Genomic DNA, 72,089 nt, shown 5'->3' with positions numbered 1-72,089 from the left:
GTTAAGATGGGAAATTGTATGGTAACTTTTTTAACACAGTCACTCAGCAGTTAGGGATAAAACTGAAAGTTTTAAATTTTAAATAACTTAAGTTTCCCTAAACTTCAAAAAAAGCTCCCTTGAAATTAGTGTTTTTACCAACCAGACTCTTTTTATTTATTTATTTATTTTTCAGCTTTCTCTTTTTTTTAATTATTATACTTTAGGTTTTAGGGTACATGTGCACAATGTGCAGGTTTGTTACATATGTATCCATGTGCCATGTTTAACTCAGTATGTTTTGCTTTCTAATTACTCATCTACTTTGAACTTGGTTTGTGTTGAAAATCAATCAACATAATATTAAAGACCTAACTCTAATTTACATTTTCACCAACAGTGTTAAAGCATTCCTATTTCTCTATAGCCTCACCAGCATTTATTGTTTCTTGACATTTTAATAATCATCATTCTGACTGGCGTGGGATGGTATCTCATTTTGGCTTTGATTTGCATTTCTGTAATGATAAGTGATGTTGAGCTTTCTTCCATATATTTCTTGGCTGCATAAGTGTCATCTTTTGAGAAGTGGCTGTTTATATCCTTTGACCACTTCTTGATGGTTTTGTTTTTTCTTGTAAATTTATTTAAGTTCCTTGTAAATTAAATAAATTTAATTGTAGATAACAGACCTTTGTCAGATGGGTAGATTGCAAAATTTTTCTCCCATTCTGTAGGTTGCCTGTTCACTCTGATGGTAGTTTCTTTTGCTGTGCAGAAGCTTGTTAGTTTAATTGGATCCCATTTGTCAACTTTGGTTTTTGTTGCAATTGTTTCTTGTGTTTTCATGATGAAGTCTTTGCCCATATCTCTGTCCTGAATGATATTGCCTAGATTTTCTTCTATGACTTTTATGGTTTTGGGTTTTACATTTAAGTCTTTAATCTACCTTGGGTTAATTTTTGTATAAGGTGTGAGGAAGGTGTCCAGTTTCAGTTTTCTGCATATGGTTAGCCAGTTTTCTCATCACCATTTATTAAATAAGGAATTCTTTCCCCATTGCTTGTTTTTGTCAGGTTTGTCTAAGATTAGATGGTTGTAGATGTGTGGTGTTATTTCTGAGGTGTCTGTTCTGTTCCATCAGTCTATATACCTGCTTTGGTACAAGTACCATGCTGTTTGGTTGCTGTTGCCTTGTATTACAGTTCAAAGTCAGGTAGCACGATGTCTCCAATTTGGTTTTTTTGCTTAGGATTGTCTTGGCTATACAGGGTGTTCTTTGATTACATATGAAATTCAAAGTAGCTTTTTTCTAATTCTGCAAAGAACGTCAATGGTAGTTTGATGGGAATAGCATTGAATCTATAAAATACTTTGGGCAGTATGGCCATTTTCACAATATTGATTTGTCCTGTCTGTCATGATGAGAGGCTTTTTCCATTTGTTTTCATCCTCTCTCATTTCCTTGCACAGTGGATTGTTGTTCTCATTGAAGCAGTTATTCACATCCCTTATTAGCTATATCCCTAAGTATTTTATTCTCTTTGTAGCAATTGTTAATGGGAGTTGATTCATGATTTGGCTCTCTGCTTGTCTATTGTTAGTGTAAAAGTATCCTTGTGATTTTTGCACATTGATTTTGTATCCTGAGACTTTGCTGAAGTTGCTTATCAGTTTAAGGAGTTTGGGGGCTGAGATGATGGGGTTTTCTAAATGAAAAATAATGTCATCTACAAACAGGGACAATTTGACTTCCTCCCTTCCTATTTGAATACCTTTATTTCTTTCTCTTGCCTGACTGCCCTGTTCAGAACTTCCAATACTATGTTGAATAGGAGTGGAGAGAGAGGGAATCCTTGTCTTGTACCTTTTTTCACAGGGAAAGCTTCCAGCTTTTGCCCATTCAATGTGATATTCGCTATGCATTTGTCACAAATTGCTCTTATTATTTTGAGTGATGTCCCATCAATGCCTAGATTACTGAGAGTTTTTAACATGAAGGGATGTTAAATTTTACCAGAGACCTTTTTTGTGCATCTATTGAGATTCACTGTGGAAGACAGTATGGCAGTTTCTCAAGGATCTAGGAACAGAAATAGCATTTGACCCCGCAGTCTTATTACTGGGTATATACCTAAACGAATATAAATCATTCTGCTATAAAGACACTTACAGACCTATGTTTATTGTGGCACTATACAGTAGCAAAGTCTTGGCACTAACCTAAATGCCCATCAATGACAGATGAGATAAAGAAAATGTGGTACATAGACACCACCAAATACTGCACAGCCAAAAATGGAATGAGATCAACTCCTTTTCAGAGACATGAATAAAGCTGGAAACCATCATCCTCAGCAAACTAACACAGGAAGAGAAAACCAAATATTGCGTGTTCTCACTCATAAGGGGGAGTTGAACAATGAGGACACATGGACACAGGGAGGGAAACAACACACACCAGGGCCTGTTGGGAGGTGGGCTGTGAGGGGAGGAAACTTAGAGGATGGATCAATAGATGCAGCAAATCACCATGGCACACGTATACCTATGTAACAAGCCTGCACATTCTGCACATGTATCCTGGAACTTGTGCAGTAAAAAGTAATGAAAAGAAAGAAGAAAGAGAAAGAAAGAAAGAAAGAAGAAAGAAAGAAAGAAAGAAGAAAGAAAGAAAGACAGAAAGAAAGAAAGAAAGAAAGAGACCTAGCTCTATATTATCAAGTGCTCAAAATATATTTTATATTATTGAGCAAGATAATTTATTAATAAATTTGAAGTCAATGGTTGTTACTAGCTCAAATTTATGAAAAATAAAAGAGAATCTGGATACAGCTATTCAATGTGCAAAGGAATAACCAGAAAATAAACAGTATGTTCCAGGAACCATATAAGGTTTTTTTTTCTCGAATGACCAAATTTGATAAGCATATAGTTATGTATGTATCATCTTCCAAATAGTGCATAATCCTTCTTTCATACTTTAATACATACCTGATGCTCTCAAAATTCATTTCATATATAACATCAACATTCAAACTTCAAGTGTATTTCTATATACCACTCTATTAGTTGTCTAGGGCTGCCATAATAAAGTACCACAGGCTAGATGGCTTAAACAAGAAACATATTTTCTCAAAATTCAGGAGGCTAGAAGTGTGTAATCAAGTGAAATCAAGGTACGATTAATAGTGTTGGTTTATTCTAAATCCTCAATGATTGGTTTGTAGATGGTTGCCTTCCTTCAGTGGTTTTACATGGACTTTCTTCTCTGTTTGTCCTTATGTTCATATAAGACATCCTCTATATGCCCTCATTTTATATTATTTTTTCCTTAATGGCCCTGTCTCCAAATGTAGACCTATTCTGAGGAACTGGGTGTTAGAACACAAACAAATGAATTTGGAGTAATGAGCCATGATTCAGCCTATAAGCACTATTTAACATTTCAAAAGAATATATACATTTTGCCAAAAAATACCAATAGTAGAGTATGCATTCTCAACATATATGCTTTCTATTATCCCAACATTAAGATAAACAAAGTGAAATACGATGCCCAAATGAACATTCTAATAAATCTAAAGAAGACAATGAAAAACATCTTATTAGAAAAATTAAGATATTATGGCAAACTTTCTTAGACTGAACTAGAAATCCGTTCCACTGTATTTAATTTTAAGTGCATAAATTCCTATTCTATAAAATTATTTTGGAAAGCTTTTATGTAATTTGTGCTATGTTGCTTAATTTAATGATCTTTTCCATGAAGGCAGCTATATTCCACTTTGACTATTGAGAAAGTAGGCTGTGCAAAGTTCAGACTCATTCACTATCAATTGACTGAGAAATTGAAGCATGAAACACACTTAGGATTAATCTGGCTTATGAGCTTGCTGTACTTATCTTAAGCCCAGTGTAAATTAAAGGAAGAGTTGGTCATGAAAACTGGAAAACTGTGAATGGCTTCTGTTTTTATGTTTTGTTTTGTTTTGTTTCCTGCTGAATCTGTATTTCTTTGACTCTGGAAAGTCTGGAAAAGTACTTATCCGGCCTATAAATTTTAGTCACTCAATTTAAAAGTTATTCTAGAAAAACTCCAGTTTGATGGACATGAGATAACCATGTTAATACCTCCACCAAATCTTCTGCTTGATTATACCACGATTCTTTTATAATGTGAAGGTTCTCCTACTTTCAGTAACTAAGAAACCCTCACAGAAGAAATCTATACTTTTCTCCTAACAGCTTCTTTAGAACTGCAGAGTCTTTCATGGTGTGGCAGGCAAATAAAACTGTCAGCAACTAGGCCGGGTGCGGTGGCTCACACCTGTAATCCCAGCACTTTGGGAGGCCGAGGTGGGTGGATCACGAGGTCAGGAGATCGAGACCATTCTGGCTAACACTGTGAAACCCCATCTCTACTAAAAATACAAAAAATTAGCTGGGCGTGGTGGCAGGCACCTGTAGTCCCAGCTACTCAGGAGGCTGAGGGAGGAGAAAGGCATAAACCTGGGAGGCAGAGGTTGCAGTGAGCCGAGATCGTGCCACTGCACTCCAGCCTGGGCAACAGAGCAAGACTCCATCTCAAAAAGAAAAAAAAAACTGCCAGAAACAGAATATAAAAATAAAACTACGTATCTGAAAGTGTGTATGACCATGCTGTAAGAAATAAAACTCCTCCTGCTGAGGAGTTACTCAGCAGCCTGTAGGCAGTGAAGTTTTTTTTTGTTTGTTTTGCTAACCCTTTAGGTTACTATGGAGAGTTGATGGCTGGGCTTCTCAACGTTTCATTTATATATTCGTTTCTGGTTTACCATGGGAATGCCAGATGTCTCACCTCTTCTTTGTACATTCTTGGAAGCACAGTATTAATGAAAAACATGCCTTAAATACAGAGGCTGAACGTTTTGGTTTGTATTTTTTGTTTGTTTGTTTGTTTGTTTTTGGTTTTGAGAGGGTGTTGGTCTATGTACTTTGTGATCTGCTATTATTATATGTTATATTTCCAGAATGGTATTAATAGTATAGGTCATAATAAAGGATTCTTATCCTAATTTTTAATACTTAATATTTAAATTGTGATTAAATCTTTTAACACTGTTGAAATGATACCGTAGTATAGTAATAGTTTAAAAAAGATACTGATTTAGTGAGCCTGAGGTTTCATACTCATTTTGGTAAGTATGGAAATGATGACTTTTTTTTTGTAGACTATGTAGTAAACTATTGCTACCACAACATTTTAGAAAAGGAATATTTATTATAGTTTCACCTAAACCCTTTCTGATGTATCTTACTCTTTGTAGTATCTCAGTGCCTTTTATATCAGATGTGATTTTATTGCATTTAATCTCATTTGCACACCGTTTCCATTTCTTAATGGTTTGACTTGGTTTCTAGAGTCAGAATTAAGTTTAGTTTCATAATGCAGTAATGTAGCCCTAAAAATAAATATTGATTTTATTCTTCTTTTGACAAATCACAGAAAAGCGGAGAGAAAGTTCTATAAAGAATCATAATTTTAGGGTTTGGACTTATATACGAAAGGAAGAAATGGGAAATATATTCCCCTTTAATTTCTTATCAATGGCATTTTCAAATTCAGCTTATATCTGTTTATAATAAAAATTGTCTGATATTTTTATGTGTTGTATCATTTCAGCTGTTCTTGATCCCTTACTTTCCCGCAATATAAACTTATGTGAAGGACTAAACTGCAAAAACATTTGCAAAATAAGTTGTATGCTTATCTGGTGTGCATAGTTCGGAGTTATGTCCTTTTGTTATTCCTGTGATTCCTGTTTTGAATGTCTAAATTCTAACTTAAAAATTAAATATTTCTCTTTACCACACATCATTGAGCATTAATACTATTTTGATTTACTTAATCATGATTCCTCTATGTCAGCTCACATAAAAGATGCACATTTAAAATTCTAATGAAATCAGTACCATCACTAAGAAATATTGATATCTATTTGAGAATTTAGAATACCATAATTCTAAATTTAAATCCTAACCTAACCAACGTCTTATAATATTATTCTTCAATTCCAAGCTTTTTTGTGTCTAGTAGGTATAATTATTACAGTTTTACTTATGTATTATCATTGTAAGTTACTTTTACAAGAAAAATATGGAGACTCAATAATAAAATCGGTGACATTACATTTAAATAGAAGTATATTTTTGTTTATTTAAGGAGCATTTTTAATAAATATTGTGGGTGATCTCAAAATTAAACCTATATCGTATGTATAAAAGTAACAATATTTTACTATATTGTGAAACCTAACATATATATTTAGACTAGAATGAACCTCTTACATTAAATTTGGAATATGAATGACCTAAACCATGTCATAAGTGCCCTATTTATTTTAATAAACACTTTATGAGCACCATTCATGCCAGGTAATGAGCTAGCCCCTCATGATACAAAGATAAATAAGGCTTTACTATAATAAGTTCTCTCTCTCTTTCTTTCTTTCTCTCTCTGTGTCTCTGTTTCTCCCATCTCTGCCTGCCTATCCTCACACCCCTTCACCATACTATCATGTGGTATCCTAAAATGAAACAATTCAGATAGTATTGTTCAAAACATACATGCCTTTATTAGAACGAAGGCACGGGAAATATAAAAATTTAAAGGAGTTTTAGGAGTTGTTTCTGGGATGTGATATTAATTAGGAGATGACAAACACTAGATAACTGCTGTTAGAGCATCCATTAAAGAAAACATATAACCGGGGGGGTGGAGTCAAGATGGCAAAATAGGAACAGCTCCGGTCTACAGCTCCCAGCATGAGCGACACAGAAGACGGGTGATTTCTGCATTTCCATTTGAGGTACTGGGTTCATCTCACTAGGGAGTGCCAAACAGTGGGTGCAGGACAATCAGAGCAGCGCACTGTGTGCAAGCCGAAGCAGGGCGAGGCATTGCCTCACTTGGGAAGTGCAAGGGGTCAGGGAGTTGCCTTTCCTAGTCAAAGAAAGGGGTAACAGACGGCACCTGAAAAATCGGGTCAGTCCCACCCTAATACTGCGCTTTTCCAATGGGCTTGGAAAACGGCACACCAGGAGATTGTGTCCTGCACCTGGCTCAGAGGGTCCTATGCCCACGGAGTCTTGCTGATTGCTGGCACAGCACTCTGAGATCAAACTGCAAGGTGGCAGCAAGGCTGGGGGAGGGGTGCCCGCCATTGCCCAGGCTTGCTTAGGTAAACAAAGCAGCCAGGAAGCTCGAACTGGGTGGAGCCCACCACAGCTCAAGGAGGCCTGCCTGCCTCTGTAGGCTCCACCTCTGGGGGCAGGGCACAGACAAACAAAAAGTCAGCAGGAACCTCTGCAGACTTAAATGTCCCTGTATGACAGCTTCGAAGAGAGTAGTGGTTCTCCCAGCATGCAGCTGGAGATCTGAGAACGGACAGACTGCCTCCTAAAGTGGGTCCCTGACCCCCAAGCATCCTAACTGGGAGGCACTCCCCAGTAGGGACAGACTGACACCTCACTCGACCAGGTAATCCTCTGAGATAAAACTTCCAGAGGAACTATCAGACAGCTGAATTTGTGGTCTCACGAAAATCCACTGTTCTGCAGCCACCGCTGCTGACACCCAGCCAAACAGGGTCTGGAGTGGACCTCTAGCAAACTCCAACAGACCTGTGGCTGAGGGTCCTGTCTGGTAGAAGGAAAACTAGCAAACAGAAAGGACATCCACACCAAAAACCCATCTGTACATCACCATTATCGAAGACCAAAAGTAGATAAAACCACAAAGATGTGGAAAAAACAGAGCAGAAAAACTGGAAACTCTAAAAAGCAGAGCACCTCTCCTCCTCCAAAGGAACACAGTTCCTCACAAGCAACAGAACAAAGCTGGATGGAGAATGACTTTGACGAGTTGAGAGAAGAAGGCTTCGGACGATCAAACTGCTCTGAGCTGTGGGAGGAAATTCAAAACAATAGCAAAGAAGTTAAAAACTTTGAAAAAAAATTAGACAAATGGATAACTAGAATAACCAATGGAGAGAAGGGCTTAAAGGAGCTGATGGAGCTGAAAGCCAAGTTTTGAGAACTACGCAAAGATTGCAGAAGCCTCGGTAGCCGATGAGATCAACTGGAAGAAAGGGTAAGAGTGATGGAAGATGAAATGAATGAAATGAAGAGAGAAGGGAAGTTTAGAGAAAAAAGAATAAAAAGAAACGAACAAAGCCTCCAAGAAATATGGGACTATGTGAAAAGACCAAACCTACGTCTGATTGGTGTACCTGAAAGTGACGGGGAGAATGGAACCAAGTTGGAAAACACTCTGCAGGATATTATCCAGGAGAACTTCCCCAATCTAGCAAGGCAGGCCAACATTCAGATTCAGGAAATACAGAGAACACCACAAAGATACTCCTCGAGAAGAGCAACTCCAAGACACATAATTGTCAGATTCACCAAAGCTGAAATGAAGGAAAAAATGTTAAGAGTGGCCAGAGAGAAAGGTCGGGTTACCCACAAAGGGAAGCCAATCAGACTAACAGCTGATCTGTCAGCAGAAACTCTACAAGCCAGAAGAGAGTGGGGGCCGATATTCAACATTCTTAAAGAAAAGAATTTCCAACCCAGAATTTTATATCCAGCCAAACTAAGCTTCATAAGTGAAGGAGAAATAAAATACTTTACAGACAAGCAAATGCTGAGTGATTTTGTGATCACCAGGCCTGCCCTAAAAGAGTTCCTGAAGGAAGCATTAAACATGGATAGGAACAACTGGTACTAGCCACTGCAAAAACATGCCAAATTGTAAAGACCATCGAGGCTAGGAAGAAACTGCATCAACTAACGAGCAAAATAACCAACTAACATCATAATGACAGGATCAAATTCACACATAACAATATTAACTTTAAATGTAAATGGGCTAAATGCTCCAATTAAAAGACACAGACTGGCAAATTGGATAAGGAGTTAAGACCAATCAGTGTGCTGTATTCAGGAAACCCATCTCACATGCAGAGACACACATAGACTCAAAATAAAGGGATGGAGGAAGATCTATCAAGCAAATGGAAAACAAAAAAAGGCATGGGTTGCAATCCAGCGTATAAACAGAACCAAAGACAAAAACCACATGATTATCTCAATAGATGCAGAAAAGGCCTTTGACAAAATTCAACAACCCTTCAGCCTAAAAACTCTCAATAAATTAGGTATTGATGGGATGTATCTCAAAATAATAAGAGCTATCTATGACAAACCCACAGCCAATATCATACTGAATGGGCAAAAACTGGAAGCATTCCCTTTGAAATCTGGCATAAGACAGGGATGCCTCTCTCACCACTCCTATTCAACATAGTGCTGGAAATTCTGGCCAGGGTAATCAGGCAGGAGGAGGAAATAAAGGGTATTCAATTAGGAAAAGAGGAAGTCAAATTGTCCCTGTTTGCAGATTACATGATTATATATCTAGAAAACCCCATTGTCTCAGCCCAAAATCTCCTTAAGCTGATTAGCATCTTCAGCAAAGTCTCAAGATACAAAATCAATGTACAAAAATCACAAGCATTCCTGTACACCTATCACAGACAAACAGAGAGCCAAATCATGAGTGAACTCCCATTCACAATTGCTTCAAAGGAAATAAAATACCTAGGAATCCAACTTACAAGGGATGTGAAGGGCCTCTTCAAGGAGAACTACAAACCACTGCTCAATGAAATAAAAGAGGATACAAACAAATGGAAGAACATTCCATGCTCATGGGTTGGAAGAATCAATATTGTGAAAATGGCCATACTGCCCAAGGTAATTTATAGATTCAATGCCATCCCCATCAAGCTACCAATGACTTTCTTCACAGAATTAGAAAAAACTACTTTAAAGTTCATATGGAACCAAAAAAGAGCCTGCATTGCCAAGTCAATCCTAAGCCAAAAGAACAAAGCTGGAGGCATCATGCTACCTCACTTCAAACTATACTACAAGTCTACAGTAACCAAAACAGCATGGTACTGGTACCACAACAGAGACGTAGATCAATGGAACAGAACAGAGCCCTCAGAAATGATGCTGCATATCTACAACTATCTGATCTTTGACAAACCTGACAAAAACAAGAAATGGGGAAAGGATTCCCTTTTTAATAAATGGTGCTGGGAAAACTGGCTAGCCATATGTAGAAAGGGGAAACAGGATCCCTTCCTTACACTTTATACAAAAATTAATTCAAGATGGATTAACGACTTAAATGTTAGACCTAAAACCATAAAAACCCTAGAACAAAACCTAGGCAATACCATTCAGGACATAGGCATGGGCAAGGACTTCATGTCTAAAACACCAAAAGCAATGGCAACAAAAGCCAAAATTGACAAGTGGGATCTAATTAAACTAAAGAGCTTCTGCACAGCAATAGAAACTACCATCAGAGTGAACAGGCAACCTACAGAATGGGAGGAAATTTTCACAACCTACTCATCTGACAAAGGGCTAATATCCAGAATCTACAATGAACACAAACAAATTTACAAGAAAAAAACAAACAACCCCATCAAAAAGTGGGCAAAGGACATGAACAGACACTTCTCAAAAGAAGACATTTATGCAGCCAAAAGACACATGAAAAAATGCTCATCATCACTGGCCATCAGAGAAATTCAAATCAAAACCACAATGAGATACCACCTCACACCAGTTAGAATGGCCATCATTAAAAAGTCAGGAAACAACAGGTGCTGGAGAGGATGTGGAGAAATAGGAACACTTTTACACTGTTGGTGGGACTATAAACTATTCAACCATTGTGGAAGTCAGTGTGGCGATTCCTCAGGGATCTAGAACTTGAAATACCATTTGACCCAGCCATCCCATTACTGGGTATATACCCAAAGGACTATAAATCATGCTGCTATAAAGACACATGCACACGTATGTTTATTGCGGCACTATTCACAATAGCAAAGACTTGGAACCAACCCAAATGTCCAACAACGATAGACCGGATTAAGAAAATGTGGCACATATACATTATGGAATACTATGCAGCCATAAAAATGATGAGTTCATGTCCTTTGTAGGGACAGGGATGAAACTGGAAACCATCATTCTCGGTAAACTATTGCAAGGACAAAAGACCAAACACCACATGTTCTCACTCATAGGTGGTAATTGAACAGTGAAAACTCATGGACACAGGAAGGGGAACATCACACTCCGGGGACTGTTGTGGGGTTGGGGGAGGGTGAAGGGACAGCATTAGGAGATATACCTAATGCTAAATGACGAGTTGATGGGTGCAGCAAACCAACTTGGCGGGTGGACACATATGTAACAAACCTGCACATTGTGCACGTGTACCCTAAAACCTAAAGTATAATAATAAATAAATAAATAAATAGAAAAAAAGGAGGGGGTATAGACTTCGTTCTCATCATCCCCTGTTTATAAAGGCTGATTATGGACTATAATAAAGTGTACTTCAAGTAGAAAACATAAAATTCTATACTCTTAGTTTGCTATGCATGAGAAGTCAGGATGACATTTGTCATCATCTAATAACTCACATGTACTCTCAATTTAGAGTTCCTTAATTATTAGAAAGCAAGATAAACTAGAAAAATCAAGTAGCCTGAGGAGAGGACATTTATGAATCAGAAAGTGTTTCTAGAAAACTTAAATAAGTGATTAGAATGGTTTATGTTCTGTTTCTAAAGAATTTATTAATCCAAGTGCTACAGAGTCAAGCTAAGTAACAATAAATCCATTTATATAATTTTCTTTTAATAGCACATAGTCATTATATTTAGTCACAAATATCTTTTTATTACTTACTAAATAATTATGGATAATGATGGATAAAAGGAGTCATTTGTAAAAAGTGTCTTTGTGTTCATATTTCCTGGAAATGAAGATTTTATTATTTAAATTGAAAAACTATAAATTTCCAAAAAAAAAGAAAACATATAACCACATAGACATACACACTAACTTACAATGTCTCTCTCTCTCTCTCTCTATATATATATGTATTTTAAAGTAAGTATATAAATATAACTAAGTTTTATTACATTATTTTAATAATCAAAACAGATTAGAACAATCTGAAAATCTGAATTTTTCTAATTAGTTTAACATTGCTAATTATTTCAAGATCCTAAATATTTTTTATTCATTAAAATAAAGATAAATTTGTAATTTTTCTCCATATCTGATTTTACAAAAATTCAAAAACTATTCATGAGCATTTTAATTTAATATCAATATAATTATTTTCATAAGTTCAGTTAGAATCATTTCTCTGTATATGCAAGCAATGGAAATGTTAATTCAGTTGCCAAGGTTTGACAAAAAATACCATTTGTGACAACATGGATGAACCTAGAGGATATTATGCTAAGTGAATTAAGCAAGTTCAAGAAGAACAAATATTTTATGATTCCACTTATATTAGTTAAATAAAATAGGCAAACTAATTGAAGCAGATAATAAAATAGTGTTTTCCAGGGGTTTGGGAGAGAGAGAAATGGGGAGCTGTTGTTCAGTGGGTATAAAGTTTCACTTATGCTTATGAATAAGCATAGAGATTTGCTCTATAATATAATGCCTAGTTAACAACATGGTATTGTACACTTAGTAATGTTTTAAGAGGGTCAATCTCATGTTAAGCATTATTACCATCAAAAACAAAGAGTGACAGAGTTTTGTAGGTGATGGATATGTTTATTACCTTCAGTGTTATAACGATAGCATTATAGGTGCATGTATATGTCCAAACTCATCAATTTATATACATATATAAATAATATAAATATATATGTATAAAATACTTGCAGGCTTTTTTGTACATCAATTGTACTTCAATAAAGCTATTAAAATTATATGCATCTATTTTTGAAATTTACATAATGCATTACTTTTATTGATGTACAAATTATTGCTTTACAAGAAATCAAATAATTCATTGAAATGTTGGGAAAATGGTATTGTGGTTTTGATTTAAATCGAAGATCACAAATTTCACAGAGAAAAACACAAATATAGCAAAATAATCTTTCCTAGATCCGACAGAAATTTATTTAAATTTTAAACTCTATATCTGATTCTTAAAATTACTTCCCACAAAAGGAGGTAAAATTTCAAAATTCAGGTTTCCTTTAATACTGCAAATCTTGACTTGCACTGTTTTCAAACCATGATATCAATATAAATAACAGATAACATTTTTATATTATGGACAGAAACCCAGCTTCTGTCTATAAAATAAAAAAAAAAGTGAATGCCTTACTTTATCCATCAACCAAGTTCTATGATAATGGATTTTCTAAATAAAGTGAGAAATAGCTAGATATATAATGATAACTCCTATCTCTGTTACAAGGCCTTCTTTTCCAAGCTAAATTCAGTTTAAAGTTGGAAATAGCATATTTCTTTTGAGAGAGATGGCATGGATCAAAATGAGTCCACTTACATTTTGACGGTAGAAGAAAGGAAAGATCAAAAGTCAATTCCCAAAATTGGAACAAAAGTCAGTTCAAACAAGTTGGAACATAAGTCTGAGAACTTAACATCTCCTGGCTTGTACATGCAGAACAGGGCATAATTAGGCTACTTTTGAATAACCCTATAAAAACTTTAACATTCTGAGGGGAAGAAGAAGTGGACAGATTTAATCTTGAATAAAACTGAGTAGATTCATTTCTAACCTATAAAAAAAGGAAAGTCTTTTTTCTATAAAGTCTTATAGTTGCTTTTTAAAAGTAATATATAAGATGATCCTGTGCTTTTTAAAAAAATCAGGTTTGGATATTAACAGTATTTTTGGGTTTTCATATAAATATTTATTTTTTTAATTCTATAACAAATACCATAGGAATTTTACATAGATTGCAGTAAATCCATTAATCACTGTCAGAAGTACAGACATTTTAATAATATGAATGTTCATCTGGTCTAGCAAATACTCTCCATTTGGCACAAGGGATGCCAGTGGAGCAACTACCTGATGGAAATTGCAGGAGTCCACTAACAGACTCTAGGATCTGTTGGATTTTGCAACAGTCAGACTTTTAATCAAAGATGTAATGGAGCCCATCATCCTGCATCCTTTATACCTTTTAAGGTCTTTAATTTTCACAATCCCCAGGCGTGTAATGAAATATTATTTTCTATTTTCTTGGTCATCTGAAATCTGTGGTAATGGAGGTATTAAGAAGCTTCATGCATCCAGTGATTTGAATAGTTGTCTTCCCCAAAAATGTATCCTTTAAGTAACCTCCAGAATTTATTAAAGTGACTTTATTGGAGAAAAGATCTTTGCAGATGTATGTAAAATAAGAAAATCAAGACAAATTTATTCTGGATTTATGATGTGCTCTAAATCCAATGACAGATATCTTTATAAGGAGAAAGGCAGGAGAATCCCTTGAGGCCAGGAATTCAAGACCAGCCAAGTCAACATAGCAAGACACAGTTTCTACAAAAAATTAAAAACAAACAAAGAAATTTTTTTGAAAAGAATAATGGCAGGAGAAAATTAGTAAGAAAGAAAAGAAAAGGTGATGCTGTGGAAAGAGAAGTTGGAGAGAAGCCACAAGCCATGGGACTCCAAGAATTGTCAGCAACCAATAAAAGTCAAGAGACAGGCATTGCATTGTTTCTCTCTTAGAGCCTCCAGAACAAATGAACCCTGAGAACACAGATTTTGACCTTCTGGCTTAGATAGATATCAGAGAATAACTTCTGTTTTAAGCAGCCCAAGAAACTAATGCAAAGAGAATCCACTTGGCCTTTCCCATTAAAATGACTTGTATCCAGGAGCCGATGATACAATTTCATGGTTTTTCTAAAGACAATGTGTATCTACACAATTATGCATTTTGGAAACTGAGGAAATCATCAGTTATCCTAGGGATGCCAGTGTCCCTTTCAGGAAAAAAAAAAAAATTATGGAATCAGTAGCATGTGAGTTTATTTGGTTTTACAACTTTGTTTTTCCCCTGGAGGGCCTGGTGTCTTCATCTGTAACTAAATTTCAGGTCTGAAAACACACTTTGTCAAGGTCCAGACCCTTGACAATTTACTGTGATTTCTAGTGAGAACAGCTGCCCTCAACTTTTTAGTATCCATTCTTGAACTCTTCTGGTATCATAGATTGAGAAATTCCCTTGCTCACCTATCTATTTTGTCGCTAGTGCTGTCTTCTCTATTACTATGTACACAGCTTTCTAAATTAGGTCTTTCTGGATAACACCCCAGTCTTCGTGCTCATGTGTATTATGGCCATCTGCCTTCTGAAGGTCTCTATTATTTCAATATCTGATCATAAATCATATCAGTGAGATTGGTTTGGTAAGTCCAAAAAGACCTAGTCCTCAGAGGATAGACATGTTGAACATTCATTGTAACTTCAGCAAACATCGGATAGATTTCCAGCACTGTATAGGATGTCTACGTTAATATATTCACTGTCAAAAGCCTTCTGATTTCCTTTCATTCACCGCCAAGGCAGGTCCAGCACACAAGTTTCATTTTGTAGTAGCCATAGTTTTTCCTAAGATTATTAAGGTATCTTAGTAGTAGTCTGTTACCACTCCCTTCTGAAGTTTGAGCACAACTATTAAATTCTATCTGCTTCTTCTAGGTTTTTAAGTTTGTGTGCATAGAGATGGTCATAATGGTCTTTGCAGGTAGTTTGTTTTTCCTGGGGTTGATGATGATCTCCTCTTTGTCATTTCTGAGTGTGTTTATTTGGATCATCTCTCTTTTATTCTTTTTTAATCTATCTAGTAATTAATCAATCTTATTTATTCTTTCAAATAACAAATTTTCACTATTGTTGATGTTTTCTATGATTGTTTGGTCTCAATTTCACTCTAAAAAACCCTCAACAAATTATGTGTTAAAGGAAAATACCGCAAAATATTAAGAACCATCTGTGAAAACTCACAGTCAACATCATACTGAACGGGCAAAAGCTCAAAGGATTCTTCTTCAGAACTGGTACAAGGCAATAACCATTGCTATTCAGTACAGTATTGGATGTCCTGGCCAGAGCAAGAGAGAGAAAAATAAAAGGCATCCAAATAGAAAGAGAGAAAGACAAACTCTCTCTCTTCACAGATGGTATTATTTTATACATAGAAAACCCCAAAGCCTCTGTCCAAAAGCTCCTACTTCTGAAAAACAACTTCAGCAAAATTTCAGTAAACAAAATGTATGTACAAATGAGAGGAGGTTCCAACTGAGCTTCCTGGGTCGAGGAGGGGCTCAGAAAGATGTGAAACTCACTCATTTCCTACATCAGGACTTACTTTGGTCCTGGATGAATAATATTGAATATATAGGCTTGAAATATTCCTAACATCAGAATTTGTGAACATGTTTTCTTCCCCAAGAAAGCTATAACCAGCGAAACTTTTGCTGTAAGCTTCCCTGTGTTTTTGCTCCCTCTCTCCCTTCCCCCTCCCCTGAAACTAAAAGGAATGTTAACAGCCAGTTTTTCTGTTACCAGCAGACCTTAACTATGCTCCCAATTCCAATTCCTTGTAAACACAATTTGTAAAATCCTGTGAGATCCTGACTCCTTAACCAGCGAAACTTTTGCTGTAAGCTTCCCTGTGTTTTTGCTCCCTCTCTCCCTTCCCCCTCCCCTGAAACTAAAAGGAATGTTAACAGCCAGTTTTTCTGTTACCAGCAGACCTTAACTATGCTCCCAATTCCAATTCCTTGTAAACACAATTTGTAAAATCCTGTGAGATCCTGACTCCTTTGCCATGCGACTGCAAGGTTATAAGGTAGATAAAACTTAAGTTACAATTCCGGTTTTCCTTAAGATCTAAGACATGTTAATTGTCTTTGTTTCTCACCTGGTAACATCTTCCCACCACAGGTTTCTCCCGCCTTGAAGAATTTAAAAGGTGATTGGCAGGGCGCGGTGGCTCACGCTTGTAATCCCAGCACTTTGGGAGGCCGAGGCGGGCGGATCACGAGGTCAGGAGATCGAGACCACGGTGAAACCCCGTCTCTACTAAAAATACAAAAAATTAGCTGGGCGTGGTGGCGGGCGCCTGTAGTCCCAGCTACTCGGAGAGGCTGAGGCAGGAGAATGGCGTGAACCCGGGAGGCGGAGCTTGCAGTGAGCCAAGATCGCGCCACTGCACTCCAGCCTGGGTGACAGGCGAGACTCCGTCTCAAAAAAAACAAAAGATTTTAAAAGGTGATCAAAAAAATCTAACATTGGCTACCCGCTCGGGACCCCTTCCACGCTGTGGAAGCTTTGTACCGTCACTTTGCTCAATAAAGCCTAGAGCTTTTTTTTCTCTCGGTCCCATCCATTTCTCTCTCTCAGGGAGCGCTTCCGCCACACCAAATCTTTGGCGTGGGTAAGGCAAGAACCTTTGGCGTTACATTTTTGGCGAGCCAGCTAGGAGGATCTCCAGGAAAGGCATCTAGATCGTCACGTGGTGAGTATGGTCGGACCTCTTTTGCTTGCTATTCTGTCTTGTCCTTCTTTAGAATTCGGAGGCTAAACCGGCCACCTGTTGGACACTTAAAGGCGATTAGCCCGGCCGCCAGTCTAAAGACACGGGTGTCAGGCTGTCAGGAAAAGGGCTCTCTGACAACCCCGGACCCTTTGGGGCTGGGAATGTTGGTAAGTCTGGATCAAGTTCATACTCTTTCACTTTCTGTGGCCGGTCCCAAAGTACACCTGGGAGTTATCAGCAGACTTTCTAGTCTCCCAGATTTCCTGGTTGAGACCATGGCCCCGCCAGAGGCTCCCCCTGCAAGGGTTACTGAGCCTGAGACCACCGCATCTTCTGACCCCTACCTCCTGGGTCCTAATGTCCGCCCGATACACTTCTTTACTCATCTCGCAAGCAAGGTTATTCTTGCTAGGCAGGATCAAGATTCCCTATTTAAAGTCTTAAATTCCTGGGATGGTGCCCAGAAGATCCCTGCTCATGGTGCCTTCCGGGGTTTAGGCAGATGTCGCCGTTCAATGGCTATTTTGAACGGCCAGTTCCACACCATGGTATATGTTCCCCCACATCAGGACAATTTAAAGACAGGTCTGTAATTTTCATGTGGATAGTAGAAGCCTTAGGGCATTTCCTCCATTGCTCCCCAGATAAACTTTCCCCTTCCTTGGAGCTTTTCAAGTACAATCTGTGGTGCATGGGGACAGCTCTTAGAGCCATTGAGTTGCTATTTGAACCATTCAATAGTTGGTATTGGAAGGAAGAAAATACAGTCAGTTGGGACACAGGATACTGGTACCGCTGTAAGAGAGGGGCTTACTCCTTTGATGGTAAGTGGGGACAGAAAGCTAGAGTACAGTAGCTGTTCTCTCCACCCTGGCCTAGAGGACATCCACCACCCCCTTTAAGCTTACTAAGCCTCCTGTTGCTAATTCAGAGATTTCTCCTTGAAGGACAGTTTTATGGCCAGGCCCACATAAATTGGGCCTCAGCATGCAAGCATCAGTGGTGCCCCAGACCCAAGCCTTGCCACCCTGGAACAGGTAGGATGCATGCATTGGCAGACGAATGACAATAAATCCAACAGTCCTTGTGCCCTATTTAGTGGTCAATGGGCACACAGCAGGGGCAAGGGAAGTTTCCATCCCGCCTATAAGCATGGTTAAATCCGGTAGATGGAGGGCTCAGGAAAAGAGGCCCTGAGCTTTGAGCACAATTGGGCCTGACCCTTGGGGGACGGCCTAAGGGAAGATGAGTCCCACGACTAACCAGGATTGCGGGCATCCTTGTGTTTAAAATTCCAGATGGGCACCACACCTTCCAAATCGGACACTCCCTTAAAATGTATCCTGAATAACTGGGACAAATTCCACCCTGAAACCTTAAAAAAGAAGTGGCTGTTTGTCTTCTGTACCACTGCTTGGCCACAGTATTCCTTACAAAATGGAGAAACTTGGCCCCCTGAGGGAAGTATTAATTATAGCACCCTTCTACAATTAGATCTTTTCTGTAAACAGGAAGGTAAATGGAGCGAAGTCTCTTATGTACAGACTTTCTTTGCCCTTTGTGACAATACAGCCCTGTGCCAAGCCTGCAAGCTTTTCCCAAATGACAGAGGCCCACAACTGCCTCCATACTCAGGGCCTCTTCCCTCAGTCCCACTCTCTTCCCACACTGACTCTCCTCCATCTGGCCCCACTGAGGTGTTCAAGGCACACCAGCAAGAGAAGGTAAATTCCGTGAGCCAGGCACTGAAACTATGTCCCTTATAAGCAGTAGGAGGAAAATTTGGGCCCATTCACGTGCATGCCTCCTTCTCACTCTCAGATTTAAAACAAATAAAGGCAGATATAGGGAAATTCTCAGATGTCCTGATAACTATATAGATATCCTGCAAGAATTGATGCAGTCCTTTGATCTAACATGGAGAGATACCATGTTGCTTCTTGATCAGACCTTAAGTCCTACTGAAAAAGAAGCAGCTTTAGCAGTAGCCCCACAATTTGGGGATCTGTGGTACCTTAGCCAGGTAAATGATTGAATGCCCTGGAGGAGAGGGAAAAATTCCCCACAGGGCAACAGGCAGTCCCCAGTGTAGACCCTCATTGGGATACTGACTCAGATCATTGAGATTGGAGCTACAGGCATTTGCAAACTTGCATTTTAGAAGGCTTGAGGAAGACTAGGAAAAAGCCTGTGAACTACTCAATGCTATCCACAATTACATAGGGAGAGGAGGAAAACCCCTTGGCTTTTCTAGAAAGGCTAAGGAAGGCCCTAAGAAATCACACCTCCTTAAGTCCAGATTCTGTAGAAGGCTAACTTATTTTAAAGGATAAATTTATCACCCAATCAGCTTCTGACATTAGGAGAAAGCTGTAAAAGTCTGCTTTAGGCCCAGAACAAATTTAGAGACATTATTAAACCTGGCAACCTCGGTGTTCCATAACAGGGACTGAGAGGAACAGGCCGAAAGTGAAAAGCGAGATAAGAGAAAGGCTGCAGCCTTAGTCATGGACTTCAGACAGGCAGACTTTGGTGGCTCAGAGGGAACCAAGAGAGGAGCAGACCAATTGCCTAGCAGGGCTTGTTATCAGTGCGGTTTGCAAGGACACTTTAAGAAAGATTGTCCAAAAAAAAACAAACTGCCCCCTCGCCCCTGTCCAATATGCCAAGGAAATCACTAGAAGGTGCACTGCCCCAGAGGATGAAGGCTCTCTGGACCAGAAGCACCCAACCAGATGATTCAGCAACAGGACTGATGATGCCTGGGGCAAGCGCCAGCTCATACCATCACCCTCACAGAGTTCTGGGTAAGTTTGACCGTTGAGGGCCAGGAACTGTACTTCCTCCTGGACACTGGCGAGGCCTTCTCAATTTTAATCCCCCGTCCCAGACGACTATTCTCAAAGTCCGTTACTATCTGAGGAATCTTAGGACAGCCTGTAACCAGGTATTTCTCTTGCCTCCTCAGCTGAAATTGGGAGACTTTTCTCTTTTCACATGCCTTTCCTGTTATGCCTGAAAGTCCCACACCCTTATTAGGGAGAGACATGTTAGCCAAATCTGGGGCCATTATCTACATGAATATGGGGAACAAATTACCCTTTTGTTGTCCCCTACTTGAAGAAGAAATCAACTTTGAGCTCTGGGCCTTAGAACGACAATTTAGAAGGGCAAAGAATGTCCATCCAGTCCAAATCAAGCTAAAAGACCTCACCACTTTTCCTTATCAAAGGCAGTATCACTTAAGGCCTGAAGCACTCAAAGGATTACAGGATACTGATAGAAATTTAAAAGCTCAAGCTTTAGTAAAATAATGTAGCAGTCTTTGAAACACCCCAATCCTAGGAATACAAAAACCAAATAGTCAGTGGAGACTAGGGCAAGACCTCAGGTTTCACCTGTCTACCTTCAGGAAATTTTTTTCATCTGTGATAACACAGCCTATCGATGCCGAAATGGCACTCCAAAAGAACTATGCTATGTCTCCTTTCTAGCACCTCCCATGTCCATATATACTAAACAAGAGTTACAAAGTCTCCTTATACCCCAAACTCACCACACCAGAGCCCTTATTGTCCCTTTTATAGTAGGAGCCGGAATACTAGGCGGGCTTGGGACTGGAATTGGAGGCATAACCTCCTCCACCCAATTATATTATAAATTATCACGAGAATTAAATGATGACATGGAACGAGTTGCCGACTCCCTAGTGACCCTACAAAGCCAGCTTAATTGTCCAGCTGTGATAGTCCTTCAAAATCAGAGAACCCTAGAGTTATTAACAACTGAAAGAGGAGGAACCTGCTTCTTCTTAGGAGAAGAATGTTGCCATTTCGTTAACCATTCAGGAATCATTACTGAAAAGGTCAAAGAAATAAGAGAACAAATAGAAAGTAGACAAAAAGGAGCTTGAACACTCAGGGCCCTGGAATATGTTTAGCCTTGGCTCCTCCCCTTTCTAAGCCCTGCGACAGCCATCCTACTATTACTCACTTTTGGGCCTTGCATTTTTAACCTCCTTGTCAAATTTGTTTCCTCCAGGATCAAGGCCATCAAGCTACAAATGGACTTACAAATGGAACCTCAAATGAGCCCAACTCATGGCTTCTACTGAGGACCCCTGGATCCACCCACTGGTTCCTCACTAGCCTAAAAAGTTCCCCTCCGGAGGACACCACAACTGCAGGGCCCCTTCTTCGCCCCTAACCAGCAGGAAGTAGCCAGAACGACTGCTGCCCAGTTCCCAACAGCAGTTGGTGTGTCCTGTCTAGACGGGGGACTGAAAGGAGGTTCCAGCTGGGCTTCCTGGGTCGAATAGGGGCTCAGAAAGCTGTGAAACTCACTCATTTCCTGTATCAGGACTTACTTTCCTACTGGATGAATAATATTGAAGATACAGGCTTAAAATATTCCTAACATCAGAATTTGTGCATATGTTTTTTTCCCCCAAGAAAGCTATAAACAGCAGCACTTTTACTGTAAGCTTCCCTGTGTCCTCACTCCCACTCTCCCTTCCCCCTCCCTGAAACAAAAAGGAATGGTAAAAGCCAGTTTTTTTTTGTGACCAGCAGACCTTATCTATGCTCCCATTTCCAATTCCTTGTTAACACAATTTGTAAAATCCTGTGAGATTCTGTCTCCTTTGCCATGCCACTGCAAGGTTATAAAGTAGATAAAACTTAAGTTACAATTCTGGTTTTCCTTAAGACCTAAAACATGTTAATTGTCTTTGTTTCTCACTCTGGTAACATCGTCCCGCCACACGTATTTCCTGCCTTAAAGAGTTTAAAAGGTGATAAAAAAATCTAACACTGGCTACCGGCTCGGGACTGCTTCCATGCTGGGGAAGCTTTGTACTGTCAGTCTGCTCAATAAAGCCTAGGGCTTTTCTTTTCTCTCAGTCGGATCCGTGTCTCTCTCTCACGGGGGGCTGCTGCCACACCAAATTTTTGGCGTGGCTAAGGCAAGAACTTTTGGTGTTACACAAATATCAGTACCATTTGTTTATACCAACAACATCCAAGCTGAGAGCCAAATCAAGAATGCACTGCCATTTACAACAGCCACAAGTAAATTACCTAGAAATACAGCTAACCAGGGAGGAGAGAAATCTCTACCCCAGACATTACAAAATGCTGTTGAAAAAATTAGAAACAACAGCAACAAAAAGAAATATATTTCATGCTCAATTATAGAAAGCATTAATATTGTTAAAATGATCATACTGCCCAAAGTAATTTACTGATTCAGTGCTATTTCCATCAAACTACCATGAACATTTTCAACGCAATTAGGAAAAAAACTCTAAAGTTCCTATGAAACCAAAAATAGCTCAAAAGTCAAAACAGATCTAAGAACAAAAACAAAGCAAGAGGCACCAAAATACACAACTTCACACTATAATACAAGGCTACAGTAACTGAAACAGCATGGTACTGGTACAAAAACAGACACATAGACCAATGGAACCAGTTAAAGAACCGGAAATAAAGCTTTACACCTACAGTCATGTGATTTAAACAAAGTCAATAAGAAAAAACATTGGGGAAAAAACTCACTATTCAATAAATGGTACTAAATAACTGGCTAACCATATGCAGAAGACTGAAACTAGGTATCTTCTTTTTACCATATGCAAAAACCAACTGAAGATGGGTTAAAGATGTAAATGTTTAACTAATATGGTTTGGCTGTGTCCCCACCAAAATCTCATCTTGAATTGTAGCCCCTATAATTTCCACATGTTGTGGGAGGGATCAAGTGGGAGGTAATTTAATCATAGGGGTGGGTCTTTCCCATGGTTGTTTTTGTGACAGTAAATAAGTCTCATGAGATATAATTTTTCTATAAAGGAGAGTTTCCCTACACAAGCTCTTTTACCTGCTGCTGTGTAAGATGTGACTTTGCTCCTCATTCACCTTCTGCCATAATTGTGAGGTCTCCCTGGTTATGTGAAACTGTGAGTCCATTAAACCTCTTTCCTTTATAAATTAACTAGCCTTGGGTATGTCTTTATTAACAACATGAGAATAGATTAATACAGTAAATTGGTACTAGGTAGTGGGGTACTGCTGTATAGATATCAGAAAATATGGAAGCAACTTTGGAACTGTGTAACAGGCAGAGGTTGAAACAGTTTGGAGGACTCAGAAGAAAACAGAAAGATGTGGGAAAGTTTGAACCCTCCTAGAGAATTGCTGAATGGCTTTGAACAAAATGCCGATAGTGATATGGACAATAAAGTCGAGGCAGAGGTGGTCTCAGATGGAGACAAGGAACTTGTTGGTAACTGGAGAAAAGGTGACTCTGCTATGTTTTAGCAAAGACTGGTTGCATTTTCCTCCTGCCCTAGAGATTTGTGAAACTTTTAACATGAGAGAGCTGATTTAGAGCATCTGGTGGAAGACATTTCTAAGCTGCAAAGTATTCAAGAAGTGACTTGGGTACAGTCAAAAGCATTCCATTTTATGTATTTACAAAGATACGGTTTGGAATTGGAACTTATGTTGAAAAGAGAAGCAGAGCATAAAAGTTTGGAAAATTCATAGCCTGACGATGTGGTATAAAGGAAAAAAAAGCATTTTCTGAAGAGAAATTCAAGCTGGCTGCAGAAACTAGCACAAGTAATTAGAAACCGATTGCCAATAAAATGGGGGAAAATGTCTCCAGGGCATGTCAGAGGTCTTCCTGGCTGCAGCCCTTCCCATTACAGGCTGGGAGGCCTAGAAGGAAAAAATGGTTTTGTGGGCTAGGCCCAGCATCTTGCTGCTTTGTGCAGTGTCAGAACTCGGTCCCCTGTGTCTCAGCTGTGGCTAAAAGGAGCCAAGGTAGAGCTCAAGCCATGGCTTCAGTGGGGCAACCTCTAAGCCTTGGCAGATTGTCAGCTTTGATGTGGTGTTGAGTCTGTGGATACACAGAAGTCAATAATTGAGGCTTGGGAACCTCTGTCTAGATTTCAGAAGATGTGTGGAAATGCCTGGATGTTCAGGCAGAAGTTTGCTGCAGGGGTGAGACCATCATGGAGAAACACTGCTAGTGCAGTGTGAAAGGAAAATGTGTGTTGCGAGTGCTCCCAACACACCCACACACAGAGTCCACTACAGCACTACCTAGTGGAGCTGGGAGAAGTGGGCCACCATCCTCCAGACCCCAATATGATACATCCAGAAACAGTTTAGACCATCCAACTGGAAAAGCCACAGACAATGCCAGCCCATGAAAGCAGCCAAGAGGAGGGCTGTACCCTGCAAAGCCACAGGGGTTGAGCTGCCCAAGACCATGGGAGCCCACCTCTTACATCAGCGTGACCTGTATTTGAGACATAGAGTCAAAGAAGATCATTTTGGCAATGACTGCCTGCTGGATGTTATTGCCTTACCTGGATTTCAGATTTGCATGGGGCCTGTAGGCCTGTTGTTTTGGCCAATTTCTGCCATTTAGAAGGAGTATATTTAACCAATGCCTGTTTCTTCATTGTATCTAGAAAGTAACTAACTTGCTTTTTGTTTTTAGGCTCATAGGCAAAAAGACGTGCCTTACTTGAGATAAGACTTTGGACTGTGGACTTTTGAGTTAATGCTGAAATTAGTTAAGACTTTGGGGAACTGATGGGAGTGCATGATTGGTTTTAAAATGTGGGGACCTGCTATTTGGAAGGTGCCGAGGGAAGAATGATATGATTTGGCTGTGTCCTCACCCAAATTTTATCTTGAATTGTAGCTCTCATAATTCCCAAATGTTGTGGGAGGAACTTGGTGAGAGGTATTTGAATCATGGTAGTGCATCTTTCCCATGCTATTCCCATGATAGTGAATAAGTCTCTTGAGATCTTACGGTTTTATAAAGGAGAGTTTCCCTACACAAGCTCTCTTGCCTGCCTCCAAGTAATACATGACTTTACTTCTCACTTGCCTTTTGTCATGATTGTGAGGCCTCCCAAGCCATGTGTAACTGTGAATCTATTAAAATTCTTTCCTTTATAAATTACTCAGTCTCAGATATGTCTTTTGTAAGAGCATGAGAAGAGGCTAGTACAGTATCCTAAAACTGTAAAGCCCTAGAATAAAATCAACAGAATAGAACGTAACTGAACTAAAAAGCTTCTGTCCAACAAAAGTAACTACCAACAGAATAAACAGGTGACTTACATAATGGGAGAATATAATTGTAAACTATGCATCTGAAAAAGGTCTAAAATCAAAAACCTATAAGGAACTTAAACAAATTAACAAAACATACACAAACAACTCCATTAAAAAATGGGCCAGGGATGTCAAGAAAGAATTTTCAAAAGAATATATACACAGGAATGTCTTCAAGATGGTCAACTAGATGCAGTCAGGAAGTGCCACTGCCACCATGGGAACACCAGGATTTTAATCATACCAACATAATTTGAACAGCTCTTTGGAGAGACAATGCTGAATGTGGATGGAGAAAAGAAGTAGTCACTGAGGCTGAAGAGAAAGAAGGCTGAGGACGCTGAACGGGGTGCCTGAATACTACAGCTGGTTCTCTGCCCTTAACAATTTCTAGGGAAGTGTGAGTGAAAGGACTAGTAGACAGCTCCCTCTCATTGTAGACGTCTGGAATCCTGGCTAGATGGGGCTCCATACCTTCAAGGACATGTGGACTGGCAGAGCGGTCTCCCAGAGATTGCACAGAGATGAAGCTGCAGACAAAAAGCCAGGGACGTTTGTGCATAGGTCATCTCTGGTGGGGCCCAACCATAAGTGCCCACATACCATACACATCTATCTCTAATAGGCTCTGGCCTTAGCTAACCAATGGGGAGACAGGAGGACCTACTTTCAAATGGAACTGTGACACATATGTTCTGCAGGAATACCGACTCAATAAACCCCTCAACCCCAGGGCCCCTATCTGGCTTCCCCATAGGAGCTTCTACACAGTACAGCCTCTGCTTCCCAGTTTGAGTGCTTTGCACCATCTGAATGCATTCTGGCACCCTGGAATCCCTTCACATTTTACCCTACCCGAAATCCAACCCCAAGGGACCAGACGATGGAGCCATGAACAGGATCATAGTTCCCCAGGGCTGCAACCTGCAGCTTTGGATTGCCCAGCTGGTGGCTATGCTCAGCACTTGAACAAGAAAGGAGACTACCCTCTCTGCAATCTTGGAGAGCTGGAGCACACAAACACATGGTCTTGCATAGGTTCCTCCACAGGGTTGTTTCAGTGGGGGTGTGGCCTATTTTCCTACCAGACTTATCCCAAGTGAGCCCCAATCAACCTGACTATATCCTAAAATATATTCTCCAAGTTGCTAATTCTCTCTACTTCTCTCTCAGGAAAGACAATGAGTCAGATATCTGGTCTTTTTAGATAATTGTATTTTCTCAGAGGTTTTGTTTATTTTTCTTAATTTTTTTTCTTTATTTTTGTATGACTGGTTGATTTGAAGAACCAGTGTTCAAGAAGGAGCAGGTCACCTACAGAGTTAATCCCATCAAGCTAGCAGCAGACCTCTCAAGTAAGTTTATAATCCAGAAGAGACTTGGGGCCTGTTTTCAGTGTCCTTAAAGAAAATAAATTCCAACCAACAATTTTGTATCCTGCTGAACTAATCTTACTAAGGGAAAGAGAAAAAAGAATGCTTCTATGGCAAGCAAATGCCAGCGGAAGATATATCTAGTGGACTAGCCACATAAGAAGTCCTTAAGGGCGTCCTACACATAGATTCAAAAGAATTACCCCTTCTACCACAAAAGCACACTTAAACACATAGTCCACAGGCACTATAAAGCAACCATGCAATCACATCTGTATAACAACCAGCTAATCATACCATGACAGGATCAAAACCAGAAATATCAATACTAACCTTGCAGCATATACAGGGACTCTCTTTGAATGTACACCGGCTAAATGTACCACTCAAAAGACATAGAATGTCTGATACGCCAGACACAAGAGTATGTTGTATTCAGTAGACCCATCTTACATGTAATTATACAATAGGCTCAAAATCAAAGGGTACAGTAATATCTATCCTGCAAACAAGAAATGAAAAAGAGAAGGAGTTACTATTATTATATAAGACAGGCTTTAAGTGAATAAAAATTTAAAAAGACAATAAATGATATGACCTAATAATAGAAGGTATAATCCAACAAGCAGTTTTTATTATCCTGAATATATACTCATCCAACATTGGTGCAAACAGATTTACAAAACAAGCATTTCTTGGCCTATGAAAAGATTTAGACAATCATACAATAATAGCGGCAGGAGTTGACATCACACTGACAGCATTAGACAGATTATTGAGGCAAAAATCTAACAAAGAAACTCTGGACTTAAGCTTGATGCTTGACCAATTGGACCTAACACTACAGAACACTCCACCCTACAACCACGAAATTTACATTCCACTCATTTTTTACGTGAAACATATTCTAGGATCAACGACAACCTTTGTTATGAAGCAAGCCTGAATACATTTACAATAATTGAAATCATACCAAATGCAAATCACAGGGGAGATATAAAATGTCCTGCAAGGAAAAGGACACTATATCATCTTCAAACAATGGAAAAATGCTATCCTTTAACAGAAGGTAGTGGACTACTTTTGCAGATTCGGAGTTCAGGGGAGTCTAGAAACTGAAGATTTTAACTGCAATGAATTATTTCTCAAATGTCTTATAATTTCACTCTATTGAAACTGAGACCCTGAACCTGGTTAGTGATCAGACTAGGCTGGGAATTCAGCTAGAACTGAACTGGTCTTATTTTTAAAAGTAAGTCCTGGACTTATGATTCAGATTCATTTGCTGGTGGGGACCAGGTGCTTCTGCATGAAGTGAGAGTCTCTGTATATGCTGCAGTTAGGGAAGCAGGAGCTGAGGAGAGACAGAGTAATGTGATTTTAAGTTCAGCTCCCTATAAACAGACACACCTGCAATGAAGAGTCCAGACGTCCCAATACCCATAACGATACATGATTTCAAGATAATAACAGTTATGTTTTGATGTATTCACACAGGAAATTGTCAAGGATAGTTTTCTTGGAATAAACAGAATAATCAATTTTGTCCTGTTGTCTGACCACCCACAACTAGACATGGCTTAATTAACCTTTACAGAGACAATACTCCTACATAAGAAAAACTTAAAACAAAGGTGTTACATTCAACTCCTTGTCTTCTGAGGATGCCCTACTCTATAATGTCATAGCTTTCCACGAACTGTCTTCTCACTGCACTCTGTGACTGACCTTGAATTCTTTACTGTGTGGAATCCAAGAACCTGCTCTTGGTGTCTGAATCTAGACCCCTTTTTCTGGTAACACTACCAAGGAGACTTTTCTGGCTTTCACCGTTTGCCTTAATTTGATGGTTATTGGTCCTCACTCTTCCATTATTTTCTCCCAAGCATTAACTCTGCAGAAAAAACATTTGCCTCTATTGTGGTCATAATTTCTACTTTTCCCATATTGATAAATTTGTGATATATCCTAATAAGTAAAGTTTTCCCTTTCAAAAGATTACCAGCATAATTTACCATTACTGAAAGTATGAAAAAATTAAATTATCACATTCCGGGGGCTATTTGTGTTCTCTGTACCAATAGTGATAGTATTCTCATTACAACTGGTAGTGTATGATCCAACTCTAAAATTTCATTTTGTTGTCTGTTCTTTGTTTCTGACCTCTCTTGGTACATATTATCAAATGCTGGGTGCCTCCAAGAAGTAGACTCTAAACTGAATATTTTTGGGGGGTGATAATTAGGGAGATTTCTTGAAAATAACATCTGTGAAAAAGTAGGAAGTGAGATTGGACAGTGGAACAAATTCGTACATAATTCAGTGCAATAGTTTGATTGAGTGCCCCAAAAATTAACATGTTAAAATTCTTATAACCAAAATGATTGTATTAGCAGACAGAACCTTTTAGGAGGTGTTTAAGTCATGAAGGCAGAGTCCTCATTAGTGGAATTAATTCCTTTCCAAAATATGCTCACATTAACTCATTCATCTCTTTTCCCCATTAAGACATGATGACGGGTTGCCATCTTGGAGGAATGCCCAATACCAGCATCTTGATTGTGAATCTTTCAGCCTCAAGAACTGTGACAAATAAATATTTGTTGTCTGTAAGCTAGCCAACATATGGTATTTTTCTATACAGCACCCTGAGCATGCTAAGACATGCAGTCTCAGCATAGGTTTCATCTCACCCACTGGGAATTCTGAAGCTAAGTTAGCCCTTCAGAGTTCGTCCAAATTGAAATGAGGAGAATGGGCCTTTAGAGTCCTACACGTGACCAGGCATTGGATATGGGCTGTCTTGGAAAAGTCACTACATGCTAGATAGCTTTCAGCAGAGATGTACTGAGGGAGCTTATAGGTGAGGTATGTCAGTTGTTAATCACTTCATCAGCTGGAAAGTAATTTTTATATTCCCAAAAGGGAAATCTGGGTGACACATAATGCCTGCACTCAAGGACATTAACAATATTGAACAATATTGCCACTCTGCAGGCAATGTTTGCTCAGAAACTGTGTTCAAATATCATTTTAAGAAAGATTTACCTCATTGCAGGTTAACAGATTATTAATAGAATAAAAACAAATTTCTCTATTTTGTGACATGCATCTTTTCCTTCCTAATTCTACTTTGATGTAAATTTCTGGTGAGACTTTTTAAAAGTACAACTTACCTGAATTACAAGGCAATCTGTGAAACAAGTTCAGTACCAGGCGTTTAGAAGATAAATACTTTCTAAGACTGAGAAACGTAAGGAATGTTGCAAATATTCAGAAAAGGAAAATATTGTGATTAAGACAAAATATTTTCCAATGAAACAAAGTAACTGTAATTGTACCTGAAACATATCTGTTTGGATAAGAATAAAAGGAATTTCTACAGTCAGAAAAACAATGTCAAGGAACATGAAATGAAGCTAATATAATAAGTGTGAAAATTTATAGAGAAAATGAAGATGGTCTATTTGAGAATGTTTAGATAAATAAGAATAGATCACACCACTGCCTCATTGTTGACAGAATGATGATTTCTTATACTAGAAATTCTTTATATACAATTAAATTATCTCTTGTTCTGGAGACAGCCACATTTACAATAAGACTGAAATTTATTATTCACACATACAAACACAAAATCATTTATCCTTTTCTTTATTCTCTTGCTTTCCAAAAACTCTATTGTCAACACTTAAATCATTATGACATTGATTGATATTGATATGTACCAAGTTAGAGAAAGTTAGAAAGAAAGATATCATTTTAACAAGTTGTCTAACAATTGGCCTTTTTTGTTTCTTATGCTGACCATTGTATTCTAGCTCTGAGTCCTGTGAGAATGTGCTGGTGTGGCCCGTGAAATACAGTCTTTATATCAATTTAATAATGATACTTGATGAACTTGCTCAGAAACACCATGAGGTAACTGTGCTTGTCACCTTCAGCTTCCATCTTCATTGATTCCAACAATTTGCTGTTAAATTTGAGGTTTATCCCACATCTTTTACTGAGAATGAACTTGATTTCATTTTTATGAAATTGATAAAGATGTGGACGTACAAGTTTCCAAAGAGTACATTGTTGGCATATGATTCAAAGATGCAAAAAACACATATTATGAATGCTCTGATACTGTTCAAAATCTCTGTGAGTATGCTGTTTTGAACAAGAAACTTATAAGGAACAACAAGATTCCAGAATTTATGTCATCCTTGCAGATGTCATTTCTCATTAGTGAGCTGCTGTCTGAACAGTTTGATCTGATAAACATTTGTTACACATTTGGTCTACTATCATCAATTTACAACTGGCAGTATGTACCAAGAACTCTGTGGAGGACTTTCATTACCTCCTTCTGATGTAACTGTTGTCATATCAGAACTTAGTACCAAAATACATTTATAGAAAGGCGAAAAATCTTTTGTATTTTCTTCATTTTGACTTTGCATTTGATATTTTAACAAAAAGAAGTGGGATCAGTTTTACAGTGAAGTATTAGGTAAGTTAGTGGTTAATTTATTCACTTTTCCCTCCAATATGTGGAAGGAAACTTTCCTTTCTTTGTGTCTGTTAGAGTGTGTTTACAAATTAAAATAAAAAATAAACCTTTTTGTTATTTGAAAGATGAGGTTTGGCAAGGTTGTGGAGACACTGAAACCTTCATACATTGTTGGTGAGAATAGAAAATTATTCACCCACTGTGAAAAAGTCTAGCAATTCCTCAAAAGCTTACACAAATATTTACCACATAATTCAATAATTGCCTTTCTAGGCATGTACTCAAGAAAAATAAAAACATGTCCACAGAAAGCATGTACATCAATGTTAATCAACGCTATTCATAATGACCAAAAGTGGAAGAAAGTCAATGACCATCCACTGATAAATGAATAAATAATTTGTGTTTATAAGTAGCATCTGGTACTATTTGGCAATAAAGATGTCAACACTGTTCATAATGGCCAAAAGTGGAAGAAAATCAATCTCCATTCACTGATAAATGAATAAATAAATTGTGTTTATAAGTAGCATCTGATACTATTTGGCAATAAAAATGAAGTCCTTATATACACTATTCTATGGATGGTCCTTTAAAAACATTAAACTAAATAAAAGTAGCCAGCCACAAAACACTGAGTATTATATAGTTTCATTTATTTTTAAAAAGATCCTGAATAGGCATATTTGTAGAGGCAGAAATTAAATTACTGGTTGCCCAGTGCAGGGTGGATGCAGAAATTCAAGTGGGGAGATGAGAGTTAATATACAGGATTATTTTTATTAAGATAAAAGTGATTGTTATGTTGGATGCACGAGTCTGTGAATTTACTAGGAAATATTTACTTTTAAATAATAATTGATGAATCATATGGTATGTGAATTATACTTCAACAAAGTTTTACAAGATATTCCTTGAACCACGATATTCAAAAATTCTATTTGCATTGTATAATTACTTCATCTCTTATTCTATGTCAAGGGGCCTGCAGGACTCTCTCACTTGCCACTGCTCTTGACACTATTATAAAATTCATTATATAAAACAGGGTACTTGCAAGGTCATTAAACTTAGGTGGATGACAGCAAATATAAACATAAAAGAAACATCAAACATCCTTGAGTAAATATGAAGTAATCGAACTTTGTCTCCTTGCCATCCATGTACTCAGGATGCTCATATAATGTATTTACTTTGAATTGAGGGAGTTATGTTTTAACTTGATTGATTTATCTCTGTGTATAAGTATGAGAAAGAAAGAGTGACTGGAAAAGAATTATCACATTGCACCAGGATGGCTCTGAAATGGACTTCAGTTCTTCTGCTGATACAATTCACTTTTTACTTTAGCTCTGGGAGTTGTGGAAAGGTGCTGGTATGGGCCGCAGAATACAGTCTTTGGATGAATATGAAGACAATCCTGAAAGAACTTGTTCAGAGAGGTCATGAGGTGACTGTACTGGCATCTTCAGCTTCCATTCTTTTTGATCCCAACGACTCATCCACTCTTAAACTCGAAGTTTATCCTACATCTTTAACTAAAACTGAGTTTGAGAATTTCATCATGCAGCAGATTAAGAGATTGTCAGAAATTCGAAAAGATACATTTTGGTTACCTTTTTCACAAGAACAAGAAATCATGTGGGCAATTAATGACATAATTAGAAACTTCTGTAAAGATGTAGTTTCAAATAAGAAACTTATGAAAAAATTACAAGAGTCAAGATTTGACGTCATTTTTGCAGATGCTTATTTACCCTGTGGTGAGCTGCTGGCTGAGCTATTTAACATACCCTTTGTGTACAGTTACAGCTTCAGTCCTGGCTACTCATTTGAAAGGCATAGTGGAGGATTTATTCTCCCTCCTTCCTACGTACCTGTTATGTCAAAATTAAGTGATCAAATGACTTTCATGGAGAGGGTAAAAAATACGATCTACATGCTTTATTTTTACTTTTGGTTCGAAATATTTGATATGAAGAAGTGGGATCAGTTTTACAGTGAAGTTTTAGGTAAGAATTTTTTCAATTGGTAACATGAAGCTCTAACTTATTTGTGTCTCTGAAACAGAACTTATATAAAGCCATAAAGTCAGGTAAGTGGAGTTTTTGGTAAGTGAATTTATGAAATGAAAATACAAGATGATCTATCAATCTCACAAATATTATAGAAAAGCTTAAATTATAGGGTCAGTGAAAACGCTGTGACCATCACTCATACAGAACATCCCATAAACCTATATATTAGTACACCTAAGACTTTAAGCAATTGCACATCTGTTTTACTATAGAATGTTTCAGATCTTTAAAACAACAAGATCCATCAAGTAGCATCTAACCGAATGCATAGATTTAGAAGGAGCAATTACACCTTTTTCTACAACTATCTATATAACTCAGAAATTTTTCCTTGTAAGCCTCAATTTTCTTATTTAGAAATTAAAAGATGTTCCCATGTTACCAGTAGGTTGCCTTCACAGTAGAGAGAGATAATGTCTATATCTCAGATGCAAAAATCAATAAGGGTAATTTGAAGTTTCTAATGTTTCTATACTCCTTCACTAAAGAATTGGAAATCATTTATTTAAAGTCCAATCATCTTGTTGAAGTGTGAAGGTTGTTTTATCTATATAGTTTATTTGAAACTATGTCTCTTTATTTAAAAATATGAGACTGACTAAGGTTGAGTACAGATCTCTATTTCAATAATTTCTCAAAAATTTCTAGCTATAATTTACAAATATCTTTACTTAATATTATTAAGATCATAGCTTGGATCCAAATGAGTAGTTTGTACAATGATTTCAGCCATACTCTCAAAATAGTCCACAGTTAACTTGAAGAACCAAAGATAAAAGGATTAGCTTAATGAGTTGTGTAAACTAGACTATTTGTTAGAAAATCGTTTTTATGTTTACAGTAGAATTAATTGATTATGGAGCTCAAAGATTTGTTTAAATATCTAGAGGCTACTATTGAAGCTTTAAAGAGAAAATAAATTGATGTTTAATTCTCTACGGCTTATTTCAATAGTTGTTTATGATTGTGAGTATGCTGATGGGACATTAGAGATGTAGCTTAACCTCATAATTCTCCCACCACTTTGCCTTTCCTATAAATAAACATAGGCAAAATATAGAATACATAAAAAATAAATTATTCCTATATATGAATATATGTATATATTTTTCAAAGCACACAAACTTTACCTACATTTTTGCCTACATTATTCTAACCCCTTTCAGAAAATTACATAAAGCAATTATCTTATGTCATCCATTTCTTTTCTTTATTCCTATCAGGAAGACCCACTACTTTATCTGAGACAATGAGGAAAGCTGACATATGGCTTATGCGAAACTCCTGGAATTTTAAATTTCCTCATCCATTCTTACCAAACGTTGATTTTGTTGGAGGACTCCACTGCAAACCTGCCAAACCCCTACCTAAGGTAGTCATACTTTCGTTGGTTCTATTTTGTTGGCTTCAAAGTTTCAGTAGAAATGACTCTATAGTCTTCATTCAGAGTGTTTGACTTACACTGAAAAAGGATGGGAAGTAGGTGGGGTAAAGCAGATACCAATTAGAAACTCATGTACATGTTAATACCATCACACGTATGTGAGTTTTTTGCGTATTACAAATAGGAATACTAAGGAGACTTTGAAAATAGGGTTGGTTAAATTAAAGTCTTGATTATGCAACACCTAAGAAGGTATTGATCATTCATTCAAAGAATATTTATAAAGAGATTAGCACAAAACACAGGTAAGTGCAGAATTTTCAGAGAAAAAAGATAGACACAGTTTCTGTCCCTACATACCTTACATTCTACTTTGAAATATAGAATATAAGTAAGTAATGAAAATTATATAAAAACTATTATCTCAAGAAAAAACCCAATGCTAAGAAAGCATCAGTGGAGATAATAGAAAGTATCCTGGAGTCACTGATGAGTACGATGAGAGCTGAACAATATGCAGGAATAGGGAAAAGAATGACGGGGAGAGGCAGACAAAAAGGGAAAGCAGATAAAGTGGTCAGGACAGTTCTCAAGTCCTCAGGTTTAGTTTGCAGGGAATGATTAAGAATCAGATGATGCTAAGAGGTAAATTAGAGCCAGATACATATTAGGAGTTGAAATATTTGTTAAGAACATTGAAAAAGTCCTAAAAAGAGTTCAGAAATAAGGATATATGAAATGATTCTCTTTTTTTAAGAAAAGGCTCCAAGATATTCAATGGATTAAATTGCAGAAGGGCCAGACTGTAAAGACCCAAACATTCAGGAAATTTTCCATGGATTCAGGTAGCAGATGATGGAAAAGTGGACTAGACTGTTGATAGAAATAATTATGCCTACATTTACAAAAATAGTGCCAACTTCATATTGTGTTGTGTAGAAAAAAATATTAACACAGACAAAACACTTAAAATGTCTCTGGCATACAGTCAGTGACTCAGAAATGTTATTAATTTTACAATTATGGTTATTTTATTATTATTACTAATACTACTCTCTACTTAACATGTGCAAGTCACTTGAGATATCATTCCTCATTTAAGAGAACCAGATTATTCGGCATATCAAGATTATATTCTCTTGCAAAGCCATAGATGACAGATACCCTTGGACTTGATTAAAAGTAGACATATCAGTTGTGACAGTAGGATAAGCTAGTTGAAATTCTAAAATTCTTCCATAAGTAATAAGGATCTTCACCAGTATTCCAGCTTAAAACACTTCCTCAACAATACGAATGTGTGCCTCAAATATGTGCAGACAAACCCAGGGTTCATGTGATTTTAATAAAGCATTTAAATCATTCTGTGTTGAGATCCCAGAATTTTACATTTTAGAGTAGAAACATACCCTATTAGAGCAGATGATTTCTGCCTTATGACAAGCACCTCAGTAAAGCTTCCTGGGGGAACTCGTCTCGACATCATAGGTGCCTGACAGAGAAGCACAGAGATAATGAACAATGCATGTATAATAAAGACCAAATAATTTCTACCACTTGTGTCTGAATAGTGCCCTTAGTTTCAATACGAAAAAAAATTCCGTCAGCATATAAGATTATATTGGTTTTGAAGGAACACAAGAACTTCATATACTTTAAATTAACATCACATTTTAAGACGTGTACAAAGTAAGCCTTCTTCAATGCATTATTATGCAATCTCTTAAAAGATCATTTTTGCTTGCATAAAACTGAGATTTTATCCCCTTGTTAAAACTCAGTATCTATGTTTAATGCAAATTGTATGGTCTTTATATAATTAGTTTCTCAAGAGACAAAAGTTGAGGTAAGACTAATGAAAAATATATGCCCCTCTACACTACTCTTGAAACATTTCCCCACTCACACTAAGGGAAATTGACAGTGCAAATAGGAGGAGGAAGAGAGTAGGACGTGTAGAAGGACAAGAAAAAAGGGTTGACTGGTAGTACAATAGTGGTAATAACTAATACTAGCTCTTTTTATTAACTTGCAGAAAACTTTGAATGCAAGTCAATGGTTGTGAAACCAGTTCTTTAATTGATTATTATGTAAAATATTTGCTAAGCCAGGTTGCTTTCTTTTCAATTATATATTAGATTCTCAGATAATTTCTGTATATTTTAAGAGAATGAGACACTTGACAAAATGTATCTGGTGTTTTAAAAATACATATTGTTATTAATTTTATAATAAAGTCATGTGAAATCATAAAAAAATTAATCAAGGTGTACCTATTAAACATTATGGAAAACATTCACAAAATTAACATTGGACGTAATCCAACATCTTACATGAAATAATCATTAGAAATTTATATGCCGACAATAGCACTAAAATAATTTTATCAATGAAATGTTCAATTACGCTGTCAGCCATAATACAAATAAAGTGAATTAGAAAATGATAACTATAACAAGACGGCAAATTTTTGCAGGAGGAAATGTATATACAATAAGATTAAAATTTTCTAAGTAAGTGTCACGTGTGTACATTGACCTATATAAATAGGACAAAATCCATAATAAAAAAATACATATTTTCTATAAATAATATCTCCAGATAGAAATTTTAGAAAAAATTATTTTTAAAAAAGTTTCCATACTGTTATAAAATTTCTTACATTAATTTTGTATTATTTTTATATTATCACAAAAGGAGAAACAACCAGTCAATATCAGTGATGAATCTCTAAACAAAGGTCAGATTCCTTCAACACTGCATAGAAAAACAAGGCTCTGGCATCAAGCTAGTGAGGTGAAACACTGAACACGAGTTACATTAAATGTGGCTACAGGTAACTGCAATCACACACAATACCTAGATGTCCCAAGTATTACGTGGAATAGTAGTACAGGGACTCTCACGTTAACTTAAGATTAAAAACCATATTCTAAAAAACGCTCTGCCATATGTGGTGCACAGTTTACACTTAGACACATTTTTTCTTTGTTTTGTTAAAAACCATTGGGAAAAGTTTTACCCCAATGATTAAATCTGAAAGTATTTAAATTTAAATATTGGCATACATTGGGGAACACAAGTCAGAATAATTCTCAATCAATTGCAGCCAAGCACATCTTCACCAGGAGTCTGAGTGAGCTACTCAAAAGAGAGACAAGATCTCTCCTGCAGAAAGGCTTGCTGGCCTCTTCTATTCTGGCGCAAGTGCTGCCTCTGAGACACAACAAAGTGATGATGAGAGTTCCTCACATGCAGTTATAAATAGCACATCAATTTAACAATTGTGATTTCAGGGCAATAGGTGCCCCACCTAAACAATAACCTGAAAAATACAGTTATTCAACTACTAACTATAAACTGTACAATTCTGTATTATAAATGAGACCCTAAGGACTGATTAATAAATATTCCAAATCACAATACTAGACTCCAGAATGTCAGTGATTCTTAACCCCCAGCTTTTATTTTTTATTTTATTTTTTGAAAAACTACTGGAAAACTGACAAATTTTAAGTGAAGCATAAAGCATTGTAGAGTAATGTAAATGTAGATATAAAATTATCCCAACTGTGAGTAGCTTTTCCTCAGTGCTCATAGTTAGGGAAGTAAATCACTAATGGCTTCAAACCAAAAGAATTCTACAGAAAACCTGCCTGAGATAAACACAAGTGATTTAGTAGAACAAAAATATAGAAATAAACCCGAGCGATGCCACTTTTCCAAGAACGTATATTAGTAATTATAGTATTATAAGTGAAGAGTCTGGGTGTATTTTTTAACATCATCTCCCAGACTACAGTGTAATGGCTCCATTTCTTTTCTCCATTATACACATGCAGACACATACCTACACACACACACACATATTTACACAAATATCCTTAACAGAGGCCAAATATCTCATGCATCTTCTTGCAAAGAAACTGAGTGATTGAGTCAGTTAAAAAATATTATTTACTCCAATAATTCTTCAAAATACTTGATTTTCTCCCTAATATTTTGTACCAATTCTTTCGGTAGTGCCTGCTGTGGTGATACTCTTTTGTGATGAAACATTTTTTTTTTTTCCAAAGGAAATGGAGGAGTTTGTACAGAGCTCTGGAGAAAATGGTGTTGTGGTGTTTTCTCTGGGGTCAATGGTCAGTAACATGACAGCAGAAAGGGCCAACGTAATTGCAACAGCCCTTGCCCAGATCCCACAAAAGGTAAGATAAAGTGCCTTACTGGTGTGGAAAACTACTGAAAGAGGCTGTTAAAGTTTGTGATCTACACAGAGAGAATATTAAAGAGTAGATTGAACTCTTTATAGCCGAATATAACCTTAAATATGCCTGCATAGCATCCACTGACAGAAGTAATAGTTGTGCCTCAGACTTAGGGGTTGCCTGTGGCCCCGGGGGAGTTACTACCTTTGGTATGCATGAGTGATTCCTATTAGCATCAGTGGGAACTCAGTACTCCATATGTATCCACAAAAGGGAACTTGAGACCCACAGTTATTTTTAATTTCTGATATTAACAGTCTTAGCTACTGCTGAATTTAACTCAATATATTTCAGTTAAGTGAAAATGGTGCTTAATGTAGTCTTTAGAATGACTTTCAGGTGTTTTCAACTAAAAACATATACCCAGAACTGCGTCCTTGTAGAAATACAAGTAAGATTTATGATAATTTTCTTCAAAAGAGTTTTCCTAATCTCAGCAGTATCCAATGGGTGAAGAACACTTGACTGACTCTTGGGCCACCTCTATTACTTATTGTACTCTGGAAGCTCTTGGTGAATGTTTACAATTAAGGAATGTAGTATTTCTGTTTGTACTTTAAGTCAAATGCTTACATGAAATATGTGGCAACAAATAGAGAAGACTGGCTCTATTGGTCATTATGCAGTATATACTCTATTTAAGGATCTGTGGTAATATACATGATCGAATGTCATTAATATAGGAATAATAACTGGCACATGTGGAGAGTAGGGGAGTAAAAAGAATGAATTCCAGTCCTGTGATTAAAAGTGTAAACTATAGGCTGGGCACGGTGGCTCGTGCCTGTAATCCCAGCACTTTGGGAGGCCAACGCCGGCGGATCACGAGGTCAGGAGATTGAGATCATCCTGAATGATATGGTGAAACCCCGTCTCTACTAAAAATACAAAAAATTAGGCAGGAGTGGTGGTGTGTGCCTGTAACCCCAGCTATTCAGGAGACTGAGGCAGGAGAATCGCTTGAACTGAGGAGGCAGAGGCTGCAATGAGGCAAGATCGTGCCATTGCACTCCAGCCTGGGCTACAGGGCCAGACTCTGTCTCAAAAAAAGTAAACTAGTAAACTATAGACTCTACTGTAGTATATTTCAGGACCTCAAAGTTTTACTTTTATAAAGATGGTGCCTGGAAAATGTCACTAATGTATTTTACTTCAGCACAGGGAACAAACTTTTTAAGTATATTAATAAATATTCCTGTATGGTAAGTTTTTAACAACTTTTTAAAATAAACTTTATGAATATGACAAATAGAAAAGAAAGTTCAGGCCTAAAAATTTAGCTTTTGGGAAAGCACTAATTATCTCAGATATTAGTTCAAAATAAAAAATATACATGAATGATGCTAAAATAATAGAGGCTGTTTTTCATTGATAATAAACTTGGCATTAACAGTATGATCAGGAATGAATTTATTTAGGAAATGTAGATTTTTAAGTATTGATATTATCATGTTATTCGGGTCAGGTAAGAGTTATCACCAAATTCTGCCCCTGTCATTTGACCCTTTTGCTTAAGAATTCCTGAGGGCACTGTACACTACAGATGTTATCAGAAAAAGTTATGTTTCAATGGGTGACTTCACTAGCACAATAACAATATCAGGTATTTCAAAAAGTCTGACATGCATCATGCAGTTTAGGCTTGCCATATTATCCAGCCTCATGTACCTCCTCTACATTTTGGAATAGGCCTATTTGAATGATATTCAGGATACTATTCAGAGAAAGAGTGGCCTAGCCCGACAGACAACCAGTCCAAGTACCCACACAGCCAGGTAGATTTGGAGAAAGAGAAAAAGCAGCTTGCCCTGCTGGACTGGGCCCAGCCAATACCTGAAGCAGGAAGATGAAAGGGAAAAAGGATGGAGATGGATCCTGACCTGAAGGTGGATCCTGTCCAGTATAAAATGTGGCCCCACAAGGATTCAGCACTAACTACCAGATTAACAACCCCTCCCAATGGAGGCAGCAGAAGGAAATATAGAAAGGAGACAAACAGAAGGAAGCCAGGCAGGGGAACAGGTTCAGATGCCCCCTCCATAGAACATAGTAGGAATGTATTTTCTTCTATATAGAATAAACCAGTGACCTTTGTGTATTTGTCAATTACTTTTTAATTTCTTATCTGATAAAGCTTTCTTGTAATGACCTCTAAATTTTGCTGAAACCTGAGTTACTTTAACACTGATGTAGCAAATAAAATTAAACACTGTAAATTATTGTTCAGTTTATGAGGATTGCTTTGGAGTTTCAAAATTAGTAGCTTAAACATAAAAATGTCTTGGCTATAGCAGAACATATTAATCACTGTTGTCAAAGCTTTGTAGCACCTTGTCTAAGTGTTAGTAATCAGTTGACCAAATTCAGCAAAATACAATTTTGAGGTTATTCAAAAGCTTTATTTTTATTCATGACACCAACATGTTCCTCATTTCTGTGCCAAAAAAATCCAAAATTAGCAATACTGGTTGGTAATACTCTGAATTTGTATCAAAAATTGTCACTTGAAATTTTTCTTGGAAGTAGTGCTTGATAATTTGTAATTCCAATGAAGTTATACGTAAAATCCTTGCAGCATTTATTTATTTCTTATAAGTAGCTTATTTTATAGATTTGCTATTTTGTCAAAGGACAACAGGCTCTAATATAACAACCTACAGACAAGTAGATATATTGAAACTACTCACATTACTCAAAAATAAATAAGTTGGAGATGAAATTAAATTTGGAGATGAAAACTAATATAAAATACATAAAACAAAATAAACATATACGTCATTACTAAATTGTTACTGTTTTTTTACACCAGAATTACAATGACTCCCTATAATTTTTTATACTTTTTTAGAATATTTTTTTTTTAATTAAATTAACTTTTATTTTTAACTTTTAAGTTCAGGAGTACATGTGCAGGTTTTTTACATAGGTAAACTTGTGTCATGGGGGTTTGTTGTACTGATTGATTGTTTCATCACCCAGGTATTAAGACTAATATTCATTTATTATTTTTCCTGATCCTCTCTTTCCTCCCATCCTCCACCCTCCAATACATCTCAGGATATGTTGTTGCTTTCTATGTGTACATGTGTTCTCATCTTTTAGTTTCCACTCATAAGTGAGGACATGTTACACTTGGATTTCAATTCCTATGTTAGTTTGCTAAGGCTAATGGCCACCAGCTCAATCCTTATCCCTGCAAAACACATATTTTTGTTCTTTTTATGGCTGCATAATATTCTGTAGTGTATATATACCATATTTTCTTTATTCAGTCCATAATTGATGGTCATTTAGGTTGATTTCATGTCCTTGCTATTGTGAATAGTACTGCAACTAACATATATGTTCATGGATCTTTATGAAAGAACAAGTTATAGTCCTTTGGTTATATACCTAGTAATGGGATTGCTGGTTTTCATGGTATTTTTGCCTCTAGGTTTTTGAGGAATCACCACACTGTCTTCTACAATGATTGAACTAACTTACATTCCAACCAGCAGAGTATAAACATTCCTTTTCTATATAACCTTGTCAACATCATATTTTTTGAGTTTTTAATAATGGCCATTCTGACTGGTGTGAGATGTTATCTCATTGTGGTTTTGATTTGAATTTCTCTAATGATGTGTGATATTAAACTTTTTTTCTTCATATGATGGTTAGCCACAGGTAGTTCTTCTTTTAAAAAGAATTTTTAAATACTTGAACTTTTTATTGATAATCTTATTTTTCTAAGGTATTACTTTGGAAAATAATGGTTTCTTATATACCTAAATCATTATAAAAGTTCAGAAAATAAAATGTGGGTATTCTTTTTACATCAGTCTTTGAGTAGATTTATTTACTAGCATCCCTTGATCTCATTTCTACTCTTTTTACAGCTCTAACATTTTATAACTTTTGAGTTCCACTCATGGAATAAGATATTCTCTTTAACAGGTTCTGTGGAGATTTGATGGGAATAAACCAGATGCCTTAGGTCTCAATACTCGGCTGTACAGGTGGATACCCCAGAATGACCTTCTAGGTAAAACTCTGGTGAACAAATACTGGATATATTAGTAACAACATATTAGAGTGTTAATAGTTAATGAAACAAGCTTATTGAATATTTGTTAAGGAAAACACAATGTAACTTCTTTATATTTATTTTCCAGTCATAGGGGGAAAAGAATATGCTATAATTGTTGGCATTTTATGATATACACTCACATTCTTTATGGTCACAATCAGAGAGAATCTTTACTTCAGGTGTTATTATATCTCACAGAATTTTTCAATATCTTCCTGGGCTGTCCCTCTGTCTCCTATTTCTACAACTTTACACCTGTTTTCCCCCCTCCTGCAGGGTTGTTTCAAATGCCACTAAATATGATAGCTCTTCTGTCACCAATGACTCTGTATTTTCTGGAGGACTAAATTCCTAATCTTAATCTTAAAGTAATGACACATTTCATGATGAAGTGTGACCTGTCTTTCCTCAATCCTAGCACCACCACCAACCCACTGCCTGCTGCCTTGCACACCCCACATATCACACTCTGTGACTGTATTTAAAATAACATTTCATTTCATGCCCATCTCTTTGCTGTCCTCTTTTGTGCACATTTTTAAAATCTAGAATGCTCTTTTTCATTAGTCCAACTGGAAATCTTGTATTAAGTTTTGCAGTCTGAAGTCACGCCACCATATAGGCTTCAGTTACATCTGCAACGCAAGTACCTGTTTTTTCCTCTGAGGTCTGAAAAGTAATAGCAAATTAGTTCAATGTGTTATTTATAAAACACTGTCACTTTCAGAGCCTTTCATTGTGCATCTCATTTTATTCCTATGAATAATTTTGCTAAAAATTCATCCAATCCTAGGTCATCCAAAAACCAGAGCTTTTATAACTCATGGTGGAGCCAATGGCATCTATGAGGCGATCTACCATGGGATCCCTATGGTGGGCATTCCATTGTTTTGGGATCAACCTGGTAACATTGCTCACATGAAGGCCAAGGGAGCAGCTGTTGGATTGGACTTCCACACAATGTCGAGTACAGACTTGCTGAATGCACTGAAGACAGTAATTAATGATCCTTCGTGAGTAGAACAATATTTTTCACTAGGTGATATTAATAGATAACTTCTCTTGTCAATAGTGAGCATGAGTTTCATCCTTTTTATAAGAGAGTGATTTTGAAAGAATTTAAATGATTTAACCAATCCGAAATCTGCTTTTATTTTTTATATGTTATTTAAAAATTGTATTTGAACCCCATACATCTAATGAGTAACCAGTTAGTGAAACAGTTTTCTAAACAAAAATAATTTTAAAATGATATAGATAATATAAAAAAATACATTTCTTAAAAATTTGACATAATGAATCCATAGTAGAAAGGGAGAATAAACTTGAAATAATATAATAAAATGTTTTAATTAAATATCTAAAATGTCTCAGAATATAACTATTTTCTTGCTGAAAAATTAATTTTTATTATTATCATTATCGTAACAGACTTGAAAATGAGATTTAATTTTGATAGCATAAAACCCACCTATTTATGGCAAAAATTCCAAATATTTTTACTGTGTTTACAGAGTCATGAAGTCATCACCAGTATATAAGCTTGGAACATTTTTATCAACGCAAAAGAGACTGCAATGACACCAAAATCACCTCCCATGACTGCTTAGTGGTAGTCTAACACCAATTTGTTTTCTATCTCTATAGATTATTCTCTCTAGATATTTCATATAAATGGAATCATACAGTCTAGGGTACTGTGTAAATGACATTTCACCTAGCCTAATTTTTTGTTGTTTTTTTATGGTTTTTAGTTTAATTCATATTGTTGTGTTTTAATATTTAATTTCCTTTTACACTTGTATAATATTTTATAGTATGGATACATCATAATTTAGTTGTTCATTTATCAGTTCATTGGCTTTTTGATTGTTTCCAATTGAGGCCACTAGGAATATTGCTACACATGTTTTTGCATAAATATGTTTTCCTTTCTTTGGGGTCGATACTGTAAGTAGAATTGCTGGCTCATATGAGAACTATATGTTTGTGAAGAACTGCTAAACTGTTTTCCAAATTACTTGTTCCATTCATCACTACCACCAGCAGTACAACATGGTTGCAATTCCTCCACACTGTTGCCAAACCTCTTATTATCTGTCCTTTTCTTACAGACTTCTTAGTGCATATAAAATGATCTCTCATCCTGGTCTTGGATTGCATTTTCATTACCGCTAAAGATGTTGAGAATCTTTATATGTGCTTATTGATCATTCATGTATCTTCTTAGAAAACATGTCTACTCCAATCCTTGGAACATTTTTAACTTTGCTATTTGTCTTACTATTAAGTTTTAAGAACTATTTATATATTACGGATCAAATCAGATATATAATTTTTAAATATTTTGTCCCATTCTGGGTGACCAAACTTTTTACTTTTTGATGATGGTCTTTGAAGCACAAATATATAATTTTAAGTTAAATTTTTAACAATTGATTTTGTTCACACCCCAAAAATAACAATGTGCAAAATTCCTTGTAGAGTCCAGCTACCATCAATTCAGCATTTATAACTACCCTCAATAAAGTTTTTGTGTAAGGAGGGTATCATCTAAAGGAATACCTTAAAAATACTTTAACACAAAGAAAATAGAAGGATAAAGAATGATCAAAATACCTTTAAAGAAGATGGGAAATAATTGGAAAGAAACACAAACCAGCTTGGACAAATAGAAAGGAAGTATAAAACAAAGTGGTAGATTTAAATGTGATTATACAAATACTTTCACTCAATCTAAACAGACTTTTTTAAAAAAAGAGCAAATAATGAGTAAGGACATAAAACATTTGAAGAATACAATTAACAAATGGAATCTTATAATGTAAAATGATATACACACACATGTACATATACAATACACGTATATGTATTGTATATATCAACTGGAAGACACATTTTCCTACAGCATGTCGAATAGTTAATAGTCATTTGAAGTGGCATGTGGTGGGAAGTAAATCAAGACTTAGGAAATATAAAAAGATTCAATATCATAAAAACTATATGATCCAGCCATAGTGGAAGTAAGGGAGGTTATAAATACTGTTACTAAAATATCTTTAAATTTTGGAAATTAACAAAATACACTTCAAAAAATTTAAACTCAAGAAGTAAATCATAATTATGCATGCACTTTTATCTCAGCAATTCTACTCTCAATTATATACTCAACAGATATGTATAAATATATAAATCTAATTGTATATAGAACAGTGGTCATGACAGAATTATCAACAGTGTCCAAAAAGTGTTAGCAACCCAAATACCTATTCATCATAAAATGAAGACATAGTTTGTGCTTTATCAATCAACAAAATACTACACAGCAATGGAATTACCCAAGAGCGGCTACATTAAAAAAATAGACACTAAGGAGTACATATTATATAATTCAATTACATAAACAAGCAAAACTAGTGTTGCTATTCAAAGTCAGGTTAATCTTGTAGTTGGTGGACAAAAGTGGTGACTAAATGATTCAGAAACAGAGAGCTATTCTAGGCAGGTTGTGATATCCTATACCATGAACTGAACAATAGGTAAATTGGTATCTTCGCCTCAAGATAATGTTCAAGATGATCTTCCATTTTTGAACTATTCACTTAGTGTATGTATATTTACCTTTTGTATTTTATATTTAAATATATATTTTATGAGATATATAAATCATTTAAAAAATTCTAGGAATCAAATAGAAAATAAACACAGAAAACAGAAAATCCTAGAGGTTCCATCAGAGTGTGGCCAGTAAAAGCCTGTCTTAGAGTTATCACTTAGAGGGAAGCCACAAAAAGAGAGAGAAGCATGCGTCGGGTGTAGCAAGAAAGAATACTCCAAAAGCGGGAGAGAAGGGATAAAATGTGTAAAGTGCTAATATGAGAACTTTTGGGAGCTTAAAGAAAAATAGAAAGCCAATCTAGAAGACAGTGTGCAGGGGAAAAGTGTTAGAAAAAGAGCTTGCCAGTGTCTAACAATGTAGGGTTCTGTAGACCAAATAACAGAGTTGGATGTTATTCTTAAAATAATGAGAAGCCAGGCAAAAATCTTAATCAGGGGAGTGCCATAATCTCACTTTAATTGCAAAACATCATTCTGGCTACAGGGTGGGAAACAGTAGGAGACAAAAGAGTAATGTAGAAGCAAAGTGACTAGCTATGAGGCATGTCACTTAGCATGATAAAATTCCTTTTTAGGAACTTAGAGATGATAATTCTCAGATTGCATTTTCACATCTTTCTGACAGCACTTAAAATGGCTCATGATGTTGAGCATGTTCTAATATGCCTGTTTGAGAACTAAGAGTGTAATGTGGAATGTGTTCATAACACAAAGGATAAATGCTTAAGGAATGAACATCTTATTTTCCATGATGTGATTATTTCACATTGTATCAAAACATCTCATATACCCCATAAATATATACACTTAATATGGACTGACAAAAACTTAAAAAATTAAAAACAAATTAAAAATGCCTCATACTTTCTCTGCTTGAAAAAAATAACTTTCTCACCTGACTTTCCTTTTCTACTTTAAAAATATTTGTCAATGAGAAAAGTCCAATTTAAAAGCCAAACTTTGTATGATGACTCAAATTAAAATACATAAATTCTATATCAATTATTTGACATTTACTTTGAATTATTTGACACTTTAAAAGCCTTTCATAGACCTGATATGCACAGGCAAATTAACTTACTTTCAGTGTTGGTATCTTTATTTTTATCCTTCAGATATAAAGAGAATATTATGAAATTATCAAGAATTCAACATGATCAACCAGTGAAGCCCTTGGATCGAGCAGTCTTTTGGATTGAATTTGTCATGCGCCACAAAGGAGCCAAACACCTTCGAGTTGCAGCGCACGACCTCACCTGGTTCCAGTACCACTCTTTGGATGTGATTGGGTTTCTGCTGGCCTGTGTGGCAACTGTGCTATTTATCATCACAAAGTGTTGTCTGTTTTGTTTCTGGAAGTTTGCTAGAAAAGGAAAGAAGGGAAAAAGGGATTAGTTATATCTGAGATTTGAAGCTGGAAAACCTGATAGCTAGGAATACTTCAGTTGATTCCAGCAGTAAATATTGTGATGCAAGATTTCTTTCTTCCTGTGACAAAAAAAATATTTTTGAAGTCTACCTTGTCAAGTAAAAATTTGTTTTTCAGAGATTTACCACCCAGTTAATGGTTAAAAATATTTTGTGGCAATGAAGAAAACACTAGGCAAAATAAAAAATAATATTAAGCCATATGAGCTCGTACTGAAATTTGTTGCACTTATATTGAAATATGATCATAGCTCACTTTAGCCTCAACTTACTAAGCTCAAGTGGTTCTCTCACCTCAGCCCCCCGAGTAGCTGGGACCATAGGTGCATGTCACCATGTCCAACTAATTTTTTATTTTTTGTAGTGATGAGATCTCATTGTGTTCTCCATGCTGATTTCAAACTCCTGGGCTCAAACAATCCTCCCATTTCAGCATCCCAAAGGGATGAGATTACAGATATGAACCACCATAACTTTACAAAATGAGATTTTTATATAAGAATGATTCAAATGTTCAGGGATGAAAGAGTCACTAACACAAAAGAAGAATGGGATGAAGTGAGAAGGATGAATACAAAAATAATTAGATATTCTTGAAATCAGAAATGTGCTCCCTAATTATATGAAATGTTGTTTGATTACATAAAATAAAGTGGAAATGAATGATTGACTGATACAGCCCACAGGAAGAATCACTTAATGCTCTGAAAATTACCAATAAACTGATTAAAATCTAAAATTTTTGCTTGTTAACACTTTCTGTTAAGGCTTTCCTGATTAGTTTTTCTTCCAAAGCTCTCTTGTTTTTAGTTGTTTTCTTGGTCTTAACTACCCATTATATACTTTGTTAAAGTATTTATGCGCTGATTCAATGTGATTGTCTCAATTTTCATTTCATTCTGTCCCAACTCTTGCAACCTGCATGTCCTCATTATTATTGATCAATCCAACTGCAAAGTTCACCTTCTCTGACTAAGGATTATTCATTAATTTTTACTTGTTTATCTGACCTTTATTAATTTTGTCTCTTTGCCAGTCACTCTGAGCCATGGTCATGATGACTTAGGATTCTGGATCTCTTATTAATAACAAATTTATCCTTAATGATGTCTCTATAGTAAAGAAGTACCTAATGAAAAATATCACTTGAAAAAATGAATGCAGTACATGAACAAAGTTCTCACTGGATCATAAACCCAAAAAGTGATTAATCAGTTTATTATTAGGGACTAACAATGAAATCAATTATATATCATCATATACTTTGAATTGGTAAAATTTCATATTAATCATAGGTAAAGCACAAAATAACTGGTGACTCCAGTGCTGGTTTGTTGGGAGTATGAATAGAGTGGTGATAGGTGAAGGGCACCCACAGGCCCAGCACAGCAAGAATCCCTCTAACCAGGTCCGAGCTAGCAACTACTGAAATCAAAAATCCAAGCTACTAGTATCTCGATTTTTAATATATATTTGGACATTAGGCAAGTGACCACCAGTGGAACTACTAACTCAGTGTGCCAACTCTAAGCTCACCTTTGTCTGAACCTCTATATGTCCCCACATTCAAAAATGTTATTTTCAAAAAAAGTCATGCCTCCTACTCATCCGAACTTTACCAAGATTCAGTGTCCTAGGGTACAACTTTAAAATAATAACAAATTAGAAATTTGAAATTGTATGCCTCATCAGTTTTCTATTTATTGTCCCTCACATCCAAATATAGCTTTATGATACTGAATCAGGATCCTGTAAGCATTCCTCCTTTGCCAGCTAGTTGAAGGTTAAGCTTCATCAATAAAGGACACTTGAGTGATGGTGAGGTGCTTGATGCAAGAAGGTGCAGCCCTTCCAAGATTCAAACTTTTTGTTATTCAGTAATGTGTATCATTAATATTGGAGTTTAAGAATATGAATGTTAAAGAATATATTTAAGAATACTAAAGAATATACTTAAAGAATGTAAGAGGAAAACTTCTAATAGCACATTTGTTTTACCTTTTATTAAATATTGCATTCTGCATAGAAATTAATTCAGAAAACTCCTACATAAACCATTTAGATAAGAGTCTTTTATAATCACTGAAAGAAATAGCAAGACTGTTGACTGTCACCTTTTAAAAGGGTGTATACCATTCATCTCTTAGGTATACCATTTATTATTTTGTTTCCTGCAAACTCAAAGCATCTAGGAGTGACATTACAAAAATAACAACAACAAAAAAAAGCAGTGTTGGCTAATTTGTCAGCATATGGAAGTTAAATTTCTTACAGACACAAAACTTCTGTGTAAATGTAAATCACTTGGCCATTCTAGCTCTATTATCAAATGTATAGTTTCCCAGAGACAAACATTGCTTTGGCATTTGTCTGGTTTTGGAAAGTTGGTTGTCTTTTCTCTTCATGCCTCTTTCTCTCCTTTATTTCATTTATTTTTAATTAAAAAACAAAGAGACAGGAGTTACCTATATTTCATTGATTAAGGTTAAATTTTGTTTGTATTTGTACCTTAGTTCCACACTTTTTTCTTTCTGGAAACTTATATGATAATTTTATGCTTGAAAACAAAGGATTACATGGATATTCTGAACTCCCAAAAAGAGAATCTCATGACTAAGCCAATTTCACATTTCTAATTAGCATACTTGCTTTTATTGAGTTTTCTGAAATTTAACTAAACATAAAATTTAAAAAAAAAATCTCTAGGCTAGTGTATACACAGCACTAACTAAAGAGAGGAAAACTAGAATTACAGTAATAACAAAACTAATTGAATTTCATAAAGAATTACATGCAGGTTGTTAGACTATAATATTAAAATCATAATTGCCTTTTAACTATAGGAAAACTCTAGTTCATTAGAAAGACTACATAAATCTACGCTTCTACTTTTATGTTCAAATACACTGAATAGAGTTCCCATACAATCAAATACGTGGACAATACTATTGAGCATGAATCTTCTCTTTCTTATATCGTTCCCCAATTTTTATGTTCATTTGAGCTAGTATATTTAAAAAGTTTCCTTTGGAGTCATCAGAATATGTCTCAAGATTTCAAATCCTGCAATGTGAAATAGGGACTTAATGCACTATTTTTATTTTATTATTAACAAATGACAAGCAAGAGATGTGTTACTAAAGTAATAGAGAAGATCACTAGGAAAATAATCAGTTGTGTCCACATACATTACCATAATGCTTTCCAAATTGTTACATAAATCTAATGCCTGTTATGCAAATTGAAAAATGAGATGCAAGTTCCAAATGGAAAGCCATACTTTCTCCATTGTGCGAATAGCTTCTTATAAGGATTGGAGGTTCTACTGACTTTTTGTGGAATCTCAGCCAGGCCTGAAGTGGTAAGATCAACCTTTTCTTCTGTAAGGTTTTGCACAACTGACTCCAGAGAAAACACAACAACACCATCCTCATCAGAGCTCTGGACAAATTCTTCCATTTCCCACAGAGAAAAAACTTTCTTCATTATAAAGATGCAATGCCACATAGCATAATATAGTTTACGTATACCTCTAAAATAAAATTTTGAAGTTGACATATATATAGTTATATCATCCCTATATTCTAAGGTGTATTTTAGAATAGAAATGATCAAGTTTGTGGTAGAAACATATGGCTTCAGTACATAATAATTATTTACTAGAAAAAGCACACAACCAAATAATTATACAGAACATTTAAGTTAGAAATGTGCAGCTCATTTAATATTTGGTAGATATCAAATTCTAAAAACATAATGGTTTGCAAACTCATAAAACTATTTCAACAATATCAAGTGTCAATTTATTGGCATTTTGTGATGTCAACAAAATAATAAAATTTTAAAAACCCAACATCAATTCCCCCACAAAAGTACAACTAGTAGCTATCCAAATACACAAATGCCACTCTGAATTCACCAGATCTCAAGAGAGAAGGAGAAAACCCCAAGACTCACGGGACATGAAAAACTTACGATTGGTAAGATGAATAATTATTTTGGACGGTACCACCCACCTTCCACACACCAAAATGATACCACTGTGAGATAACTTCCTTTACCTGCAGTTACTGAAATGGGAGGAGGGAATTTCAAGTGAACATATCATATTCCATGCATAATGATATGTATATCTGGTCAAGAAAAACAAAACTACGTCTCACACACACACACACACACACACACACATTCTATGTTCCAAAGAAGCTGAGATTATAGGAGTGGGCCACCACACCCAGCTACTTTTTGTATTTTTAGTAGAGTTTCACCATGTTGGCCAGGCTGGTGTTGAACTCATAACCTCAAGTGATCCTCCCGCCTTGGCCTCCCAAAGTGCTGAAATTACAGGCATGATCCACCATGTCTGGCCCTATCTAACCCTATTCTTGAAAGGTTTTCCCATTCTCATTAAGGAAAATGATAGTGCCATTAGGAAGGCAAAGAGAGTAGGTGGAGAAGGAGAACAAGAAAAAGAATGACTAGTAGTACACTCATGATAATTACTAATAATAGCTCTTATTAGCTTGAAGAAAGAAGATTTGAATCCAAGACAATAGTTGTGAAACTGTTCTCTAATTCTTTATTACATAAATCAATTGTTACTTTACCCCTAATTGCTTGCTTTTCAATTGAATATGAGTTTCTCTTAAAATTTCTGTATATTTTAAAATAATAAGATATTTGGCAAAATGTACCAAGTGTTTTAAAAATGCATTGGAGTCATAATATGTTATATAAAAGCATGCAGAGAAAACAATAAATCAAGATGTATATATTCAATATTTGTGGAAGATATTCATAATATAAGCATTGGAAGTAATCCAAACATCTTAAATTAAGGAATACTTATACTCTGTGCATGTCATATCATCACAATCATTTTATCAAACAAATATTATTATTTAATTACACTGGCACCCATAATACAAGTTTAGTTGGAAACTGAGGATCTAAATGATAAATATAACAAAATGTCAACTTATTTAAAGATGAAAAGGTACATACAATAATATTACAATTTTCTTAATAAATGTCACATATGTACATTATATTATATAAATAAAATAAAAGCCATAATGAAAATATACTGTTTTTACACTGGTAACGCCTCTGGGACAGAAATTATAGGAGCATTTTATTTTCTTTTTAAAACTTTTCATATGTTTATAAAATTACTTGCATTGATCTTTTTTCTTGAAATGAGGTCTTGCTCTGTCACCCATATGGTAGTGCGGTGGCACGATCTTGGCTCGCTGCAACTTCCACCTCCCAGGTTCAACAGATTCTCCTGCCTTAGCCTCCCGAGTATCTGGGATTACAGGAACTCACCACCACAGCTGGCTATTTTTTTTTTTTTTTGTATTTTTAGTAGAGATGGGTTTTCACCATATTGGCTAGGCTGGTCTTGAAATCCTGACCTCAGGTGATCCACCCACCTCAGCCTCCCAAAGTGCTGGGATTACAGGTGTTAGCCACCATGCCCGGCTCTTGCATTGATATTGTATCGCTTTTGCAAAGTTTTCACAGAATGGGAAAAAAATAGCCCTCATCAGTGATGAATCTGTAAACAGAGGATATATTATTTTAACACTGGGTAGATGAAGGCGGCTCTGGGCATCAGGCCAGTGAGACAAAACACTGAACACAAGTTATGTTAAATGTGGCTACAAGTTACTGCAATTACATACAATACCTGAATATCCCATGTATTACCTGGCATAGTACTACAACGACTCACATGTTGACACTGAGGTCTTAAGATTAAAAATCATATTTTAAAAAATACTCAGCAGTTTGTGGTCTGCACAGTCAATATTTTCTTTCTTCATTTGTAAGGAACACTTAAGAAAAAGTTTTACCCCAATCATTACATTTGAAAACATTTAAATTTAAAAACTGGCATAGACTGGGAACCACAAGTCAGAATAATTGTCAATCAATTCCAGGCAAGCACATCTTCACCAAGAGTTTTATATAATGTGAGAAAGCTACTCAAGACAGTGCCCGGAACTCCTCTGGAGAAAGGCCTGGAGGCCTCTCCCACTATGGTGCAAGCACTCCCTGTGAGACATAGCAAAGTGATGATGAGAATTCCTCACACCCAGTTGCAAATAGCACATCAATTTAACAGTGTGATTTCAGGGCGAAAGGTGTCCTACCTAAACCTTAACCTGAGAAATATGATCATTTAACTATGTAACCATATACTGTATAATTCTGTATTATGAATGGGAGTCTCTGGCCCATTTCACAGAAATTCCAACTACAATACCAAAGACCTGAATGTCAGTGATTCTTAATCACCAGCTTTTAATAACGATTTTTTTTTGGTAAAAAGACTGGAAATTTCTGACAAACTTTAAGTGAAATATGAGGGATATAGTCCAATATGAAATTTGATGGGGTGTGTAAACAAGAAATTCAATGTAAAAATGGGTAATCATTATAAAAGATGACAAAAGTTATTGATGCTTAAGAAAACAAAAATGAGGTCAATAAATCATTATCCTAGAAAATATTTGCAACCTATAAAAACCTGAGAAACCTATTCCTGAAGAAGTATAATGTAAAATAATCTTTTCAAATAAACTTAAATATACCATTTGAAACTGAAGTTCTACATCTAGAAATCTGTCATGCAGAAATCCTTGCACATAAGCACGTGTATGAACAGGATGTTTCCTCCAGAGCTTAAATGGCTGTAAGTCAATATCTTCAAGGTATTTCTGGGATAGTATTTATTTCCTCTATGTGGGGCCCATTTGGGAACATCTATTTCATATTTAAACATCTATAAATAAAGATATTGAAATGTTTTTAAAAATATTAGCAGTTATAGAAATCTGAATTCACAAAATTTTAGTGATTTTTCTGATTTGTATGTCAATATACAATAAATATTACAGTAACTTAGTGACTGCTGCTGCCTACTTCAACAGGTTATATATGTGGTGATTTTGAGATATAATTCAAATACTTTGACAATACTTCTGTCAAGTCATATTGTTTTTCTTTGAACTTTGGCAAACCTTGTGGCTGTTTCAACAAAGAGAATTCAGTAGAAGTGATATAGCTTAACTTTCAAGGCTCTCTTAGAAAAGCATACATTCCTTCTTTGTCTCTTTGTCTTGTCTCTGTCTCTTTTCTACTTCTCCATCTCCATCTCTTTCTATCTTGCTACTACCCATACCTCCTCAACTAAATGTAAAGCTTGGTGCCATATCTGAAGTCCCTACGATAATAACATTTTGTGGAAAGACAAAACAAACGATATACATATATGTCATATAGACTAAGAAATCCTGATAGTTTTAGAAACTATGTGGAAAAAACACATACTTGTTCTAAGCCAACACCTAAACTGTAAGAGATAATTAAATAGTCTTAGTTTTATGGCTTAAATTTAAGGGCAATTTGTTATTCTGTGGTACCAATATTTCTATATATTTTACATTTGTAATAAATTACAATTAATATATAGCTACATAAATGGGAAAATGTAGATGTTATATTTTAAAACTAACTGTAACCCAGATAGAAGAGTCAGCATAACATGGTGGTTAAGTGTTTCCACTTTCGACCCAAAGATGGCTTGATTCAAGTCACTGCCAAATCCCACTACAAAATGATGTGGGATTGGGCACATTAATCAACCTTTCAATGCCTCAGCTCCCTCATCAATGAAATGATAAGGATTATAACGACATTATCAACCTCATGGAGTTAAGAGAATAAATTCATTAATATGGCAAAGCGCCAAATACAGTGGCATATATAGCAAAATATAATGTAAACTAATTATCATAATTATTAAACAGAAAAATTTCCACAATAATGTTATTGTTCAAATAATTGTATGAATTTATTTTTAAACATGACACGTTTCTAATATAAATTTTTTAAAACAGCATTTACTATTTCAAATATGTGGAAATTAAATTTATCACATCAACCAAGTGCTGGCAAACAATGGCCTCTGGGCCAAATCTGGTCAAATCTAACCATCTTTCTTTTTCAATTAAGACAGAAATTATAAACATAAAAATCACCACGTTAAACACTTAATTTTTGCAATCTGTTGGCATTTAATACATTTGCAATGCTGTGCCACTATCACCAGTATCTACATTTACAGCATTTTCTTTATTACAAAAGGAAACTCTAAATCCATTAGACAGTCATGTCACATTCCTTATTCTCCATCTTCTGCAGCTTGACATTATGTATTTTCATCATTCTATAGCCCATTAGGTAATGCAAAGCATATAAAATAAAATAGAATGAAATAAAATATAAAGAAGTTTCTAACATCAACCAAGAGTGTTGCTTCTTTATTTCATATATTGCATTTGTTCATAATTAACAAGTATCTGATTTATAGAAATTCTACTTTAATTACCTAATGACTATTTTCTCAAATATACACAGAAGTGTTGTGATATATACTGTTGTAGTTTCCTTCTCATTTGGTATTGAAGTATCTTTCTTGAGACTGGCCATAAGCCAAGATAGCCACTCCTTAGGAGAGTTCTGACCAGAAGAGAGGAGAAGTGGGTTCAGGTTTATGTGTAAGGTAAGACACATTGAGGAAGTAAAACCAAAATGCATCAAATAAAATAAATTTGTTCCAGGTCCAAGGGGATTGGATTGATGATAGAAAACTAACAAGACATTCATAGGAAGGAGGAAATTCAACAAGTGGTGTGAAAATGAGAGGCAGAAAGCCTATGAAGCCATTCCTTTATTAAGTTCTGTGAGTGTTAACCCTTAGATTTTATGAAGGAGTTTTAGAATGGCTAATTTAAAGAACATGTAATTATAAATTTAAAAAATATGCAAAGGGAGGAGACTAATTATATAACTCTCATGTTGACAACAGGTTATATCATGATCATCAGTTATAAAGTGTGCTTGGTTTTGGGGTCATTGGAACAAGAAACAAATGCACTATATCACAAACAACACATGAGAAAGAAAAGAACAACTGCTAACACTAGGTGTTAAACAACTTACTTCAGGCCTAAAATTGGATGCTGAGGTAGCAACTATGTTAAGCAAATTTATCACAAGAAGGAACAAAAAATGTTAGGAGAAAACACTGATGTAGCTCCTTCCTGATTGATAGTGTGAGAAATGCTATGAACCCGTGAACCAGCTCCCCAGTATAAGAATAACTAGTAAAAAATTATTGTCAAAATACAACTATTTGAAAATACTAGGAATTATCCTCACCATATGTGGAAAAAAAATTCAAAAACTTCTGCTAAGTCTTGGTAAAACAGTAAGAGCCTGTGGCATTTAAACAATAACCTTATTTTTCTTTGCTCACCCTCCTAATTCAGTGTGACTAAATCTCCATTCCAGATAGGTGCAGACAAAGACGATAGGGCTTCAACTCCACAAAACTCCAACAAGAGGGAGATGTATCTTCTGTAGAGAGGAAATCATCCTTAATTTTTCCACTCACACCCAATCGATGTGTTATAGAGGGTAAATTCTAGGCTAGTTAAGATAAAAGGGCTATCTGTTCTATCCAAACACAGTCGTAAGCAAAAGTTTTACTTAGGAATGGCATACTGAGAATTCTGAGTACCAAATAATTATAGCCCAAACTTATTTATAGGATGGTGGTTCCATGATGGAAGATGCAAACTAAACGTAAAGGCTATTACTTTTCTGTTTGAGCACAGATGTCACTCAGAGAGAAGTGTTCCATTGTCCCTGCCCCCCAGTTCTAGCACCAATGGGAGATTTTGCCCAAGGAAGGAGTCAGACCATTCAAAAGAGTGTTGTAAAGCACTTGCAAGGGTAATTTACTTTACTTGAATCAATATGCAGAAGTTCAAGCCTAAGAGTACTTTCAAAATATGGAAAGTTTTGTTGGTAGGCAGCTATTAATATAAAGAACATAGCTTTATGAAAGATGCAAACTAGCTGATTATACAAAACTAGAGAGAGACAGACAGATAAAAAGAGTCTTTCTGAATCCAAACCAACCCATAGTTTTGTGAAAACTGTATTGGGGTAAAAATAAAAACAAATGGTAACCTGAATGCAAAAAAAGGAGAGATTCAGAAATGGTAAGTAAAAAGAAATTGTGACCAATGATATAAACAAATATCTGCTTTCTAATTATTTTTTGCTTCTGAAAAGACATAAAATTATCTAAAGTAATAACAATGTAGTGTGAGGTTTGTAACACATGTAAATGTAATATAACAATAGTCGCACAAATTACAAGAGGGAATGGAGTTATGTGTAGGTAATATTTTTATATAGGAAGTAAGTACGAGTTTAAAGTTTATTCTAATAATTTAATGTGTATATATGGCAAGTCCTCAATTACTCACAAAGTAAATAGCAGAAAAAATATAAAAATTATTAAAGAGATGGAAATGTTACATTAACAACATAAATTAATGTAAAAGAAGAACATAAAAATTTAATGTATTAAAAAAGACAAACAACACATAAATACAGCTGTATGAGCAATACAAAATATAAATTAATTAAAAAATCCTATTACAAGTTGAATATTACAGATGAGATTTTTAAAAATTCCAAGTATATGCTACCTAGAGAGACACTGTATAAACTTACAGATGTAAACAGTTAGAAATAAAATGATGTAAAAGTATATGCAATGCAAATAGCAACAAAAATAAATGAGTGGCTATAGTAATTTCAGACATTAAAAATTCTTGTTCAATGTTATTAAAGATAAAGAGGAATATTTTCTATTATAAAAATGTCAACTCATTATGAATATACAAAAATCATAAAAACATATGCACCCATCATCAAAACCTCATATACATAAAGCAAAAACAGATAAAAAGAGAAATAGACATTTTAATAATGATGCACACACACCTCATTCCTTCATTCTTTTTTTTTTTTTAACTAGGATTACAGGCATGAGCCACTGTGCTCAGTCTGCATTTGTTTTTATTTTATTATATTTTTTGTAGAGACAGAGTTTTCCAGTGCTCCACAGATTGGTCTGGAACCCCTGAGCTCAAGCTATCCACCAGTCTCGGATTCTCAAAGTGCTGGGAGTACAAGCATGAGCCACGCACGTGACCAATCCTCTTAATTTAAAATAAAGTATGACTTTAATTTAGTCAATAATGTATTAAGCTTGGAGGAAAGTGATCTGGCCGTTCCTTAAGTTCTTCTCCTGCTGCCTAAGAGGTAAGATGGGCGTATCCTAGAGCATCCTTGGCCAAGGAAATTGACATGAAGGCTTTTTGGAGGTAGTGTCTTCTAGGGAACATTAAATTTTCTTTTTCTGTTCTTTTTTTTCTTTCTTCTTCTTTTTTTTTTTTCCAAAGTTTAAGTTCTGGGGAACATATGCAGGATGTGCAGCTTTGTTACATAAGTAACAAAGCTGGATTTGGTTTTTAGAAGGGGGACTAGCCTTGGAGAAAAGAGGCAAGAGGAAGTTTGTTTGACAGGCATTAGGACCCAGGAAGCAAGGGTCAGGATAGATAGGACAGATGGGTGATTCTCACTTGGCAGACATAACTTTGAGAGTTATGCTTATAGCTGCAGGGTCAACCAACTTTTTGTCAGGACCCTGGAGCTGAACAGCTTTCCTGTCTGTCGACTCCCAGCTCAGCCCAGAAGTACAGGAAAAGCAGAAGCTTGTTCCCTGCAAACCAACACTCCTGACTCCAAAGAGTTGGGGGTTGTTAGAGAGCTCTTTCCCAGAAAGCCTGACACTCATGCCTTTAGTCTGGCAGCTGAGCTAGTCACTTTTAACTGGCTGACAGGTGCCCAGTGGTTAGCCCCCAAATTCTAAGTAAATAGGACAGAATACCAAGCAAAAGGGGTCTGATGGCACTCACTGTGTGGCAACATCCTGGACGAGCCCCCAATATGTTTCTGGAGTTTCTTCCTGCTAGTGGGTTCGTGGTTTCAATGACTTCAAGAATGAAACTGCGGACCTTCACAGGGAGTGTTACAGCTCTTAAAGGTGGCACGACCCAAAGAGTGAGCAGCAGCAAGATTTATTGTGAAGAGCAAAAGAACAAAGCTTCCACAGCGTGGAAGGGGACTCAAGCGTGTTGCTACTGCTGGCTGGGGTGACCAGGTTTTATTCTCTTATTGGTCCCTCCTACGTTCCATTTCTGTCCTATCAGAGTGCTCTTTTTTCAATCCTCCCTGCGATTGGCTACTTTTAGAATCCTGCTGATTGGTGCATTTTACAGAGCACTGATTTGTTCATTTTACAGAGCACTAATTGCTGCATTTTACAATCTTCTTGCTAGCTACAGAGCGCTAATTGGTGTGTTTTTACAGAGCACTGATTGGTGTATTTTACAATCAGCTTGCTAGCTACAGAGTGCTGATTGGTGCATTTTACAATCCTAGCTACAGAGTGCTGATTAGTATGTTTTACAATCCTCTTGTAAGACAGAAAAGTTATCCAAGTTCCCACTCGACCCAGAAGTCCAGCTGGCTTCATCTCTCAAGTCTAATGTTTTTCCAGTAGATTTCTAAATGTTTTCTCTATATAAAAGCATGGCATATGCCAATAGTTTAACTTTTTTCTTCCCCATATAGATTACTTTATTTCATATTCTTGTCTGTTTGTCTTAACTAGAACCTCTAGTGGGATGTTTATTAGGAATAGAGAGAGTGGATTTAGCCTTTCTACATTAAGTATTACGCTAGCTATGTGTTTTCTTACAGATGTCACTTATCAGGTTTGTGTCAGTCTAGTTTTCCCTCAGCAATTAGAACAGTTAGTTTTCACTAATCCTTAACTATAATTTTTATGAATCTATAAGTTAAGCATTAAAGAACTAGACAAACTTTTACCTGAGTACAAGGACTGGGATGAGAAAACAAACCTATTCAGACCCCACCTTGATTTTCACAACCCCTACAGTCTGAGAGAATAGTAATAGCATTCTTACACATACATCTCATAAGATTAGATGGAGATTGAATAAGTCACTCCTGCTTGTAGGTGCACTCCCACACATAGTCATGGAGCTTAAAATGTATCTAAGCACTAGAAAAACACTTGTAACTTTGAATTGATCTGGTGAGTTACTCCAACCTTTTCCCTGTAACCAATTGCATAAATAAACTCCCCTCTTTCCAACTTTGTTTGCCTCTTGTTACTGGACCATGAGAACAAGCAGGTGGACCTTGCTCTGTCAGGGAACAGTTTGAGGACGTTTCCCTCTATTCCTACTTTATTGAACGTTGTTATGATGAAAGATACTGGATTTCATTAATTTTTTTGTGCATTCATGGAAATGATAATGAATTTCTCATCCTTAATTATAATCATATTGTGTATCACATTAATTGAGAGTGTTACAGGATCTTTGGGGTGTTGCTTTTCTGGTCAGAAACATCTGTGGCCAGTGGCACCTTTGCCCAAGTTCTTGTCATGCAACCAGGAATAATGAGGTACACAGAGAAGTGAGGGGTGAGCAAGACAAAGAGGAGCTTTATGGAGTGTTAGAACAGCTCAGAGGAGACATGCAGTGGTTAGCTCCTCTCTGTAGGCAGGTAGTCCCATCAGTTTTCAGCTCTCAGCAGAGAGGAGGCCCTGGAGAGGGTAGCTCCACATGAGAGAGATGATTTAAGCTATATGGTGTTAGAAACATCTAAGCAGCTAAGCATTCAAGAGGAAGCAGAGCATAAAATTTTAGAAAAGTTGCAGCCTAGTGATGTGATAGAAAAGAAAACTCCATTTTCTGGGCAGAACTTCAATCCTGCTGCAGAAATTTGCATAAATAATGAGGAGCTGAATGTTAATCAACAAGACAATGGGGAAAATGTCTCCAGGGTATGTCAGAGACCTTCATGATAGCCCATCCCATCACAGGCCCAGAGGCCCAGGAGGGAAAAATGATTTTCTAGGCTGGGCCAAGAGACACCCTGCTGTGTGCAGACTAGCAACTTGGTGCCCTGTAATTCAGCTGTTCCAGCCATAGCCAAAAGAGACTAAATTAAAGCTCAGGCCATGGCTTCAGAGTTCGCAAGCCTCAAGCTTTGGCAGTTTCCATGTGGTGTTGACCTCAAGTCAAAACTTGAGGTTTGGGAATCTTTGCCTAGATTTCAGAGAATGTATGGAAATGCCTGGATGTCCAGGCAAAAGTTTGCTGCAGGGGTGGAGCCCTCATGGAGAATTCTACTAGGGCAGTGCAAAAGGAAATTCCATCCTATGAGTGGGCTGGGGCAATGGCTATTTGGTACTCAGTATTCTCTGTGCCATTCTTGAGTTGAATCTCTGAGTTATGACTGTGGCTGAATGAAAGATGTGAGACCCTTCTTAGCCATACATGCCTAGAATTAAGCTTCTGGAGCATATGCCTGAGTCTGTATATATAAAAAATCAGAGAGACACCTTTTCTCAACTGCATACCCTGACACTCAACTGGGAGCTTTGAAGAGTGAGAGCCCTGTGGTCACATCAGCATCTCCCTGGAAGAGAGGAAGTTTCTGTCACTGAAGCAGGATGGTGGGCAAATGAGCATGTTGTGGCTTAAATGCCAAAGACACTTGCTGTTTTAACCACAAATTACTGGATTTTCTTCAGTGAATGTTACTTTATTTATTATATGCCTTTAGGATTATTGCCAGGGACACAAAATGGTTGTTTTAAAAAACAATTTTCACCAGTTATTCGTGCTTCCCTTGAAATTTCTTCCATGGAACTTTTTATGCTACCATTTGAGAATGGTCTATTGCAGAATGTCTTGTAAAGTATCTCTACTTTCTGCATATATTAAAACAATCAATCAAAAAGTAAAAAGTAATATTTTTTCTTTTAACTTTTATTTTATGTTCGGGGTACATGTTTTGTTATGTAGGTAAACTTGTGTCATGGTGGTTTGTTGTACAGATTATTTTGTCACCCAAGTATTAAGTTTAGTACCCAATAGTTATTTTTTCTGCTCCTCTACCTCCTCCAACCCTCCACCATCTGAAAGTCTCCAGTGTCTGTTGTTTTCCTCTATGTGTTCCTATGTCCTAATCGTTTAGCTCCAACTTACAAGTGAGAACATGCAGTATTTGGTTTTCTTTTCCTGCATTAGTTCATTAATTTGCAAAGGATAACGTGCTCCATCTTCCATCCATATTCCCTCTGCAAAAGACATAGTCTTGCGTTTCTTATGGCTTCATAGTGTTCCATGTTGAATGTGTACCACATTTTCTTTACCCAGTCTATCACTGATAAACATTTAGGTTGATTCCATGTCCTTGCTAATTATTAGTGATGTTGAGCATTTTTCATATGCTTGTTGGCTAGGAAATACCATCCTACACATAGAAATGGGCAAAGCTTTTATGATGCAGATGCCAAAAGCAATTGCAACAGAAACAAATGATGACAAATGGGATCTGGTAAAAATAAAGAGCATCCACACAGCAAAAGAAACTATGAACGCTGTAAATATAAAACCTACAGCATGGTGCCAAATGTTCACAAAGTATACCTCTGACAAAGTTCTAACGTCCAGCATCTATAATGAACATAAACAAATTAAAAAAACAAACAAATTTATTAAAATGTGGGCAAAGAACAGGAAAAGTATATTTTTATTTATCAGAAAATTGCAATTTAAGGACTAGAGATAGGAGACAAATCTATGACAAAGTTCAGGTCAAGGCAAAGCTCATAAGAAGTTGGCATTGACCAGGAGTTAGTATTGTCATTATAACAGTGGGTAAGTGGTCAAAAGTATGAAAGCACATGGCCTCAGTTTGAATCCTGAGCTGACATCTACCCATCTTTTTAAAAGGATATTAAAAGACACTTCTCAAAAGAAGATATTTATGCAGCCAACAAATGTATGGAAAAAAGATCAACATCACTGGTCATTAGAGAAATGCAGATCAAAACCACAGTAAGATACCATCTCATGCCAGTTAGAATGGTGACCATTAAAAAGTCAGGAAATAACAGATACTGGAGAGGATGTGGAGAAATAGGAATGCTTTTACACCATTGGTGGGAGTGTAAATTTGTTCAACCATTGTGGAAGACAGTGTGGTGATTCCTCAAGGATCTAGAACAAGAAATATCATTAGACCCAGCAATCCAATTATTGAGTATATACCCAGAAGCTTATAAATCATTCTACTATGAAGACACATGCCCACGTATGCTTATTGTGGCACTGTTCACAACAGCAAAGACTTGGAACCAACCCAAATTTCCATCAATGATAGGTTGAATAAAGCGGCACATATACACCATGGAATACTATGCAGCCATAAAAAAGGCTGAGTTCATGTCATTTGCAGGGACACAGATGAAGCTGGAAACCATCATTCTCAGCAAACTAACACAAGAACAGAAAATAAAACACCGCATGCTCTCACTCATAAGTGGGAGTTGAACATTGAGTACACACAGACACAGGGAGGGGAACATCACACACTGGGGCCTGTCAGGGGGTGGAGGGGTAGGGGAGAAATAGCATTAGGAGAAATACCTAACATAGATGACAGCTTGATGTGTGCAGCAAACCACCGTGGCACATGTATACCTATGTAACAAACCTACACGTTCTGCACATGTATCCCAGGACTTAAAGTATAATTAAAAAAAAAAAAAAAGAATAAATTGTCTCTACAAAAAACTTCTTAAAAAATTAGCCTAGCATTGTGGTGCTCCTGTAGTCCTAGCTACTCAGCAGGCTGAGGTGGGAGGATCCCTAGAGCCTAGGAGACAGAGGTTACTGTAAGCCTCAACGTCATCACTGCATTTCAGCCCGTGCAACAGAGAGAGACATTGTCTCAAAACAAAAGAAAAGGATTACCAAACCCAAACATAAAGCTTTTAGAGGAAAATAGGAGCCATCTGCTTTGATTACTTGGTAGCAGGCAAAGCTTTCTTAGATTACAGAAAAAGCATAAAGGAAAAAATAATAAAATAATAAATTAGACTTCACAAACAAACAAATGACAACAGTGAAAACTCCCACTCACAAGACACTGTAGAAACAATCCAAGTATCCACCAATTGGAGAATGAATAAACAAACGAGGTACAGAATATGCGGTATACTCATATACATCTGTGACACACAACAATGCAGATGAATCCAAAACATGTTAGGCTGAGTGGAAACTAGCCACAAAAGAGTACATACTGAATGCATAATTTCATATATAAGATATTCTAAAACAATCTCCTCTGGGAAGCAAGGGCTGAGTTGGACTGCAAAGAGGCATGAAGGGGCATTTGTGTGGTGATAATAATGTCTTATGTGTTTGGGTTTATAGAGGTGTAAGCATTTGTTGAAACTCAAAAAATGTATAATGAAGATACATGCATTTCACAGTATGTAAATTTTATAACAAAATACTGAAAAATATACTCTAGTCAATTATATATATATGCTGACTATGAGTAAAAAAAAGCACATCTCTTCCTAGATTTTATTGTTAAATTGAATGAAAAAAATCATATCTTTCTTATCTGGTTATTGTGAGTAGTCATGCAATGATTCTTAGAATACTTGATAAAATTATTCTCATCACAAAGAGATTCTTAGTAAATGTTTGCTATTATTACTGTTTTTTCTTGTTGTATTTTGATTTTAGAATTTAAGAAGTGTTCAATATTTTACTTTGAGGCATTGCATTGAATGCTTTGAGGCATTTAGTGTTGAAATAATTATGGACTAATAGACAAATAATAAGGATGCATATAAGTATATGCTTACCAAGTTAAAACTATGAAGTGCTAATGCATAGCACTGTAGCAACAGCAATGGAGGCAACTTCTGTTCTTGTTATTTAAAAATCACAGTGGGGGCCAGGCGTGGTGGCTCACGCTTGTAATCCCAGCACTTTGCGAGGCCGAGGTGGGCAGATTACGAGGTCAGGAGATCGAGACCACGGTGAAACCCCATCTCTACTAAAAATCCAAAAAAAAAAAAAGTTAGCCGGGCGTGGTGGTGGGCGCCTGTAGTCCCAGCTACTCTGAGAGGCTGAGGCAGGACAATGGCGTGAACCCGGGAGGCGGAGCTTGCAGTGAGCCGAGACCATGCCACTGCACTCCAGCCTGGGTGACACAGCGAGACTCCACCTCAAAAAAAAAAAAAAAATCACAGTGGGAAGACTGTGTTTTTCAGAGGGTGACATCAATCCTGATTTATGTTTTTAATACAATTGTAAAAAACTATAATCAAGAAGTTACATAATACAAAGAACCAATACAATGCATGTCATTTCGTATACATTCAATATGTGTTAATTATTCAAAAATTATCTTTATTTTTCAACACCAGTTTATTAAAATTAATATTAAAAGCATAATAGTAAATATTAAAATTATTTAATTTTTGTTAATATAACTATTAATAAAATAGCATAACTAAAATTATTGTGTGTACTGAAATGATTTAAAAACAATATATTTGGGCCAGGCGTGGTGGCTCACTCCTGTAATCCCAGCACTTTGGGAGGCCAAGCTGGGCAGATCACGAGGTCAGGAGATCGAGACCATCCTGGCTAAAACAGTGAAACCCCGTCTCTACTAAAAATACAAAAAATTAGCTGGGCGTGGTGGCGGGCGCCTGTACTCCCAGCTACTCGGGAGGCTGAGGCAGGAGAATGGCGTGAACCCGGGAGGCGGAGCTTGCAGTGAGCCGAGACCACGCCACTGCACTCCAGCCTGGGTGACACAGCGAGACTCCATCTCAAAAAAAAAAAAAAAAACATATTTCTGGTTTCAGACATTTTGGTTGTTAAACAGAAATATTCCAATTTATCTCTTTCAAGTCCATTATTTTATAATTATTTCAAATGAGACAAAAGCAACCACAACCACAATAACAAAGAATATGGTCACATTTATACTAGTATCTTATTTTTTCAACTGTTTTAAACTGGTAAATTTGAAAAGCGTAGTGGTTTAAAATTCATCAGTGATGGGATTAAAAATATTAGCATCATAACTATTTCCTTATAATTAAATAAAAGAGGAACTAGTGATTGATTACGTCATGCCAATTTACTGAAAATAAAACATTTTGGAAGAATTTTAAAAACAATAAAAAATTGAGTAACTAATGTGAGATGATTGACACATGCTTACCTGCTTCATTATAGTAAACTTTTCACTATCTGTTTGTATCTGATAATATCACCTCGTATACTTTAAATATACCAAATAAAATTTATCCAGAAAAATAACATTTGATGAGCTCTCAGGCTGAAAGACTGTCATAAACATGCTGAAAACTAGTCAGTTCTCTAATAATGTTTATGTTTCCCTGCTTCAACTTTGTTCTCAGTCTTCCTTATAATGTGTTGTCACCATCTACAGCAATTCCTCTTATTTCATTTTTGACTATTTTAAAACTTGTGCATTAGCCTACAACCTCTGATAAATATTTCCACTAAAACCACCAAAGTGAAGTACAGGTGACACTCCAGTATGAAATGTGTTATCCCTTCATGATAAAGACTGGGGATTTTTTCCCATAGAAAATGCTGTCACCAGAAATAAAAGATGGGCTGTTATTTTTCAGTTGCAACTGAAATACCCTTACATAAGGAGAAAGGGTGTTTGTAATGATTGAATTAGGAGACAGACAACCTAGAACATTATTGAAGTTTTATTGTTTAAGAGGTAACTACAGTTGAAATAGAAATAAAGATAATTTGTTTCTAGCCATAAAGAATGTAACTGTGTATAAAAACAATGGTAACTGTTGTAGTTTATTGTATTTTTCCCCCAGCACTGGAACATAAATATAAACATGCTAGATTTTATTTTTGAGTTTTTAAATAATAAATGGTGAATCTGTTTGTTTTCTGTTGAAGTATTTTCATCATGATTGGCTGCTAGCCATGTTTTCAGTCTTTGTTCTTCAGAGTCTCACCAAGGTCATTCTGGACTATCAGCTATACAGGAAGTATTGATACTAAGGTATCTGATTTCCTGTCATCAAATTTCCATTTAATCATTTATATAAAGAAAATACTTTGATCTGAGTCAAACTCAAATTAAAGCATATTTGTTAGAATTCTATAAAGACTGAGAACTCTACTAAATGCCTTCTATATAGCAGACAAAGAAAACAGAATAGGACAGGTTAATAATGAGAAGTACTAGAAGACTGAAGTAAACAGAACAACTATATTTCCTGGACTTATTTTTACATTAGATCAGTTTAAATGCAATCATAATATTTCATACATAGTGACTTAAACAATTGAGATAATCAATGAAAAATTCAAGTATTTAATTGTTAGTCATAATTCTAGTGTGAAGAAGAGTAAAAAATTAATAATGGTCCACACTTTTTAAATTAATGTTTGTACTATACTCACTCTCTTCTTCCAAATTTATTATTAAGCTTTTTTATTTTTAAAACAATGAAATGGGAGACAGTCTACTTATACTCACTTGTTCCATAGTTAAGAGTCTGACATCTTTTGATTTACAAAGAAAGCAAGTCTATGTAATCCTCTCCGTATGAGAAATAAATTAATTCTGCTTAGGAATTACATATAAAGATAAAAAATTCAAGTGGCATTTTTCACATATAACCATCATGTTATTACATTTGTTAGCATAGACATTTTTAGATGTGGGAAACAATGATTGGCGTCTTATAAATAATAGTGCTGTTGAAAAAAATTCTAAAATGCGATGATGCTAAATTTCATTCAAAGACTGTTAAATCTTCGATGACATACTCCAAAGCATTGACAGCAGTGTTTAATATGGTTGTCTATAGCTAAGCCATTTGGTACATGCCTGGTACCAAAATGAGGTACTGATTTTGGAATTACCAGGAAATCATCATAAACTAGTGCATAATTTACAAGTTTTTAAAATTTATTTTTTATGTGAGTGTTAAAAATAACTTCAGGTTTGCAGCCAAAAATAGTATAGGTAATTATAAAAAGCTATATAGAATATAAAAAAGAGTATTTCATAAGTATTCAAAGATCACAGTTGTGTTGTACATATTAGAAAGTTAGTTATTACTATATTTTAGGGGTTGGAGCATCTGAACTTCTCTCCTTGCTTGATTTTTCCTCTCTTTCTTCTCCTTCTTTTTTTTTTTTTATTTGAAACAGTCTCACTCTGCCTTTCAGGTTGGAGTGCAGAAGTGTGATCATAGCTCACTGCAGCCTCAAACTCCTGGGCTCCACCAATCCTCCTGCCTCAGCCTCAAGAATAGCTAACTACAGGAATGCACCTCTGCACACTTCTACTTATTATCATTATTATTACTACTTTTTGTAGAGACAGAGTCTCTGTATGTTGCCCAGGCTGGTCTCAAACTCCTGGGCTCAAGGAATGCTCCAACTTTCCTCTCTGCAGTTGGTTGTCCTGATGTTTGCTCAGCTCCTAGCTGAAAAGAGGCCCTAGAGTGGGTTGCTCCTCTCTGCAGCTTGTTGTCTTGATGTCTCTGCAGGTCTCAGAAGCTCTCCACTGAGAAGATAGTTCCTCTCTGCAGCTGGTCATATTGTCATCTGCTCAGCTCTGGCTGAACCCATAGTTTTAATGGGCCTCACTAGGGAGAAAGTGCATGCTAATTGGTCTGTGAGCAGCCATGGGTGGGCCCAGAAGAGGCACCACAAGTTCCCACTTCGGTCCATGGGACAGACAGGAAACCTAGTCTCCAGCTTTCCCTGGTCCTGAAGATGGGGATCACTGGGGACCCACCCCCTTTTGCCCAGGAATCAGTCTGCCTCCTGCTGTCACTCATGGTGCCTAGGCTCAGTGCCAACTTTGCTTTGAGATCAAAGTGGGCACTGACATCAGGAAGAAGCCAAGCAGTAAGATCAGGCACTTCTGAGCCTGTGAGGGCAGAGGAGCTTTCCCAGCAGGTGCTATCAATAATTTAAATGTTAAAGTAACTTTGCATTGCTGAGATTAATTTCACTTATTTGTGATATATAATAAGTTTTGTATGTTCCTATGTTCAGTTTGCTAAGATATTATTGTGGAATTTTGTGTCTATAATCACAAGAGCTATTGATCTGTAGTTTTCATTTTTTGCGCTGTGTTTTTTGTGGTTTTAGTAGAAGGAGTCAATGAAATATGTTGGTAGTGTTTTCTCCTCTTCTATTATTAGAAGGATTGTTTTTTGAAGAATTGCTGTGTTTTCTTCCTTAAATGATTTGTAGAATTCTAAAGCAAAGCCTTCTTGGCCTGGGCTTTTTTTTTGGTGGGTTGTCTTTTGATTAGTAATTCAGTCTTTCTTTTTTTTATAGGTCTATTCAGGTTTTCTATTTCCTCTCCAGTTTATTCTATAGTTGTTCTTGTCTGCATCTATCTGTAGTAAAATTCTGACACACTGAGTTTGGAGGGGATGAGGGGGCAGTTTATGTTTGCAAAGTAAGAGGCGATCCCTGTTTTTATCAAGTCTTAGGAAATTTACTTGAATAAACATTGCTTTGCATTGTGCTTTATATTTTTAGAACAATACATGGACAATTTAATTTTTTATATTAAAGCAATTTTTAATACTAACAAGGTACTTAAATTGTATCTTTTTCACAATCATGATGCTGTATTGGGATATTAACATTTGATAAGTCAATAGACTTAATTTAAAAACAAAGGTTTATGATATATTCTCAGTGTACCTGTGTAGTGTTAAATCAAGTTCAGCCTGAAGCTGCCTCCTACATGTTTTAAGTTTGGCCTAAAAGTTTCTCTGTACATCATGAACTTTGGCAAGTGGAGGTATAAACAGACCATACCCAAACTTGGGCCAGTCACCACATTTTGGCCAAATAAATGTAGCCAGTTATTTAAACTTTGCTTAAATAAAATAAGCACTGAGCTTTAACCAATTCAGTTGTTCCTTTACCTCACTTTTGCTTTTTGTATGTCACTTTCCTTTTTCTTTCCATAAATCTTATTTCACCACGTGGCTGCACTGGAGTCTCAGAGCCTACTCTGACTCAGGAGGCTGCACAATTTGTGAGTCGTCCATTGCTCAAGAGTTTAAAGTCTTTTAAATTTGATTCAGATGAAGTTTGTTTTTTTTTTCAGTATATTTATCAAGTCAGCTCTGAGTTATCTTTTGTTAACTCTCATATTTATACACACACACACACACACACACCACATACACACACATGTGTCCTTCTGTCATTTTGCTTTGTTTTATTGTGCTTCACAAATATGGCCTTTTTTTTTTACAAGTTGAACCCTTGTGGCAACCCTACATTAAGCAGGTCTACCAATGCTATCTTTACAATAGCTAACACATGCTAACAATGCGTCACTGTGGCATATTTTGGTAAATCTTACAAAGTTTCAAGCATTTTTGTTTTTATTACATCAGTTTTGGTGTCCTGTGGCCATTGCTTCTTGATATTGCCATTGTAATTTTTTGAGGGACATCACAAAATGCATGCATATAATATGGTATACAACTGATAAGTGTTGTGTGTATTCTGACTGTTCCACCAACCAGCTGTTTCCCATTTATCTCCATCTCCTCAGGCTTCCCTATTTCCTGAGACACAACAATATTGACATTCGGCAAATTAATAACCCTACAAATGGCTTCTAAGAGTTCAAAGGAAAGGAAGGGTCTCATGTCTCTCATTTAAAATCAAACTAGAAATGACTGAGCTTAATGATGAAGGTATGTTTAAAGCTGAGAGGGCAAAGCCCATACTTGTGCCAAACAGCCAAATTCTGAATAAAAATAAACTGTTGATTAAGGACATTAAAAGTGCTACAACAATATATACAAAGGATAAGAATGTGTAACAGTCTTATTGCTGATATGAAGAAAGTTTTAATCATCTGG

General features: G+C 36.2%; 1 protein-coding gene across 4 annotated transcripts; it reads left to right on the top strand.

Moving 5' to 3' along the window:
• Positions 1–32,736: 32,736 nt before the first annotated feature.
• On the top strand, positions 32,737–49,441 carry LOC129491744 (UDP-glucuronosyltransferase 2B10). 4 transcript variants are annotated; one of them, XM_055296253.1, is made up of 7 exons: positions 32,763–33,072; positions 33,421–33,480; positions 34,770–34,918; positions 39,007–39,138; positions 43,138–43,225; positions 44,064–44,283; positions 48,004–48,283. In XM_055296253.1, the coding sequence occupies exons 1-7, from the start codon at positions 32,763–32,765 to the stop codon at positions 48,281–48,283; spliced, it is 1,239 nt and encodes a 412-aa protein (XP_055152228.1). The 4 variants fall into 4 exon arrangements, with proteins under 4 accessions (XP_055152227.1, XP_055152226.1, XP_055152228.1 ...); XM_055296252.2 differs by lacking the exon at positions 33,421–33,480 and having other exon boundaries at positions 32,737–33,231; positions 48,004–49,441; XM_055296251.2 differs by having other exon boundaries at positions 32,737–33,480; positions 48,004–49,441.
• The last annotated feature ends 22,648 nt before the right edge of the window (positions 49,442–72,089 follow it).

Source organism: Symphalangus syndactylus, chromosome 10, assembly GCF_028878055.3.
Source record: "Symphalangus syndactylus isolate Jambi chromosome 10, NHGRI_mSymSyn1-v2.1_pri, whole genome shotgun sequence".
NCBI classification, from domain to species: Eukaryota; Metazoa; Chordata; class Mammalia; order Primates; family Hylobatidae; genus Symphalangus; species Symphalangus syndactylus.
This window is presented reverse-complemented; position numbering and strand designations above follow the sequence as displayed.

What these genes read in the sequence shown, in the direction of transcription:
- LOC129491744 (XM_055296251.2), top strand. Translation starts at nt 32,763, where the DNA reads ATGGCTCTGAAATGGACTTCAGTTCTTCTGCTGATACAATTCACTTTT. An exon ending in ACCCCAGAATGACCTTCTAG is followed by an intron (nt 43,226 to 44,063) that starts GTAAAACTCTGG and finishes ATCCAATCCTAG; the next exon opens with GTCATCCAAAAACCAGAGCT. An exon ending in ACAGTAATTAATGATCCTTC is followed by an intron (nt 44,284 to 48,003) that starts GTGAGTAGAACA and finishes TTTATCCTTCAG; the next exon opens with ATATAAAGAGAATATTATGA.